Source organism: Hypomesus nipponensis, chromosome 17 (genome assembly GCF_054491055.1).
Source record: "Hypomesus nipponensis isolate SF chromosome 17, ASM5449105v1, whole genome shotgun sequence".
In the NCBI taxonomy this organism is placed as follows: Eukaryota; Metazoa; Chordata; class Actinopteri; order Osmeriformes; family Osmeridae; genus Hypomesus; species Hypomesus nipponensis.
Genome location: NC_140377.1, coordinates 16,060,156 through 16,132,244, shown reverse-complemented (window position 1 = coordinate 16,132,244; position 72,089 = coordinate 16,060,156). Strand labels below are relative to the sequence as shown.

The 72,089-nt window shown below is 41.9% G+C and overlaps 3 protein-coding genes and 1 long non-coding RNA gene across 6 annotated transcripts in view; 1 reads left to right on the top strand and 3 right to left on the bottom strand.

Moving 5' to 3' along the window:
- LOC146253708 (serine/threonine-protein phosphatase 4 catalytic subunit B-like) overlaps nt 1-4,405 on the bottom strand; it is a 7,926-nt gene extending 3,521 nt beyond the window's left edge. The window contains exons 1-6 of one of the 2 annotated variants that reach the window (XM_084677006.1): nt 4,216-4,405; nt 3,320-3,570; nt 3,141-3,192; nt 2,985-3,035; nt 929-1,030; nt 476-649 (exon numbers count right to left, since the gene is read on the bottom strand). In XM_084677006.1, coding sequence (XP_084533132.1) covers nt 476-649; nt 929-1,030; nt 2,985-3,035; nt 3,141-3,192; nt 3,320-3,429 — 489 coding nt within the window. In that variant the 5' untranslated portion in view covers nt 3,430-3,570; nt 4,216-4,405. Of the gene's footprint in view, nt 1-475; nt 650-928; nt 1,031-1,215; nt 2,145-2,984; nt 3,036-3,140; nt 3,193-3,319; nt 3,571-4,215 lie in introns of those variants that run through there. The other variant, XM_084677007.1, reaches the window with a different exon arrangement.
- Nucleotides 4,406-22,773: 18,368 nt separating this feature from the next.
- Nucleotides 22,774-36,352, bottom strand: LOC146253707 (uncharacterized). The gene is made up of 4 exons (XM_084676943.1): nt 36,231-36,352; nt 36,057-36,124; nt 35,704-35,782; nt 22,774-27,486 (listed from the first exon to the last, which is right to left on the bottom strand). The coding sequence occupies exons 1-4, from the start codon at nt 36,350-36,352 to the stop codon at nt 26,835-26,837; spliced, it is 921 nt and encodes a 306-aa protein (XP_084533069.1). The 3' UTR covers nt 22,774-26,834.
- A 6,794-nt stretch (nt 36,353-43,146) lies between these two features.
- Nucleotides 43,147-47,582, bottom strand: LOC146253706 (uncharacterized). 2 transcript variants are annotated; one of them, XR_014731873.1, is made up of 4 exons: nt 47,399-47,582; nt 46,967-47,121; nt 46,503-46,653; nt 43,147-46,307 (listed from the first exon to the last, which is right to left on the bottom strand). It is a non-coding gene; the product is annotated as an uncharacterized LOC146253706 (long non-coding RNA). The 2 variants fall into 2 exon arrangements; XR_014731872.1 differs by having other exon boundaries at nt 46,967-47,582.
- A 1,868-nt stretch (nt 47,583-49,450) lies between these two features.
- Nucleotides 49,451-55,923, top strand: LOC146253705 (uncharacterized). Its single transcript, XM_084678544.1, has 2 exons — nt 49,451-49,539; nt 49,767-55,923. Exon 2 carries the CDS (start codon nt 53,835-53,837, stop codon nt 55,197-55,199), a length of 1,365 nt encoding a protein of 454 aa, XP_084534670.1. The 5' UTR covers nt 49,451-49,539; nt 49,767-53,834; the 3' UTR covers nt 55,200-55,923.
- The last annotated feature ends 16,166 nt before the right edge of the window (nt 55,924-72,089 follow it).

The window sequence follows — 72,089 nt, the reverse complement described above, 5'->3', positions numbered from 1 at the left end:
AGTTTGACAATTTGCTAGTCTTTCCAACAGCCACCTAGGTTTAGGATTTATTTTCTTTTTAGAATGTATGCATGTGGATCTAGGATCACTGTTTGATGACCAGAGAACTGCATGATAAACTATAAACATCTAGTATTAAGATAGTATTCTCACTAGATCAAAATTAAGGCTCTATTTGGTATTTTCTTTTCTGACACATTAGTTGGCCATTATGGATAAGAGCCATAGCCAGAAGATTTGGTTGGATAACAGAAATCCAATTCAGAAAATTGAGGGTATTGTTTTAATTGTCAAGAGCATTATAAAAGAGCAAAATAAGCAGAAGAGGTCAAAATTAAATGAGCTGGACTAGACTATACAAACTGGTTCCTTTATATGAAGCGCTTCAAATAGCTTAACAGAAAATGTGGGGGTGTGGTGTACAGTCTATAGCCACAATATCAGAGAGGGAGACAAACTTGACAGAGGGCCGTACCTTGCCATCAATAATAGCGGAGAGAGACAGGTAGTCAAATATTTCGGTGCAGTATCGCCACACGGTGACTGAGCCATACTTGCGAAGGCACTCATCATAAAAGCCATAGACCTGGGTGATCTGCCGCGACTCATGGTTCCCCCGGATTAAGGTGATTCTGTCTGGATACCGTACCTAGAGGGAGGGGAGAAAATAGTGATAGGGCAGGGAGGTGAAAGCATACCTTTAGAAACTAGTTTGGGGTTGGAGCTTATTCAGTTGAAGCAAGTGCAGGCTGACAACTTTAATCCAATGAGTATTGTTCAAAGAGTGAAATATAAGCTTTTTATAAATGTTATCATCGTCTTGGGAGGCTATTCCAGTTTTGTATGATAGTGATATTGTACAAAATGGTAGTTCCAGGAAGTTGCCTGTCTTTGAATAAAGTTGCCAATTTAATATTACATTTTGTACCTTAAGAGCTAGAAGCAAGAGGAACGTCTCCACACTGTAGAAACCTCTGTCAACAAAGTCTCCCATGAAAAGGTAGTTTGTCTCTGGAACATCACCTCCAACCTGCAGATTTTTACAAAATGAATCAACAAAACAGCAGAAATTAGCATTATAGCCTAATATAAACTGCAGTGCGGTGTATAATGGAAATGTGGTCTAGCTGATTGTAACAAAGCTAACGGTAATGCTTACAACTTTTAAACAAATGTAACATGGAGAGATTCTGGTTGACATACAAATACACTCACTGGCCACTTTATTAGGTACCTAGGTAGGTATCTGTTCATTTCGCAATCACATGACAGCAACTCAATGCATTTAGGCATGTAAACATGGTCAAGACAACTTGCTGAAGTTCAAACCTAGCATCAGAATGGGGAAGAAAGGGGATTTAAGTTACTTTGAATGTGGCATGGTTGTTGGTGCCAGATGGGCTGGTCTGAGTATTTCAGAAACTGCTGATCAACTGGGATTTTCACACACACCCATATTTAGGGTTTACAGAGAATGGTCCAAAAAATAAAAAATATCCAGTGAGCGGCAGGTGTGTGGACGAAAATGCTTTGTTGATGTCAGAGGTCAGAGGAGAATGGGCAGACTGGTTGGAGATCATAGAAAGGCAACAGTTACTCAAATAACCACTTGTTACAACCAAGGTAGGCAGAATGCCATCTCTGAACACACAACACATCAAACCTTGAATCAGATGGGCTACAGCAGCAGAAGACCACACAACAACATGAAAGCATGGATCCATCCTGCCATGTTTCAAGGGTTCAGGCTGGTGGTGGTGTAATGGTGTGGGGGATATTGTTTGGCACACTTTGGGCCCCTTAGTACTACTTAAGCATCCTTTAAACAGCCTACCTGAGTATTGTTGCTGACCATGTCCATCCCTTTATGATCACAGTATACAAATCTTCTGATGGCTACTTCCAGCAGGATAATGCACCACATCATAACGCTCAAGTCATCTCAAACTGGTTTCTTGAACATGACAATGAGTCCACTGTACTCTAATGTCCTCCACAGTCACCAGATCTCGATCCAATAGAGCATCTTTGGGATGTGGTGGAACAGGAGATTTACATCATGGATGTGCAGCCAACAAATCTGCAGCAACTACGTGATGCTATCATGTCAATATGGGCTACCCATCATGGCCCGCATCAGATTCAAGACCCTGGTACTGACCTTCCAAGCGGTGAACAGGACTGCACCTGACTACATCCAATCTCTCGTCCAGCCTTACACCCCCACCCGCCACCTACGGTCTTCTTCTGACAACCGTCTGGTGGTCCCACCTCTCAAGAGCGCCCACTCCCAACCCAAGCTCTTCTCCTGTCTGGCCCAATGGTGGAATCATCTCCCCACCTCCATCAGATACTGACTGTCTCTCCACCTTCAAGAAAAGGCTAAAGACACACTTGTTCCGTAAAACAGTACTTAAAAAATATTTGCTGGATCAGATGTTAGTTTATTTCCTGCAGGAAAACAATTACACTAATTGAGGGACTTGTTGCACTTGTTGGCTAGTTGTAACTGATTTAACTACTTGTACTCGCTGTGAATTATATTACATGTTGTTTGATTGTAATTTGTTTAACTACATGCTCTTCTGGTTCTACCCATTGGCACTTATTTGCTTTTCACAATGTATGCTTCATGTTTTGGCTACCCGCAATGTTTTTGGGGTCTTTCGTTGTTTATGATCATTGACCTATGCACTTTTTGTAAAGCTCTTTCTTGTAAGTCGCTTTGGATAAAAGCGTCTGCTAAATGAATAAATGTAAATGCAATGTGGACCAAAATCTCTGAGCAATGTTTTCAACACTTTGTTGAAAGTATGCCAAAAAGAGTTAAGGCCGTTCAGAAGGCAAAAGAGGGTTCAACCCGGTACTAGCGAGGTGTACCTAATAAAGTGGCCAGTGAGTGTATGTTGTTGCATACTCTGAGCTAAAAGTTCAGTAGAACACAGAACATGTTCATGGGTTCTGAAAGAGGCGCTTAGACTTACTCTGAACAACTCTTTCAGGTCATAAAACTGTCCGTGAATATCGCCACACACCTGAGAAGTTTGCAAGTAGAAAAGAATGGGGTGCATGAAATATATATATTTCTAAGTTATATTGTTTTTTACGCATGATTGTCAAGAAATTCTGGAAATACTCACTGTGACGGGAGAGTCTACCCTCTGAACGTTACTCTCCTCAACCAGAATCTCCCTGTAAAACACAGAAACTGGACTGATTTAACTGTACAATCAAAATCAAAGTAAACAGTCATTCACTTAATTTGTGCTATAGTTGACTTCACAGCTAACCATCTTCTTACAGAAATATATAACAGTACCTGGCTTTGGCGCAAAGTGCTTTGACTTCATTTTCCTTGATGAGCTCACAGCGTCGTAGCTGCTCTATCTGTCTGTCCAGATCACTAATGTCTCCCATAGTCACACACATGGAGAGAGTGGGTCTCAAACACTCACTCCTCCTCACTCTCTGGGGTATAGTAGAAGCGTGTGTTCTTCCCAGTTACACAGAACCAGGCCGAAAACAGGAATAAGAACTGAACGCTTTCGGGGAAAATGTGGAGACAACGATCTGTGTGATTGGAAACAAACGTTGAGTAAGTGATTCGGTGGTCAGCATTCGCCAGTTAGGACGCTAGCCTACCAAGCTATAGCCTACAGTTAAGACTCGAGAAGCATACTATCCCAACATCCGCTAACTTGTTTTGACAATAAACACTGAGAGATTTACTTTCATCTGAACCGAAATTACTTGGAGAATGATCTAGATACAATTAGCAAGCACGCAAACGTAAATTGCCTTACTGGCTACAATACCTAGCTAGGCCAGTGTTAGGTGATGATATATTGCCATTTAGATGGCTAGTAGCTCTAGGCCAACCTCGTTTGGATAGGTTCCGTGGTATGTTTAACGATCAAATCGAAGATTAAATAGGTACACTAACTATTAGCATTTTAATTAGCGGTATGTAACTCACCGCCACCGGGCTGCGTAATACAGCTCGCCAACTAAACTGTACCACAGCGAAACTCCGATTAAGACAGACCGGTTGGATATAGCTCGGAGTTAGCTTGCTTGCTAATGAGCTAAACGGTTCCCACTAGCTAGCTCTAGTTATATAGACGTAACTTTGCTTGCCACTAGCTAGCACTATCAGCTAGCTCTACATAAGGAGCATTTGTCAAATAACGTTGGAAATTAAATAAATTCTACTACCGTGGGGAAGAAGTTGTTCTTCGATATAGGCGCCTAAAAATGCCGAATCCCAACTCTGTAGGTCTTATTTTCTTCTTTTTTGAGTACCGATTGTATATTATATATTTCCTTTTCACCGATTTGCTTTCCACGGAGTGAAGTCCGACGTAGTTACACCTTCCGGTATGGGTGCCGCGCATTGCGCACACTTCAGAGGAGGGGAACGCGCGTAATGTCCACTACATAGACATAACATAGCCTGTTTAAGGAGAGCCTGCCAAGCCCCCACCCAGAGAATGTCTAATATAGAGAGAACTGCCACTCTCGGGAAAATTCAGTAAACTACAGTACTAATAGTACTAATAGAAACTACAGTACTAATAGTATTGATCTTCGTAACGTTCACATGTATCTGCTTCTTGATCGGACTTGTACCTCATTCTGACAGTTTTTCTGCTATGCCTTACCTCCAGCCAGTGCCTGTTTAAAGGGGCAATTGACTGGGTTTTTTGGGTATTTCATACGGTTCCTTAAGGTCTCCGAATAGGGTATGTAACATTGGTTGGGTTGAAAATGGCCCGGGTGCTGTTCTATGCCCTTTGACAGATCCTCTGAAATGTACCCGGGGAAAAAAACACTAGCTTTTCTCCTTTTATGGTATGCTCATTAATATTTAGACAAGCTGCGCGCTGATTGGTTGGTTATCAACAAGTGAAGCTGGGAGCAAAAACGCAACATGGCCAACAGCAGCACTCGCTGAAACACCGAAGTTCGAGACTTGAAATAAAAACGCGCAAATAAATATATTGTGTCTACTCAACACTGTTTTCAACAGATTGACTATATATCATTTGAAATGATAACATTACTTGTTTCCACTTCTGTTGTTGAAGCAAACTAGATTGACTTAGGTGGGTAGAACGTTAGGCTACAGCTTAGCAACCAAACCATATCGTGATTCTACTCGGCTTCAGTTAGCTAGCTAGGCTAGCTCAAGATATCTTGCTGTAAAATAACATGACAAAATCTGGACAAACATGCATCGTGAATTATAGATTTTCATTACACAGGTTATTTATTTGAATGAAACACAGTCAGGAACATGAATCAACGTTAACCCCATTGCCAATAAACTAGGCTAAATTATCACACATTCTACCAATGCTCTTGCGTTAACTAGCAAGCTAAACTTGTTTACATGCCTACAGTCTAGGTGTTACTAGTAACAGTTACTAGTAATGCTAACGTATCCTGTATCTAGAACCTGCCTTTCTCCAGTTCTTTCAAATAGATTATCTAGACAGGCGTTAGCAATAAGCCAGACTGCTGTTCGTTTTCTGGCTATTTTTTGGAAGCTTCCCTTCTAATGCCGACTACAGCTAGTCTAGCTAGAGTCATTTGATGTGTGTAGAAACGTATTTAGCATTCTACCTGGTATTCTAACGCTATATTACAGGACACGTTAGCATTGCTAATAACTGTTAGCACAACATCATACAGTCCTTATAGCTTGCGGTTGCAATGAGCATACGGTCGGAACAGCACCTCTTTCCAGGTTCAGCTTCCCAGCAAATCCTGCTTGAAATTGTCCAAGGTTGTCAAAACTTTCTTGGGTGAAATGTTCAGAGCAAATGAATGATTGAGTGTCGAACTTCGCCGGGATCTTCTCATAGACAACAGCAGCCATGCCTGTTGAATGTTTGGCTCCTTGGGAAGACTGTGAGTGTTAGCCTTCCCTGTACAGCCTGGAACACAGCATTTATGACCGTGGTCCATTTTCAATATCCTTGTTATTATTCAAAACATTCTTTGTAATTCCTTATAAGTAGCCTATACAGAGCAGCGCGCAGCTAAACTATTATCGGACATAGATGCTACCTCGGGCTGGTCTGGATGTAAATTCTGGGGCGTGACAAAGATACAGACCAGAGCCAATAAGAGGGCGATCACCGGTCCTACGTAGGACCGGTAGCTTTGTTGAAAAGCTAGCGCTTTACAGCCAAATTTTTTCTTTTTGAGATTTGAATAGGAAAGATGTGTCAATGGACTTTGATATTCACTGTATGTTCAGTTTACCCACCGAACTGTCGTTATTCAACTATGACAAGGTAAAATTGGTTTTGCAGTCAATTGCCCCTTTAAAGAACCATATATGTATATATAAGAACCACTACTTAGCATTAACGTGTGTTTCATGGAACGGAAAATGATGACTACTTGCCTATAAGTGTTGTAATGGTGCAAAAAGTCAAACTTCAGAGGCGTGTTATCAATAGGCTTTATTCAAATTAGACGGCTAGTTTTTGCCATTAGCTTAGCTTGTGGTACTTAAATGCGCAGAGCATTGCACTGCTTTTGAAAGTTGTTTTTTCATCCAACCATTTCGAAAAATTCTTCCAGGTATGGCCAGGGATGTAGAAGGGTTGGCTAATCTTCCTAACTACCAACCTCCTCGCTGGTGCTTGGTTGGGACATTTCGCTCAAGTTTTCTTGAGTCTCTGCCACGGACTAGGCTACATACGTCTGCTATTTCCTGGCTGGCGTGTGACATGTTTGTGTCATGTGCAGGTGCGATGGATCGCATATAAACCAACAGTGTGTTGGAATGGTATATGTTTATACTTCTCATCCAACCACAATTAAATTCACTCTATCTGGATGGCGCGATTTATCTGGATAGGTTATTTTTTGATGAGTGTTTTTTTGAACGATGACAAGCCGGAATGAAAACAAGCCAAACTGAAATTGGAGTAGAAAGTACAGATAATTGCATTTCTTGACAGAGAAATGCGGCCGCCATCTTGGAAAGGTCAAATTCCTAGTTGCGTAGCAGCAGAATAAACAAGATGCCACACAACTGTGCAGCATATTCATGCTCCAATCGGCGAACTATCTCAAATAAGGCTCAGGGGCAGAGATGGGCAGTATTTCAATTACTTGTATTTGAAATACACATTTCAAGACTTTTGAGTATTTTGTAATTTGTAATTGATAGGGCCGATAAAAATCGAATGTAGTTTGTAACAAAATACTTTAGAGTGGAGTAATACTTTCTCGACTAATCAAAAAACAGTTCACAAATTCAGTCTTCAGATCAAAGCTAGATTTAGAGACCCTTTGTTTTCTGGAGGACACCAAAAAGGACCTGCTTTCTTCAGGGTTGCCAACTTCCTCAACCCCAAATGAGGGACACTTTCCTGCAGTGCGCACGCGCCAACAACTGACCAACAATAACGGAAATCGCAAGCTTTCATTAGCCATACCATAAACCTACTAATTTCAGCGTAATTTCGGCAAGCCACTACTGTACTCGCTTGGATATATTGTTCATAGTAATAGTCAAGACAATTATTACAAGTTTCTCATTTTGACACACGATAACGCTCACCTCACCAATGGCCAATTAACACACTTTTCACAAACAAGCAAAAACCGCGTCCCATAGCAACGTTTGCATGAGTTTTGGCGCGGCCAATAATAGTAGCCTGTTATTGGCCGGCTAGGCTGTGATTGGAATACGGGACTGGAGCTGTCCCTTACAGGACAAAATTACCCATAATTCGGGATGGTTGGCAACACAGTACCCACTACAACCCAGTACCCACTTATCAAGTTCAACGGATTGTCTGTCAAGGTAAATATTTTATCTGAATTTGACAGATGTCAACTAACTTGATGTATAATTTATGTCTGGGTCTGGCTACATAGCCTATTATATACATGGTGAAGGTTATAATATCAAGCTAGCGATGCTAGAGATGCTAACATGCTTATGACACTAGCATGCTGTGAGGCGAGTGTATAGCCAGTGTTTAGCAAGTTAACTTATTAATCGAGTAGCTAGCTATAGGAAGAGGGAGATTGGGAGCTTGTATGTTCATGATAACCTTATCAAGAGACGTCTGACCATTTAATCTTGCACTGTATTACACGTTTTGCTGTATCTTCTCAATGTGAATGTCATACTGCCATATCAATTACTGGCAGATAATATAGTTCACAGTTAGCCAGGCTATGACAGATGTCCATGAAAATAAATAAAAAAACATTAAATATCCAATTTATTTAATTTAAAAAGTATATTATGAAAGTATTCTTAGTTGTATTATTTCATACATTCTACAGTTGGCCAGGTGGAAAACATGTCTCAGGAACATGATGTTCAAGGACCATAAACAAGCACAGATGGAACCACAGATGGAACCAAGCCTGTGTCTGCAATCTTGGATGGGAAGTTCTTCAGTATTGTCTCTAAAACACCAGATGGGAAGGTCCAGGCGGAATGTAAACTCTGCACCAAAAAGAAAGCAGTAATATCTGGAACTCTTTTAGCTACACCAAATTTCAAAACTCACCTGAAGAGACTTCACCCTGACAGTCTTTATGATTTTGAAAAGTACAAGACAGAGTGTAAACCTAATTATAGTGTCAAAAAGACAAACACCCCCAATAGGCAGACTCGCCTTTTTGAACACAATGTAACTCAGGGTAAACTTGATTCTCTCATTACTTCGTACATAGTGAAAGGAATGCATCCTTTGTCTACAGTTGAACAAACTGAATTTGTTCAATTGATTCACGGATTAAACCCCAATCTGACAGTGATTTTCAGACGTACACTGCAAAGGAAAATAGAAGCAGATTTCAATGCCCCAAAAAATGATCTGAAAGAGAAACTGAAGACGGTGCAATATGTTTGCACCACTGCTGACATCTGGTCCACTAGTAGGACTAGCTTCATGGGCGTAACAGTTCACTGGATCAAGCCAGATTCAACTGAACGTGAATCAGTCGTTCTCGCATGCAGACATTTTCCAAGTCCACACAACTACAACTGCATTGCTGAGATATTGGAGGAAATCCACTCAGAATTTGGCCTGTCAAATGAAAACATCATTGCAACAGTGACTGACAATGGGTCAAATTTTGTAAAGGCGTTTAAGGAGTTCAACATATCTGTTGTTGCAGATGAAAATGAGAATGATGACACAGAAGAGGGTGGACTATCCTTTGTAACCATCAATGCTTCAGAAGAAGAAGTGTCTGAAGGTGCAATCATCCTACCACCTCATGTGAGATGTGCCACTCATACACTGAGCTTAGTGTGTCCCACTGATGCGAAGCAGGCGATGAAGGACTCTCCCACACTCTCCCGTCTGAACCACACAGCCATGGGAAAGTGCTCAGCTTTGTGGAATGCATCAAAAAGACCCAAGACGGCAGAGCTCCTGTCAGAAGTGACAAAAGAACAGTTGAAAACACCATGTCCAACACGTTAGAATTCTATGTATGACAGTTTGAATCAGCTGGCCTCTTTAAGAGACAAACTACTTGAAATGATGGAAAAACTTCAGCTCCCTCCATTCAAAGAGGTGGAGCTTGCATACCTGGCAGAGTACTGCAAAATCCTGAGACCTATTGCAGTAGCCATAGATCGGCTACAGGGTCAGATATCCTGCTACTATGGTGAACTTATCCCTACCCTTTTTGCCGTGCAATCCAAACTCCAGGACCTACAAGCCTCCAACCTAAGGCACACTTCTCCCCTTTTACAAGCCATCTTGGTAGGTTTTGAGAAAAGGTTTAGTTGCTATCTGGAGTTAAAGACGGATGTGAACGAAGCAATCTTGGCAACAGTCACCCACCCATTCTTCAAAATGCGCTGGCTACCACAGTGATTAACAGGAGAAAGGAGGCGAATCCACCAGCTTATGCTCCATTCAGCTGAAGACCTTGGCCTGGTGGCAGAGAGTGGAACTTCTTCCTCAAACCACCAAGATGATGAGGAAAATGACTTTTTTTTGTTTTCTCAGCTGAAGAAACTGAAGTCCAGGAAAGATAGGAGATGACAAGCCACAGCAAAGCTGAGTTAGAGACCCTTCGTTTTCTGGAGGACACCAGAAAATACCTGCTCTCTCTTGAGCAGTATCCACTCATCAAGCTCCTTTTTGTTCGGTTCAACACAACCCTCCCCTCTTCAGCTCCGGTTGAGAGACTTTTCTCTTTTGCAGGACTAATATTAAATCCACACAGAAGGCGGTTAACCCCAGAAATATTCGAAAAGTTGGTTGTTCTTAAAACTGTTCTTAAAACTGGCTCCTCAGTGGTTGGGTCTCAACTCACTAAGTTACTAAGTTAGTTAAGTTACCTGTTCACTTTCAAGTTTGTAAGTTTATTTTTTGTAAAGAAAGTTGAATGATCTGACGCTTCAGTTTCCCCTGCTCAGCTTATGTTGATTTAGGTGTGTGTGTGAGAGCCTACTCATCCTCTGATGCCTCAGCGTGTGTGTGTGTTTGTGAGAGAGAGAGAGAGAGAGAGACAGAGAGAGAGACAGAGAGACAGACAGAGAGAGACAGACAGAGAGAGACAGACAGAGAGAGACAGACAGAGAGAGACAGACAGAGAGAGACAGAGAGACAGAGAGAGAGAGACAGAGAGAGAGAGAGAGACAGAGAGAGAGAGAGACAGAGAGAGACAGAGAGAGACAGAGAGAGACAGAGAGACAGAGAGACAGAGAGAGACAGAGAGAGACAGAGAGAGACAGAGAGAGACAGAGAATTTTGACAAGAACATCAGATCATTTTGAGACAATATTGAATGAATAAATAAATCTAAGTTAAATGTATCGATGTAAGTTTATGGGCTGTTAAATGTCCCTAATAAAGAAAATATATATACATAAATGATGTATATGTATTGATTTACAGGTAGTAATATAATCAATAAAGTCATTGTCTTTTAATAGCTTGGCTTAGCTACACTGACATTCTGTGACTGTTCTTTCTTTTTGTGGGGTTCACCAGAGCTTTGTGTACATTATATAGCCCAAACCGGAATGCTCTGCTATACCAAATTGTGAGAAAACGGAAAATCCAGAAAAAGTATTTCCTATATTTGAAATACAAAATACATGCATTGTATTTTGTTACATTTTCTGGCCCATCTCTGCTCAGGGGGATTACTTTTCACAAGTAATATTTAACATTACAGAACTATTTGTTTCAATTTGTGAATAGAATCTTACCAGAGTTGAGAAATTAGGAGGAAGAATCTTTAATATTACTGTACTGAAATTGTAGCTAGCAAGCTAGCCTAGCCTGTTTACTGCACCGGCTGGTGTACACCCGGCTATGAACTGAGACTTGATTAGTCATATTCCATAACACTGACTTAGATGACACAACTGACACAAGAATGCTATTGTAGAAAAAAACAAATATTACTGGTATACATGGGCGTTGCCCCAATGTAACTTGGGGGGGTCACGTCCCCCTCAAAAAAAGTAGTTTGGACCCCCCCACATTTGCAATCAAAATATTAGTGCATGACTGGTCTACTAGTCCAGTGATCTTTCCATTGCTTCACAATCAAATCCATTCCACTTTATCAGTAGGGAGAACACCCATAGCAATAGAATTCCACTCCGCGTTTTCTAGACAAACAGCATTACGCACGCAGATTCAACTCCCATACTCTTTGATCGGTGCATGAGAAGGCGTTTTCGCTGTGCTTTCTAATTTACATTGAGTGCGTGGGATGAGAGCTCGGAGTTCTGAAAGACTAGCAACAAGTTATTCCATTGTCTCCATCGATAATGCCTTTGAGTCTTAAATTCACCAGTGATGAATCAATAAGCATCAATTGTGTGTGGCATATGTTGCCTTGTTGGAAAGTTTTTCTAATTCTTTAATTATTATCTTTAATTATTTTTGTTGAATTTGTTCAATAACACGTGTGTGCCATTTCTGAAATTGGTTCACGTCGATATGTTCTCTGTAGTGCTGTCTTCTGTGAGGTGTGGTCTTCAGCAGTTAATTTGCATGTTAACCAGATATCTTTAGAAGCTAATTTGCATGTTAACTAGATATCTTCAAAAGCTTATGTAACCATACAGGTTCCAAATCTCTGACCCCTGGGTACACAACAATACAGAGACGTGATAGTAGAAAAGTTGGCTTTTATTGAAACGGTTTAAAAAGTAGTAATCGTCTAAAACACACACACAATCCACAGAAAGACAGGCTGTCCCACCCCCAACACATTCATTGTTGACATTTGCCCCCGTTACATTTGCCCCCCTCGTTAATCGTGGTCGTCCCGAGCACAGTCCCAATTATTCCCCCCCTGTTTACAGTGGTCGTCCAGAGCACTATTGTCTAATTCATCCTTCAGCTGTAGTGTCTCATGTTCTTGGCCAGCTCGTCGGATGGCGTGCGCTTAGGCACCTTCACCTCCAGCTCCATGTCGCTGAAGGTGCTGGTGTAGGTCATGGTGGCGTTGCCATTATCGGGAGCGTCCCGTCGCTGCGCCCGTGGGCCCTGGGCGGCGGTGGCTCCTGGGGGCGCACTTGTTCTTCCAGGTTGTAGTCGTTGCGATGGTGTAGATGAGCTTGCTGATCTCGTTGGTCTTGCAGGAGAACGATGAGTCCGAGGTGTACTTGGCCGGCTAGTCGATCTAGTGCCGAGCGTACAGTTCCTGGAGCTCGATGAGGGAGTCGGTTACTATGCCCGTGTTGCTTAGGTCATCCAGGTCCAGCTCGTCCCGGGGTTACAGGCTTGTGTTGCTGCTGGGGCGCTGGCTATCATCCTTGCCCTCCGTCCGGGGGCGTTTTGGGGCGGACGACGACTGGCTGGGGTACACCACGGTGTGACCCGCAATTCGAACGTCTGGGTAACGGCAGTCGTAAACCGGCCAGAGTTGTCTTAAATGCGATTCCTTAAAAAACCACAAGGATCAGAGGAATCGCATTTAAGAAAACTCTCCGTGTTAATGAAGTTATGAGAAATCGTTGGTGATTGCGTTCAACTCCACAGACTATGGCAAGCCGTTTTATCATTTAGCCAATTAATTCTTCATATCCAAAATTTGAATTCTTGATATTGTAATAAATCTTGCCTCCGCTATGGAGTGTAGGTAGTCAATGCAGGCTAGTGAGAGTACACCGCTGGACATAGGAGAGGGAACACTCCAGGTACAAAAATGTCACTTTATTTGAATTCATAGGATAGAGCATTGAGCCAGGCACACAGATCTTCCGGCCTTAGATAGAGCCCCCGCACTTAGAAACCCCCCACCGGGCCAACCCCGGTGTCTGTCACTTGGGCAGCCCCTTTTATATAAATACCCCCATGGGGCACGGCAAACGTGTCTTACACTACAAACCCACGCTCGAATCCCCTTAGGGCACAGCAAGCATTGGCCACGCGGTGCTATCACACCCACACTTCACCGCAAAGTCACGCGTGTTCAAATTACGAATGAAACAGGCTTGGTTAAAGAAATCCGAGATTCTGGCTATCTTCATCAGGCTCGTATCTACATTAGGCAATCCTCCCTGATGACGTTTCCGGTGTAGAATGGAGTGAAATACAACATTGTGCACACTGCCAGTGAGCGAGTCTGACTGAGGTTAACGTCAAAATAGTGTAACTGGGATGCTCAGATTGCCAGTTTAAACAAATCAGAAAAATAATCGGACCAGCTAGCTAAAAGCAGAATTCCCATATCTCTTGACAGCTGCCCCGCTCGACTTTTTAGATCTAGAATTGACTGTAAAACTGTAAAATTATGAACTTTGTGACATGACGTGAAGACATGGTTGCCGCTCAACTCAGCAATCTGTACCGGGCGACATTCTCACTCAAATTTCAAGACTTTCGTGACCCAAATCAAAATTCTGATGCGACAGATCAATGGGTAATCGCTTTCTCTTTTAAAGGCTGTCCTCCCCGACCTTTTTGGTCTTTTTAAATCTAACTATATATTGTATTATCCGTGTGGTCCTTTTGCCATTTAAAATGCTATCCTTTCTCGGTTTTCTGCAGCCACATTGCGCGCGCATGCCGAATGTTTACAAACAAATAATTGGTCTATACTCAGCTCTCCGGGGTTTCAGGACCCTCCCCTGGGGTCTGCGCTTTTAGGCCGCTCCAGAAACAGCAGGAGAGCCTCCTCCACAGGCTGGGAGCGAACAAGGGTACGCCTATAGCCCCGCTATCTAGGTCACCCTAACCCGCCAGGAACCTCACCCTGTCCCCCCTCGCTGTCTTCACGCCGGCTGCCCTAAATGGTCTGCAAACGCCACCACCCCCCGATTGCGTACAGTGTGTTAACGATTCGCAATGTCCACCACAACGGCTCCCAGACCAACAACCCCCCTACCGACCTACTCCCCATTTATACCCCTCTCAACACTTCCCTCCACAGGTGCAACCAATTTCCCAATTATCAGCGCAGTGCTTGACCGCTCCCTAACTAACCCCGTCGTTCACTACAATATCAAGCAGTTTGGATATCAAGAATTTGAATTTTGGATATCAAGAATTCATTGGTTAAATGATAAAACGGCTTGCCATAACAGACATCCTCGGATTTAAATAATTATAATAATCAACCTTGCTTAGTGGCCACACTGTTAGATCCAGTGGAGAACAATTCCACTGCTCATCTTACTGGTATAATGTTGCACACCCGTGCACCGGTTGCTTTTCGCTTAGACATATATTGCTTTCCTGTTGCTTTCCTGTGTTGATTCTGACTGCACACGTCACTGCTGTTGCGTGCCGTTATAAGGAGCTGTCGGGCGTGAATGTATGCAAATTCAAGAGCACGAGGACGCGCTTTCAACTTAAAGGGGCAATTGACTGGGTTTTTGGGGTATTTCACACTGTTCCCTAAGGTCTCCGAATAGGGTATCATCTAGACAGGTGTTAGCAAAAAGCCAGACTGCTGTTTGTTTTCTGGCAATTTTTTCGGGAGCTTCCCTTCTAATGCCGACTACAGTTAGTCTAGCTAGAGTCATTTGATGTGTGTAGAAACTTATTTAGCATTCTACCTGGTATTCTAACGCTATATCACAGGACACGTTAGCATTGCTAATAACTGTTAGCACAACATCATACAGTCCTTATAGCTTGCGGTTGCAATGAGCATACGGTCGGATCAGCACCTCTTTCCAGGTTCAGCTTCCTAGCAAATCCTGCTTGAAATTGTCCAAGGTTGTCAAAACTGTCTTGGGTGAAATGTTCAGAGCAAATGAATGATTGAGTGTCGAACTTCGCCGGAATCTTATCATAGACAACAGCAGCCATGCCGGTAGAATGTTTGGCTCCTTGGGAAGACTGTGAGTGTTAGCCTTCCCTGTACAGCCTGGAACACAGCATTTACGACCGTGGTCCATTTTCAATATCCTTGTTATAATTCAAAACGTTCTTCTTTGTAATTCCTTATAAGTAGCCTACACAGAGCAGCGCGCAGCTAAACTAGTATCGGAGATAGACGCTACCTCGGGCTGGTCTGGATGTAAATATTGGGGTGTGACCAAGATACAGACCAGAGCCAAAAAGGGCGGTCCCCGGTCCTACGTCACACCGGTGGCTTTGTTGAAAAGCTAGCGTCGTTATTCAACTATGACAAGGTAAAATCGGTTTTGCAGTCCTCTATAAGAAAACTCTTCCTGTAGAGCACAACTCGGAAGGAAGTTAGGAACACATTTTCAAGCGTTCATGAATTTGGCGGATCTGTTTTTCTTACTTTGTTTTTCCGAAGCCCGTGAGAAACATTTCAGAAGAAACTTAAGAAAATGTTCGAGAATGAGGCCCAGTGTCTGTGAACACAGTTTGCCATGCCATCCACAAATGCAGGTTAAAGCTCTATCATGCAAAGAAGAAGCCATATGTGAACATGATCCAGAAACACTGCCATCTTCTCTGGGCTAAAGCTCATTTAAAATGGACTGAGGGAAAGTGGGAAAACTGTTCTGTAGTCACACAAATTGAAATTTGAAATTATTTTTGGTAACCAGGGATGTTGCGTCTTCTGGACTAAAGAGGAGAGGAACCATCCGGCATGTTATCAGCGCTCAGTTCAAAAGCCTGAATTTCTGATGGTATGGGGGTGCATTAGGGCCTATAGAATGGTCAGCTTGCACATCTGGAAAGGCACCATTGATGTTGAAATGTGTAGGTAGGTTTTAGAGCAACATTTGCTTGCATCCAGGCAACATGTTTTTCAGGGAAGGCCTTGCATATTTTAGGAAGACAATGTTTAACCACATCCTGTATCTGTCATAACTCCATAGCTTCGTAGTAGAAGAGTCCGGGTGCTAAACTGGCCTGCCTGCAGTCCAGACCTTTCACCTGTAAAAACATTTGGTGGATCATGAAACAATATGACAAAGAAGACCCAGAACCATTGAGCTGCAAGAATACTGTATCAGACACAAAAGGGACAACATTCCTCTCCCACAACTCCAGCAACTGGTCTCCTCAGTTCCCAGACAGATACAGACTGTTAAAAGAAGAGGGGATGCTACACAGTGGTGAACATAACCTTGTCCTAAACTTTTTGAGATGTATTGCTGCCATCAAATTCAAAATTACCTTATTTTTTCTTTAAAATTGTTCATTTAATCTGTTTAAACATTTTACATGTTTTATATTTTCTATCGTGAATAACATAATGGGTTTATGAGATTTGTAAATCATTGTATTCGGTATTTTATTTTATTTCACACAACTTCTTTGGAATTGGGGTTGTAGATCAGCTGGCTGACTAGTGAACCTGAGATGGGAAAGATAAGGCAGAAGGCAGGTGCGCCTAGAGATGGCTGCGCCGACGAGAGCTCCGCAAAAACCTAGCTTTTTGTTTGTCATTTTAGTGTTCGCAGGGGCGGATTGAACACTAAAATGACAAACAAAAAGCTAGCCATTAGGCAAAGTAGGTAACCGCCTGGGGCCCCAGCTGCCAGGGGGCCCCTTGAAAGACTCCATACAAATTGGGTGAATGCTGGTAAAGTGGGACACTTTCTGATAATTTACCTTCTGCACAATTTTTTATTATGATCCAAATGTATTAGCCCCTCCTATGATACTATTTTCAAATAGCTTAAGTGCTGTACTATACTATACAGAATAAAAAAGACAGAAACATGAAACACAAGATGGATGACTCTTCCTCAAACACACATTGACCCCAAACCACATTTTTCCAGGCGGTACTGTCAAACTGGGACACCTTTATTGGCAAACTGGGACACAACTCAAACACATTAAATTCTTATTAAAGTGTAGGCCTAATGACACTATATAAACAACAATATAACAATATTAACATCCCTTTTTAACAGAAAGCAGTTTCACCCCCTTGCCTGCCCACAATATTTTATATAGTTTAATTTATTTCATATGCATTTACATATAAAAACAACCTTCACAAACATTTAATCTTATAACTAAGATGGCTAACTCATTTCACACAGGTTAAATTTAATTTCATCTTTTTGTAGAGTAGGTTAGTCTACGCGTCTAAACAGCCAGCACATGTGAATGCCTCCCCATCTTCAATGATGCCATTCTCCTCGCCACACGTCTCATGGAACCAGTCCTCACAAACGATGCACATGATCCAATCCTCTGTCTTCTTGGGATCATTTTTATCAGCAAATTTGGCTTTACAAATGCTGCAAATGCCCTGGTCATCTGAGATTGTACCCTCCATCTTTCTTTTTGGTTTGTTTGTTTTTGGTTTTTGTGTTGTCTTGGTTTGTTTTTTGGAGGCAATGTATGAGAAATGTTCATCACTGGTTAGGTGGTAAGAGGGTGGTTTGGACCTCTTTCTCGTCTGGCCTCTTTCTCTCTTTGGAATGGGAATTAGTGTGGCGAAAGACACCTCTCCTTGGCCTATGTTTGTGGTATCTACAGATACTTCAGCCCCAATCCCATCACGCATCTCTGGCAACTCCAGCTGTTCATCTTGTGCTCTTCCTTCAGGCTCCAGTGCCCTTTTGGTGGTCAAACTTGGCTCATACACATTGGGATGTATAGCCATGGGATTTACTGGGAACATTCCAGTCCCCCTGAAGCCAGCTTGGGCAGTCTGGACTGTGGCTGCCCTCCTCCATGCCCTCCCAAACATGGAAAAAAACTCTGCCTTTAAGAGCTTTATCCCTCCTGTTAGCCGCATGAAGCTCCGTCCCTCCTCATTCCAATGATGTTTAAGGGACTTAAAGAGGGACTTGTCTGCTGGTTGCAGACAGTGAGTGGTGTGGGAAGGATAGCAAACCACATGTACCCTATGTGACTGCATGAGCCTCAGGAATTCTATGTTGTATACATGGCTGGTGTGGCCGTCAAGCAGCAACACATGTGGTCTGAGGTCATCCTTAGGGAGCATGTCCACAAACTGCTTCCCCCAATCCAAAAACAGGTCCGTTGTTATCCACCCGTTATCAGACACCTTCACCACTGTGTTGGGGGTAACATTATAAAGCCACTCTGCTTTTAGCCTCTTGGCTTTGAAGATGATCAAAAGAGGGCCGTAGTCCCCTGCAGCATTAAAGCTTGCCAAAGCTGTTGTCGTCTCCCCCTTTTCGCCTGACGTGACCTCGTAGCAGGCACTCCCCACCTCTGAAATCACAGTAGCTGACAGAAAATGGTCCTGCACTCCTGTCTCGTCACAATTCCAAATGTGGGAAGGCACATCCTTGATTCCCAACTCAGTAAGGAGATCTTGATATTGATGGAACCATTTATCAATTGTTATGGGGTTAATCCCTGCTGCTCTTGCAGCAGAGAAGGCCTCAGGTTTCCTTTGGCTGAGGTCAGGATTTCGGCGCATGAAGTTTTCGAACCAGTACTGCCCAGCCCTCTTCTTTTGTTTTGAAAATCCAGGCAAGTTGTTTGCCTCTGCATACTGGTAGGCAAGCGCCTGGATCTCCTTTCTCCTAAGTGGGAAACCTCTCTTGGAAAGGGTCTTAATCAGCCTAACCTCACTCTCATAAGGTAAGACTGGTTTGTGACCCGAAGCATGTTTGTAGCCTTGTACATTATTCTTGACCCTCCGCTGTAGAGTGCTTTTTGGCACGTTCCATGCGCGAGCAAACATGCGAAGTTGTGGAGTCTGCCCTGCCTCCACCTGCTCCCTATACTCCATTATCGCACCCTTCATCCTATCCTCACTCCATTGATTCAATTTTTGCCCCGGCTTCTGGCCTGGCCTATTCTTCTTTGCTTTCCTCCCCTTCCTCCCTGACCTCTGTTCTGTCATTGGATTCTGAAATACATGATTATTATCATCATTAATATTATTCAGTCAATCTAAAGTTGGCTAATTAATTATGCTAACTAGTGTGTATTATGCTAATTCGTATATTAGCATATTAGCTCAATATAGTCAGTTGAATCAATCTTGGTTGAAATATCTACATTTACTCATTTAGCATCTAGCTAACTAACTAAATTTATAAGGGGTATATAAAAAGGAACTACATTTGAATGTCCCAGTTTGCCAGTAATACCATGTCCCAGTTTAACAATACACTATTGGCTGACTGGGACAGTGTCAAAATCGCATTTTTATAAAACGTAGATGATTAATATTAATAATATTTGTATTTGTAAAATATATTTGTAAAAAATATTCACCATTACATCCCATAACAAAATATATAACAATTACAAACAATCCATTACTTTTTACATTTTTATAACCTTAACATTATTTACCTCAGAATGCTATGTATTTTTACTTACCATCGCGATCACTGATTTTTTGTTGAATATGGTAAGCCACACCCCCGGAAGTGATGTCATAGCCAGACAACCTATATTTTCTTATCACATACTTGCTTAGGATGAGCTCAGTGTTGATTTTTATTAATGGAAACATATACATGTAAATATAACAATTATAAAGCTTAACTGTCCCACTTTACCCATTGTCCCACTTTACCAGTATTCACCCTACTATATAATCAATAATAACTATAATAATAATAATACAAATCAATTAAATGTCAAAACCTTCCCCAAAAGTATCAACAAAGTACCAACAGAGCATTTATTCTATTTGTGTCAACGCAGGCTTCCCCTCCCACCCCATTCTACTGTGGACTATTCCATCGATTGCAGTAGAAGAGTGAAGTGAATGCAAAAAAACAAAAATTAAAGGCAACTCCCCGTGTGGAGCACAAAAGAGAAAGACAAAGACGAGAGTAAACAGGTAGTTGCCAAACTGAAACAACTGAAGGAAACATAATTTTTCTCTCCACTGGTATCCAATGATGCGGCAGCTAGCACAAGTGCTGCTCAGTTAAGTTTTGCTAGCAACAGCAGCTACTGTAGGCTAGCTTGCTCGTTGCACAATTTATCGGGGTCAGCTTCTCCACGCAGGTCTCTATACTGAGAACAAATGTGGCATTATTACTGACAATGATCGCTACCAGCAAACCTTTTTTGAGCCATTTCCCCCTAAATAAATGTCAAGCTTAATATTTCCAACACTTATTTACGTTTCTGGGGCATATTTTCAGTCAGCAGATGGTATTGTTTGAATCGCGATTCCATCTGAAATAGGCCTACTGCCGGTGACAATGTTGTACAATAGCTTGTTTCAAAGGGGATTCTTAATGAATTAATGAAATATGAGTAGGCTAAAAGCTTGAAAATATCGCTAGAAGGGAAAAACTTACGGCGTCATAGAGCACCCCTTACAAAAAAGAAGTATACTTCAAGTTTATTTTGTAAGTATACTTGGTATAAAAAGTATACTATTATCATGTTATTATCATGTTATCATGTTAAGTATACTAGCAATGTACTTATTTATATGCTATTTTTGTACTAAGTAAACTGAATTGGCCCACTTTTTAGGTCATTTAGTACACTTTAAAGTACACTTATAGTGTATTTCAAGGTTTACTTTTGAATACTGTAAAGTAGCCTGTGTAGTACACTTTCAGTTCAAAAAGTATACTTCTTAAGTACTTAAAAGTATACCTTGGAATACTCTAAAGCAGTGGTTCTCAAACTTTTTAGACCCTGTACCACCTCAAAAATATTATTTGACTCTCCAAGTACCACCATTATGACCAACGTTAATATACAGTAGCGTATAGGCCTACCTTATTAGGCTCCAGACAAACTTTTTTTTTTACTAGGATTACAGTAGCCCCTGACTGAATTTTTTTGGAGCGCAAGCAGAACATTTAGGGGTACACCTTATATCGATCTGCAATGCAATTATTAATGTAGAGAGGGTGTGTGCTTGCGTCGGTTGCATATGGGTCCGTTTTTTTACTGACATTTTTACAACTGATATACAGCGACGCACCACACAAACTTGAGTTTAAATACATTATTTAATGTGACATTACGTACTGTACATGCAAGTCTAACTAAATAACTTAAATGTATGATGCAGCGCTTTTCGAACAGTCCTCCTACACCACGACACGATACTTTCTGAGTATAACTGCGCAACAGCGCAAACACTATGGGGGGTGCACACCCAATAAATTCCAAATTTGTAGGTCACACATGCGTGAGTGATTGTAAACAATGCTTGCACTGTCTCAAAACTGGTCGCAAAATGCAACCATTTGGTCGCAGTCTGAAGCCCTGCCCTATTTAGCTACACAGTTCGCACAGCAACTATCGTGGATGTTTGCATGCGCCACTACCCCAGAACCGTCAGGTAGTAGCGCGAGACAACATTTATTTTTGTTTAGAAACTAAAATATTATAGGGAAGGCAGAACTTTTTAAAATCACATTTCAATTATATCATTGTTGAGGTATTTAAATATTTCTGATATTCCTCCGCGTACCACTAGAAGGGGCCTCGCGTACCACTACCACAGTTTGAGAACCGCTGCTCTAAAGTAACCTGTGTAGTGCACTTTCAGTTCATGAAGTATACTTCCTAAAGAGCCTCAAAGTATACTTTGCAATACTTTTAAGTGCACTTTCAATTAATGTAAGTACCTCAAGAAGTAAACTTAATAAATATAATTTCACTATGACTTTCTAATTAATTAAAATGTTTAAGGGCGCCTCAGAGCAGATCTTGCATCACATGGCGAGAACAGGGGCCCTCACAAAGTCACACGGCAGATTCTGAAGGAAGCTACTTACTGCATTGGCATCAATGTTTTAAGAATCCAGCTCTTCTGATGAAACGTGACACGTGTCATTTAACTCATGGTTACAATGGTAAACCAGCACAACAATTACAATTACCACACAACAAAACACTACATTCTAAGCAGACACATTTGAAAAACGAAATTCATAAAGTTACATTTGTTTTTCGAACAAACGGCAAACTTGTCAGCAATTTTTTTACACTATTTACCGCCTTGCATCATGGGAATTGACTAGCTAATGAGTCACATTATCTTCATTATTTCACGTTGTTATTTCGTTCTTCAGTCAGTTTGACAGTATAACCTTCAAATTCTCAAGTAGCTTTTTCTTTTTTTTCCATTAATACTCCAATTGATAATTATTAGTATAGTAATAATTATTTGTATAATAGTACAGTAGTTCAGAATGTTTAGGCAGTAATTAGGTTACAGCTTCAGTAACAAAAAAAGATTAAATGTGCAATGCATAATAGATTTTCATAGTGTAGCAGAGAGTCCACAGACAAAGCATGGTACCATCCACACCTTCCCCTACCCCCGACAAGGGAAGGGTCCTTCCCCTTTGTCCTTATCTCCCAGAGTAGGAGCTTCAAATTCCTGACCCAGCATGGGGTCAGGAACAGAGACCATGGTCTCACATTGTCAGAACAAAGGGAATTACTTCAAATCAAATTTATTTGTATAGCCCTTTTTACACGCAAGCATGTCACAGAGGGCTTCACATACGCCCATAGAACTGCCCCTCAACCAACCTAAACCCTCAAGGAAGACAAGGAAAAACTCCCAGAAAAACTCCCAACGGGAGAAAAAATGGAAGAAACCTTGGGAGGAGCAATTCAGAGAGGGATCCCCTCCTCCAGAGACGGTTGGCAAGAGAGAGGAGCAGAACACAAGCTAAACATAGTAATACAGTGTCAATGGGTTTTGAAACACCAAAAATCCATTGTTCGGCTTTATAGACGTTGGATGGGACCTGGAAACTCGCTGTTGGCCGTCATGGAGGCTGGTTTCCGGTTGACGACCTGGTCCAGCGTTGGTAGACCGACGACCAGGCAGGTCCTGACAGCTCAGACCCCCCACACCACAAGGGATGTGTGGGGGGGACAGAGAGGAGAACAGGGATTAGAGAATGCCAGGAGCAGCTAACAGTTTCAGTCGTAATAGAATGAGATCCCCACCGGTCAAGTGTGGACTAGTGCAGCAATTTAACAAAGCTAAGAGGGTATTTGATGCAGCCCCACACACCAAGACAGCGACAGCCCCCCTTGGTTGGAACATGAAATCTGTTCCAGGGGAAACAACTCTAAAATAGGTTATATTTATACAAATAAGGATGAAAACAACCACTAGTTGTCTCCAACTAGTAAACTATAACAATTAAAATATACAGCAACGGAACTATTAAAGTAACAATATACAATAACAGGTTTATTTTATTTGTAGCATTTAAATGGGCAGTGTGAACATAAGCTAAAATTACAATTTAAAAGTTACATGTGATACACACATAGGCAAACGCACACCCCAGGTTTACATAGAAAGTACACACATTTAACAATCATAGGATTGACTAAACAGGAACGTTTTTAATCTAGTTTTAAATCTCGAAACAGTATCAGCCTCCCTAATTGAGACAGGTAATTTGTTCCAGAGAAGAGGTGCTCTATATGAGAACGCCCTACCTCCAGCAGTTTTTTTCTTAATTTTGGGTATTACCAGATAGCCGGCATCTTGAGATCTTAGAGTCCTTGCGGGGCAATAGGGTGCAAGGAGACCGGAGAGGTACAGTGGTGCCAATCCATGTAGAGATTTGTAAGTTAGTAGTAAAACTTTGAAATCAGCTCTGGCTTGGATAGGGAGCCAGTGTAAAGAGATAAGAGTAGAGGTTAAATGATCAAACTTTCTTGTTTTTGTCAATAGTCTAGCAGCAGCATTTTGTACCCGCTGTAAATTTTTCAAGTAGGTAATTGGGAGGCCAGAGAACAACACATTGCAGTAGTCCAATCGGGACGTAACAAAAGCATGTATTAGTTTTTCAGCATCATCCTTTGAGAGGAATTTTCGTATTTTGGCAATATTACGTAGATGGAAAAATGCAGTTCTGGTGATTTGTTTAATATGGTACTCAAACGAAAGGTCTGGGTCCAATGTGACTCCTAAATTTTTTACCAACTGGCTTTGAGATACTTTGACACCATCTAAGTTTAAGGTCAGATTGGATAAATTATTTCTGTATTTTTTAGGGCCGAAAATTTGAACCTCGGTTTTATCCGAATTAAGAAGAAGGAAATTTGCTGTCATCCAAGTTCTCAACCCGGAAACACATTTTTCCATAGCATGTGGAAATTCTCCAGGCTTTATGGACATGTATAGTTGAGTATCATCTGCATAACAGTGAAAATTTACCCCAAAGCTTCTAATTATGTTTCCTAAAGGCAACATATAGAGTGAAAATAACAGAGGGCCTAGAACTGAACCCTGTGGTACTCCGTATTTTACAGTAGTGCTCCTGGATGAGCAACCATCATAGTGGACATATTGTGATCTATCAGATAGATACGATCTAAACCACTGAAGTGAAGTACCAGAGATCCCAACATAGTTCTCCATACGCTCCAGGAGAATCTCATGATCCACAGTGTCAAATGCTGCACTAAGGTCTAGAAGAACCAGAACAGAGATAGAGCCCGCGTCAGAGGCTAATAATAGATCATTGACTACCTTAGCTAATGCAGTTTCAGTGCTGTGGTGAAGACGAAATCCAGACTGGAGAGGTTCATAAAGCTGATTTGAGGAGAGGTGCTCAGTTAGCTGTTGTGCCACAGCTTTTTCTAAAATTTTGGAGAGAAATGGCAAATTTGAAATTGGCCTATAGTTGCTAATACAACCTGGATCCAGGTTTGGTTTTTTAAGAAGGGGCTTAATAATAGCTTGTTTGAAATTGTCAGGGACTTGTCCAGTTACAATAGATTCATTAATAATACTAAGCATGGAAGGTCCAATAATAGGGAGAAGTTCCCTACAAAGTTTGGCAGGGAGGGGATCAAGAAGGCAGCTGATGGGTTTCGAGGAATCTACCAGCTCGATGAACGCTTCCATAGAAATAGGGTTAAAGTGGGTAAGAGCCTCAACATGCAGCATGCTGGGTATAGAGTCAAATTCTGTGTTGATGGCCACTCCTCCAGGCCTAGTCTGTAGTTTGTCCCTTATTGCATAGATTTTTTGGTCAAAGAAATCTAAGAAAACATTGGGAGAGAGATCTGAACTAACACAGAGTGTACTTTTCTTAGTGAGTTTTGCAACAGTATCAAATAGGAACTTTGTGTTGTGTTTGTTCTTACTAATCAATTTCGAGAAATATTCTGATCTGGACCTGATGAGGACTTGCTTGTACTCAATTTGGCTGTCCTTCCAGGCCAGGCGGAAAACCTCCAATTTAGTGGTACGCCACTTATGCTCTAATTTTCGAGTGGACCTCTTGAGAGTGCGGCTTTCCTCTGAATACCATGGAGCCATTTTCTTGTCTTTTCTTTTCCTTGGTTTGAGTGGGGCAACAGAATCTAAGGATAACTGAAGAACCAAATTCAGATCCCTTGTTTTAGCATTTAATGATTTATTTGGGACGTCCAGTGCTTCTAGTGCAGCAGGTAGAATATTAGCCAGTTCCATAGCTGTGTTTGGGGTTATGCAGCGGCTAGTAGAAATATTCTGGGTGCCTCCAAGGCTCTGGCAGAGATCCATTTTAAAGGTAACCAGGCAGTGGTCTGATAATATAGGATTGTGGGGGTGGACAATTATGTCACTAATCTTGATTCCCCGTGTGAGAACTAAATCCAATGTATGCGAGTGAAGATGGGTAGGTTTAGAAACCACCTGAGTGAGACCTGTGGAATCCAATAGAGCAGTAAAGGCCTTACTTAGAGGATCTTTTGGGTCATCCACATGGATGTTAAAATCACCCATAATTAAGACATTATCAGTATATGTCACAAGATCAGCACTAAAATCTGCAAATTCCTCTAGGAAGAGGGAATACGGGCCGGGGGGCCGGTATATAGTAACTAAACTAAATGAGGGAGGGGGGGCAATAGTAGAAGAATTAGTCCTTTTTAGAGTAGTTGGTGGTTTCATGCAAATTATCTCAAATGATTTAAAGGTATTTACAGATTTTAGGCTAAGGTTGAAGCTAGCTTTATATATCATAGCAACACCGCCACCTTTCTTTGAGACACGAGGGATGTGCGAGTACGCAAAATCCGGAGGCGATGCTTCATTCAGGGAGGAATATTCTTCAGGTTTTGAACCAGGTTTCGGTGAGTCCAATCAGGTCCAGGTTGCATTCAGACATCAGATCATTAATCAAAACGGCCTTTGGGGATAGAGATCTGATGTTTAGGAGCCCAACATTCCAGTATGGGTTTTTGGCAGCTTTAGACGTAGGTAATCCTTCTGAAAAGGTGGCACTGCTATCAGAGAACTTAGTAGGAAGAGCAACGGGGGAGCAAGGCTGAATACATATCAAATTGGTATAATTCCTAATAATTGAGGGCCGGAATTTGGAAAAATGGCGGGGGACAGACACCGTCTCAATACAACAACATCAGCATCCACGCTGGCTACACTACAAGCTGAGCTATCGGGCCCCCAACAGCTCACAACATGCCTATCAACATATCTATCAGACTCTCTAAGAGACTGTGGCCCGGCTTGTTCTAGTGTCAGGCCTGCTCTAAAATAGCTTCAATATTCCTAGACAAAAGAAAAGCACCTCTCCAGCTAGGATGGAGCCCGTCACTTTTCAACAAGCCAGGTTTGGCCCAGAAACAAGACCAATTATCTACAAATCCTAAACCCTGTTCTGAGCAAAAGCGAGCCAACCAGCGGTTGAGAGAGACAAGCCTGCTGTAGATCTCGTCAGTCCCCCTAACAGGTAGTGGGCCAGAGACTATTACTCGATGCCGACTCATCTTTTGAGCAAGGTCACATGCCCGAGCTATATTAACCTTCGTGACCTCTGACTGCCTCAGCCTTACATCATTGGTGCCGACATGAATGACAATATTCTCATACCTATCATCAGTGCGTGCGCCATGTGCCTTAGCTTGGGCCTTTGCCTTAGCCCTAGTCGATGCCAGCACCCTAAGATTAGCTTCTATGTCAGTAGCTCTGGCCCCCGGTACACAGTAAACTGTCGCTGGTTGCTCTAATCTAATGTTACGAGTGATGGAGTCACCGATCACTAACGTCTGAGGAGTCCCACTCCCACCATGCTGCAAAGGTGAAACCGGTGGGGCTAAACTTGAGTTCTTGAAGGAACTTTCTTGTGTGGACTTACAAACATTTTCTAAAGGACTACATGGCTCATGGACACTAATTCAAGGACAGTAGTCGATGTGTTATAATGTGTTTGTCTCATTTACCTAGAACGTTGTTAATTGATGTTTGATTATAACTTCCCTTCAGGTATAGTTAAATCAGTCAATCTTGGTATCAAAATAATTGTATCATACTAACAAAACCAGTTATGAACGTTGTATTGTTATATTCTGAAGTTTGAGCATTCCATGGACATTTGAGATAATGGAACTCAAAACTATCAGCCACTTCACACCTCTGGGCAGGTCCCAGGACAACGCCCAGGTGGAAGTAACTGACCAATGAGAGAGGTCACCTTCACAGGGATGACCCCCTGTTCTTTGGGCTATTTAACCCCCAAACGTACAATCACCCCCGCTTGTTCGTAGGATAAACTTGTGGGTGAACGCGTCACTCTCTAACCTATTCCTCTTAACCTGCACCTTCACTGAGCGCCCGGAACTTTGACGAGAGATTTCGATTCTGTTCATTGGACATAACGAACCATTTGACTCTGTTCTTCAAACCGACAAAAGTAACTGCGATTTGCAATATTTCTTACTTGTGACATATTGGCATGTTGTGATTGAATTGTTGATGTTTGATTGTATTCTACAAATGATTTGACTTAATCATCGTTAGGTCAGTTTCCATTGATCGTCCATTGTTACTATAGAAGCCTCTTCCTATCTCTACCTCTTCCTCAACTTCTCCCCCCTCCCCTCCACACGCGCTTTACGCAACCATTGTGTAGCGCGCTCTCATTAGAATTTAGGCCTACTGTACTGCTTGAGCCCAACTAACCCATAACTTGTCTGGTATGTGTTCACTATAATTACATTCTCTTAAATAAATCATTGTGTATAATACTCGCTTATCTCTCACGTTATATGATCTGCTCTACTTTCATAGAATTTACTACTTAAGATTAGACTGATTATTACGAGTGCTATTATTCGATATTATTAAACAAGGTTTCCTCTGTCCCTTTCACGAATCAGAGGTGGTGCCCCCAAGAACTACTATACTTTATTAGAAATTAAGTATTACTAATCTTAAACGAGCAAACCACGCTACAATAGACATGAATAATTAGAATGAGATGGATCTAAAAAATGTAACCTGTATTTGTACTTTAAAATTATTTTGACTGCTTTTGCTGTATAATAATAGAAAACATACATCTTACTCCAGAAGAAATGTATACCATTTTCTGTTTCTAAGCATACTTCTTTAAAGTATATCAAAAGTGAACTATTTTCAAAGCATACTTAAAAGTATATTAAAAGTGAACTATTTTCTAAGTATACTTCTTAAAAGTAAATTAAGTGACCGATTTTCTGAGCATACTTCTTAAAAGTATATCTAAAGTGTACTATCCATATTTTAGTATACTTATAGTATACTTTAATATACTTCTTTTTTGTAAGGGACACCCTACAATTTCTCTAGAAATTGTACCCTCTCTAGTTATTATTATTATATTAATAATTATTATATGGATTGAAACAAGTGAGAATAGGAGTTAAGGAGGCCCCATGCCTGTGTTTGCCTGGGGCCCCCAAATCACAAAATCCGCCACTCAGTGTTCATTACTTGTTTTGTCAATGTTATATTGTCATTTATTCAGTACGACCAGCAGACACTTCTGGACATTAAGTTGTCACTTGGCAAGGACTATTTTAAGAACTTTAATTCCACTTTTCAGAGTGCGAGCTCGGACTGCAGCTGGCCCTTTGTTGTTCCGCCGCTCTGTCTACCTGCGAGACGGAGGAAGAAGAAACGAGGCCGGCGAGCTGGAGTTCTTGTTCAAACTCGGAAACGGTGCTTCAAACCTGCTTTTCCAATCATCTTACTTGCTAACGCTCAGTCCATCGACAACAAAATGGATGAACTTAACACTCGTGTCAAATTCCAACGAGACATCAGGAACTGCTGTGTACTGGCGTTCGTCGAGACCTGGCTGTCTCCAGATTTCTCCAACACAGCGGTTACACCGTTGGGATTCACCATAAACCACCAGGACAGAACAGCTGATTCAGGGAAGTGCAGGGGTGGAGGTGTCTGTGATATAGTTAGCTCTCTCTGGGCAACGGATGTTGCGGTACTAGCATCTCACTGCTCACCGGTCCTTGAGGTGCTAACTGTAAAAATCAGACCCTTCTATCTGCCTCGGGAATTCACTGCGGTCGTCATGAGTGCAGTCTACATCCCCCCCAGGCAGACAAGGCCGCTGCTTTGGATGAACTGTATGGGATTATCAATGGACTGGAAAATGTGCACCCAGAGGCAGCCTTCATTGTTGTTGGTGATTTCAACAGAGCCAACATGAAGAAAGTCCTAAGTACTATCAGCACATTGACTTCTTCATTACGTGCTTCACAAGAACCAAATTTAGATGATTACTATGTTTCATCGTGCCTTGTCAAACCAACAGTATTGGGAAATTAACCGTTTTTATGATTCAAAATAGTTAGTGCTTGAGATTAAGTGTCCTCAAAATAGTTATTGCTTGAGTTTAAGTGTCCTCAACATAGTTAGTGCTTGAGTTTAAGTGTCCTCAACATAGTTAGTGCTTGAGGTTAAGTGTCCTCAAAATAGTTAGTGCTTGAGGTTGTGTCCTCAAAATGGTTAGTGCTTGAGGTTAAGTGTCCTCAAAATAGTTAGTCCCTGAGGTTAAGTGTCTTCAAAGTCCCAGAGGTTAAGTGTCCACTAAAAGGTTAGAGTCCCTGAGGTTAAGTGTCCTCAAAAGGTTTAAGGTCCCTGAGGTTAAGTGTCCTCTAAAGAATTAATCCCACCATGTTACGTGTCTAAAGGGTTGGAGAGCCTGAGGTTAAATGTCCTCTAAAGGGTTAAACCCACCATGTTGTGTGTCCAAAGCAGGGGTCACTAAATTGCGAACCGAGGTCCGAGTTCAGACCCAGACGGCCTCCTATCCAGACCCGGACCTTTAGCCAATATATTATTAGGCAATGGAGTTAATTCATTTTGATGGAACGTTTCCATTTTAACAGGCACATTTTTTACAGCCTTTATGCTATTTATTATATCTACGGTTGTCCTACTAGATGTGGTTTCTATCTTCTGTGTCCAATCCAAAGATCCAATCAGGAGCTGTAATAGCAATCACCATGACAACTCACTCACTCAACGTTGGCTGCAACCTCTGTGGGTCACGCAGGTTGTGTTTGTCATTTGCAACAATGCAGGCTAATCGATTTGCTAACGGTACCTAGCCTACCTGTTCTTCCTTAGCAAAAATAATGGCGTGACAAAACCCAGCGAAAAGTTGATTCAGAAAAATCGCAAATTTCAGACAGAATCGACTGTCAAGAACGTATTTGTGTTGCCGGTGGGGAGAACAAAACCGATGTGTTTAATCTGCAATGAGACGGTTGCCCTGGTCCAAAGTGGTAGAGCTATTGTGAAACGTCACTATGACACAAAGCATAGACACTGAACAAAATGACCCCCAGAACTCTGGTCTATGGGAGAAAGATGCCCAGGGGCACGGGCACTGTGCCTAAACCTAAGTCAATTTTGAATGGGAGTCAATGGGAGAGGTAAGGGCCAGAAAAATAAACCATGGTCCGTTCCGGACCCTCGACTGAATGGAAATTTGGTGGGTGGACCTTTTGAGTTTCTAATTGAGTACCCCTGGTCTAAAGGGTTGGAGTCCCTGCACCGTTTTTGTGTGTCAAAAGTGTTAGTCCCTGTACCGTTTTTGTGTTCCAAAAGAAGTGACAGGTTTGAGTCATGTCAAGGAGGGGTTAAAGTCCTCTTAACAAGTACTAATATTTGAGTGGAGTCAGATTGTGTTGAATAAAAATAGAGAGGAGTGTGGTGTGTTTTTTTTTCTTTGACCAAGAAGTTAAAGAAATCCCGAGGAGAGATGGAGAAAAGTGGGGGCTAAAAGAGTCCTGTTACTTGAGATTTTACAAAGGTGATCCCAGAGGGTATAGTTTTGCATAATTATTTGAAAATTAATGCGGAGAGATGTGTTCGTTTAGATTAATTTCAAGTTTGGTGGTTAACAAATGCGTGATCAACATTTGTTATAATTCCTAGTCAAACAGGGAGGTTTTTCCGACCAGAACTTGTATTTATAAGTGGAAAATCTGTGATGTGTGATGGTATTCAGTAAAAATTCAGACAATTAATCCCTGATTTATAAATTGGTTCTAATACAACTATGAGTTATACTGGAGCGAAATTAAGTGAATAGACAGTAAACGCTAAACAGCTGTGTTGTTGAAAGAAGAAAGTATTGCCAGCGCGCGCGGTTTGTTTGTTTATAGTTTGAGACGCGCACTGATAGGCTATTGTCTATTTAAGTTGATTCATTGAGTAAAAACTAAGAGTCATTGAGAAAGTGAGAAGAGCATTACATTCAACCATATACTAACTACAAAATATGAAAATGAAATATTTTCATTAGCTATCTATGGGTCCGCAAATGTCAATTTGAGATTCGTGCATTACGCATGCTGAGGGCGTAATGACTGGCAAATAATATTGGCATATATTCAAAGGAATATTCTATATTACATGTTGTGATATGACTTGAGAAGTTAAAGAGTAAGGGTTTGTGTCTTACGGGTTACATTGTTAAATTGCGGGTTTGAAACAAAAAAGGGGAGCATTTTGAGTTATGATTTCTTTTTGTCTTAAGGGCATTGTTTAGCTGACATGATTACAGAGCGTAATACTGACATGAGTGACGTAGGTCTGGGAGCAGATTTATCCTATCTAAACATGGATTTCATGAAACAAAATGATGATATAGATAGTGCTAATCAAATGCAAAAATATATTTTATTTTGGTTTGAGGAAATGTGAAAATCGATGAGGAAGCAATTGAAAGTTACATAAAAGATTGGTTTAGCGAGGATCATGGAAGGTTACGAAATGAAACGGGAACGTTTTGTGAATGTGAAGCAGTGGCGGATCTAAGGGGTGGCAACGTGGCAGCTGCCACCTCAATAAAAAATACTGCCACCACAATAAAATAAATGCATTCAGCAGACGCTTTTATCCAAAGCAATTTCCAAGAGAGAGTTTTACAAAAGTGCATAGGTCTCTGATCAAAACAACAAGATAGCCCCAAACATTGCGGGTAGAAAAACATGAAGCATACATTGTGAAAAAACAGTCCCAAAGGGAAGAACCATAAGAGCATGTAGTGAAACAAGTTACAATTAAACAACATGAACCTCAATCTTCCCATGAAAAAATATTATTTGTACATTACAAAACATTTAAATAAATAATATTAATGTTACTGTTTAATTTAAACTACAATGTTCTAGCCTAATCATTTCCCATAGGGAGTACTGTACCCCCCCTACTTTGGGTTTGATTCGCCTCCAGGAGGCACCCAACAACTTCCTTCTGCCACCCCTTTGCCACCCTGAATGAAAATCTCTAGATCTGTTTATCCGTGTTTAAACACGGATGTTTTGTAGAGGAAACTATGAATATAATTTGAGGGTATATGAGATAACATTTTAAGTCAAAATAGTACAATCTAGGGTTTTTAAGAGCTGTGATAAAGGTATTAGATGTAATTTGGTTAAAAATGAGCAAGAGAAAAAACTAAATGTACTTTTATTTGGAGTTTAATTGTAATTTGGTTTTAAGTTTTATTTCAGAGTTTTATCAGAGCCTGGCATACTGTTTGGGATAACCAGTTAGGCTGTGATAATGTTGTTTTAATAAATGGTATTAGTGCATGAAGAACGTTATTATAACATTCAGTTCTGAAATAATTTGGGAAGACTCATCAAGTCGGATAAATTGTGGTTATGATGGTTTGAGTTGATTGGCTCGTTTTGAACTGCAGCAAAACAAGTTATGAAGTTCTACCTGTCTGACCTTTTTGAAAATATAGTTGAGAAAAATGTTTGATTAATAGCTACATTAAGAACATTGTTTGGTCTATATTCCATTTAAGAAACATACAGATTCAATTATGGTTTGGCATAATGAAAATTGCTTTTATCATATCTTTGATGAAAAGAGGTGTGATTTGGTAAAATGGAGAATCTGAAACAATATAGGTCTTAAACTTGACTTTTAAAAGAAAACAAAACGTTAAAGTGAAAGAAACAAGATTAACAGTTGATTTTTTTTAAATAAGGAAACAAAGAAACAGATTGTAAATTCTGGTAGGTTATGTAAATTCACAGGAGGAACTTATTTTACTAAGGAATCTGTTTCATAATGTGCTGATTTGAGCCATGGGATGAATGTCTCAAACAGGAGGGATGGAGATAACGAAAGAGTGTTTATAGCATATGGATATAAAAACTATTCAAGATAACTAAGATTTTTTTTAGCATACCCTATTTATGCAAACATGATATGCATGCACTTTATTGAACTAAAGAAATGTGAAGGGAAAATACTGCCTGGTAATTATAGATACAGTATGTTTACTATGTGCATTGAAGTCTTTCCCAGTCCTATACCAGATGCTTAACACCATTTCAGTCAAGACACTCACGACATTGATTTCACCATTTATTCATACACATGACAAATGGTTTCACATTGGCGGAATGGATGTACATGGGGAAGCGCTCCCTGCCTTCACTGCAGCATGCATGACATGAGACAGGGAGCAACAAGTTAAATCACCCACGGGGAGGACAGACGTACCACATGGGGGTGAAGGGGATGGTGGTGGGTGGCAGCAGCGCAAAACACAAGGGGGCGAGGACGCGTGTGAGTGCATGTGTGCGACTTTATAGCGCCGCCTATCAAGCTAAGCCTATGGGCTGAGAACACGGCGATGGGTGATATGGCGCGCGCTGCCCGAGTTCCATGCCTGAACTAGCTCCGCTTATTTCAGTCAAGACACTCGCGTGATTGATTTCACCATTTATTCATACACATGACAAATGGTTTCACATTGGCGGAATGGATGTTCATGGGGAAGCGCTCCCTGCCTTCACTGCAGCATGCATGACATGAGGCAAGGAGCAACAAGTTAGTAGCGTTTTAGAGGACGTCTGTGGATCACCACGGCTGCATGGAGATCCGAAGAGACATACTACGATTGCAATGTATGAAGCCACCCAACCACAAGATACATGCGGACCACATTGGTCACCGGAGGTCTCAGACCCGCTCAGCTCGAGCTCCTGCTCGGCTGCTTCTCGAGCTCCTGCTCGGCTGCTTCTCGAGCTCCTGCTCGGCTGCTTCTCGAGCTCCTGCTCGGCTGCTTCTCGAGCTCCTGCTCGGCTGCTTCTCGAGCTCCTGCTCGGCTGCTTCTCGAGCTCCTGCTCGGCTGCTTCTCGAGCTCCTGCTCGGCTGCTTCTCGAGCTCCTGCTCGGCGGCTTCTCGAGCTCCTGCTCGGCGGCTTCTCGAGCTCCTGCTCGGCGGCTTCTCGAGCTCCTGCTCGGCGGCTTCTCGAGCTCCTGCTCGGCGGCTTCTCGAGCTCCTGCTCGGCGGCTTCTCGAGCTCCTGCTCGGCGGCTTCTCGAGCTCCTGCTCGGCGGCTTCTCGAGCTCCTGCTCGGCGGCTTCTCGAGCTCCTGCTCGGCGGCTTCTCGAGCTCCTGCTCGGCGGCTTCTCGAGCTCCTGCTCGGCGGCTTCTCGAGCTCCTGCTCGGATTCTTCTCGAGCTCCTGCTCGGCTTCTTCTCGAGCTCCTGCTCGGCTTCTTCTCGGCTTCTTCTCGGGCGCCTGCTCGGCTTCTTCCTGGGCGCCTGCTCGGCTTCTTCTCGGGCGCCTGCTCGGCTTCTTCTCGGGCGCCTGCTCGGCTTCTTCTCGGGCGCCTGCTCGGCTTCTTCTCGGGCGCCTGCTCGGCTTCTTCTCGGGCGCCTGCTCGGCTTCTTCTCGGGCGCCTGCTCGGCTTCTTCTCGGGCGCCTGCTCGGCTTCCTGAGCGCCTGCTCGGCTTCCTGAGCGCCTGCTCGGCTTCCTGAGCGCCTGCTCGGCTTCCTGAGCGCCTGCTCGGCTTGGAGGCCTGCGCAGCTTCTTCTTGAGCGCCTGCTCGGCATCTTCTTGAGCGCCTGCTCAGCTGCTCGGCCTAGAGTAGATAGTTGCAGAGCGTTATCCAATGCAAGCTTCTTGTGTACCGGCTGCAAGCATCGCCCAACACGGTCCCGGTCTCTGTTCTCGTGGACATGGACACCAGAAGCAGCCGCCCCGATTTGGAAGGAATACGCTGTATACAGCTCCGGGGACAGGCCATAGCACTCGCACAGAACTTAGTGGAGTTGCATGAGCCACGATCCGGTCTTGGCCTTGCCGGCTGCGTAACTGGTAAACAGGGGCTCATCAGGTGTCGCCCGGGGCAGTACAGCAGGTACTGGCGCATGAAGGAGAGGGGACAAAAGGTAGTTAGTGTGGACCATCACAGTGGGGGTACCTTTACACCGCAGAACCCAAGAAACGCTAACGAGCAGGGTGTCGACTTAGCACGAAGCACCCCTGTCTCAGTGGTCGTTTGTGCAGTAAAGGTGGAGTGTTAGTAAAACGTTTGTCTGCTTTCGGCCCGCTGCTTCCTTGAACCGCTCATTACAAGACGGAGAGACGGGCTCCCCAGAAGGCTGCATGATGAAGGATCCGCACACCGAACGTACTACTGGACACCTGCCACCAAGGCTTTGATGGACACGGTTGCAGCTTGCAGGACTCAAAACGGTGCACCCTGCAAAGGGCACAGCACAGACATGTTTACAGGCAGAGGGCTCAGAGAGAATGCATCATGGTATGTATAAGAATATCAAAGCTAGGCAGGGTTTGACTTCTCTTGCCCTTTGACGAGGGCACAGATCGAGGAAGCGTCCCTGCAGGCTACCTGCAGCATGCAGATACCTATCGCAATCAGTATAGCTGGCTTCATGCGGACCGTCTCACAAGCTTCTCGGTTCATCATTATTGTTACTAATTTTCTGACACATTGATTACATCAGACACACATTCAGCATTGTCAGTACACATTGGTATATCTACAGGTGTAACCGGGCCAGGGTATTCTTCTCTGCCTTGAGAAAACGCAGCTCAATGCTCCAATTGAACACATTCCTCTTAGGATGTCACAAGACAACATGCAGATAGGCTACAATATTAGAATCAGAATCAGAATGGTATTTATTCGCCATGAAAGTTTGCACAGACAAGGAATTTGCTTTGGCAGGAAGGTGCATACAGTAAACATATAGGAATCTTAAATTTAAATATGTAGTCTAACTATACTAAGGATACATAAACTAGCAGTACTAAGTGGAATACAATTAAAATAAAATATACAATAAAATAGAATATAAGTTGCCAATTTACAATATAAAATACAAAAATACAAAAATTACAGGAGTTGAGTGTAGTGCAAAAAGTTTTTTAGGACATTCAGTCAATGTGAGCTTTGGCCTTGTTGAGGAGGCCAACAGCGGAAGGGAAGAAACTGTTTGTATGGCGTGAGGTTTTGGTCCTGATGGACCGCAGCCTTCTGCCAGAGGGGAGGGACTGAAACAGGGAATGTCCAGGGTGGGAGGAGTCAGCAACAATCTTCTTCGCCCGTCTCACGGTCCTCGAGGAGTGCAGGTCCTCGAGGGAAGGCAGATTGCAGCCAATCACCTTCTCAGCAGTGCGGATGATACGCTGCAGCCTGCTTTTGTCCTTGGCAGTGGCAGCAGCGTACCAGGTGGTGATGGAGGAGGTGAGGATGGACTCAATGATGGCTGTGTAGAAGTGCACCATCATTGTCTTTGGCAGGTTGAATTTCTTCAGCTGCCGCAGGAAGTACATCCTCTGTTGTGCTTTCTTGGTGAGGGAGCCAATGTTCAGTTCCCACTTGAGGTCCTGGGAGAGGATAGTGCCCAGGAAGCGGAAGGACTCCACAGTGTTGACTGGGGAGTCACACAGGGTGATGGGGGTGAGTGGGGCTGTGTTCTTCCTGAAGTCCACAACCCTCTCCACTGTCTTGAGAGCATTGAGCTCAAGGTTGTTCTGGCTGCACCAGGTCACCAGGTTGTCTGCTTCCCATCTATAATCAGACTCGTCTCCACCAGAGATGAGCCCAATGAGGGTGGTGTCGTCCGCAAACTTCAGGAGTTTCACGGACGGATGACTGGAAGTGCAGCTGTTGGTGTACAGGGAGAAGAGTAGAGGAGAAAGGACGCAGCCCTGGGGAGATCCAGTGCTGATGGACCGGGAATCAGAGACTTGTGTTCCCAGCTTAACGCACTGCTTCCTGTCAGACAGGAAGTCTGTGATCCACCTGCAGGTGGAATCAGGCACGTTCAGCTGGGAGAGCTTGTCCTGAAGCAGAGCGGGGATGATGGTATTAAAGGCAGAGCTGAAGTCCACAAATAGGATCCTGGCGTAGGATGCTGGGGAGTCCAGGTGCTGTAGGGTGAAGTGGAGGGCCATATTAACTGCATCGTCCACAGACCTGTTGGCTCTGTAGGCAAACTGCAGGGGGTCCAGTAGAGGGTCTGTGATGGCTTTAAGGTGTGCCAGCACCAGGCGCTCAAAAGACTTCATTACCACAGAGGTCAGGGCGACGGGTCTGTAGTCATTATGTCCAGTTGGCCTGGGCTTTTTGGGCACAGGGATGATGATGGAGGACTTGAGACAGGCTGGCACATGGCATGTCTCCAGGGAGGTGTTGAAGATGTAGGTAAACACCGGAGACAGCTGGTCAGCACAGTTCTTGAGGGTGGCTGGAGAGACAGAGTCCGGCCCAGCTGCTTTGCGGGGGTTCTGTCTCTTGAACAGTTTGTTCACTTCTCTCTCCTGAATAGAGAGGGTCGTCACTGTAGAGGGGGGGAGGGGGGAGGCCTCACGGGTGGAAAGGAGTTGTACAGGACTGTCCCATTGTCTTTCAAAACGACAGTAGAACTCGTTCAGGTCGTTGGCCAGACGAGAGTCGTTAGTGGAGTGGGGGGCTCTGGGCTTGAAGTTGGTAATCTGCCTGAGCCCACTCCAGACAGAAGCAGAGTCGTTAGCAGAGAACTGGCGCTTCAGCCTCTCTGAGTACAGTCTCTCACCGCCTTGCTAAACCTGTTCTTCGACTCCTTGAAACTGTCCCTGTCCCCACTCCTAAACGCGGCCTCTTTGTCCAGCCTCAGCCTTCTGAGTTTAGCTGTAAACCAGGGTTTGTCGTTGTTGTAGCTCACCCTGGTGCGTGTTGGTATACAGCAGTCCTCACAGAAGCTGATGTATGATGTCACAGCCTCTGTGAGCTCATCCAGACTGTTGGAGGCAGTCATGAACATATCCCAGTCAGTAGAGTCCAAGCACGCCCGCAGATCCTCCATAGCCTCACTGGTCCACTGTTTCGATGTCCTCACTGCAGGCTTACAGCGCTTTAGCTTCTGCCTGTATGCAGGAATCGGGTGGACCATGGCGTGGTCTGAGTGACCCAGTGCTGCTCGGGGAACCGCATGGTATGCTTTACTGATTGTAGAGTAGCAGTGATCCAAAGTGTTCCCTTCTCTGGTAGGGCATTTGATGAGTTGTCTGTATTTGGGGAGTTCTTGAGTGAGATTGCCTTTGTTAAAGTCGCCTAGCACAATAACCAAGGAATCCGGATTTTCATGCTCCACGCACAATATCTGGTTAGCGAGCACACGTTGAGCCTCGTTGGCGCTAGCCTGAGGGGGCATGTAGACGCCAACCAGTATGAATGAAGCAGCTCGTTTGCCTCTTCTACGGCGCTTCGCTGCTAGGACAAAGCCGAGGGCGGCTTTGACTATAATTCCCACCAATTCTGCCGCTGGGAGCAGAAAAGTGGGAAATAAATCGGCAGGAGTTGTAGTCTTGATGTTTAGAAGTTCTTCTCTTGTTAGAGAACCCCGGAAATCTTGGCAGAACACTGAATTATAAGACAAAACAAAACAGAGCGCACCTAGCTACTGTGGCTGCCTTCGTCGGCCCCATCTTGAGAACGGGAACCGCTACGGCCTGCATAAAGCATTCAAAACAGCATGTCATGGGACTTTATATTTGTCTCTAATTAAGTAAGAGACATAACTAGTATATGGAATTGCAGCAGGATTAGCATTGTGTATTCATTCCTTTACAGGACGCATCTTAGTAAACTATTACTGCTATTAACCAACAACGTTTGCCGTCTCCATTGTTAGGCTACTTAAAATGTCACTAGGACGATGTACTCCAGTGCTTCCACTGTATTCATAATACCGCTGCACGGAATTGAAAGAACGTCATCAAACGCGATCGAGTAGATTGGATCTTCTCCACGATTCTAACAATCAAATTAAACGGCACGAATACAGCAAGCACTTCTGTTCGGCTCGGTCAAGCAGTGACAAACAGGGCGGCTTAGTAACAGTAACACTACTAATGGCTAGCAGCTACCTAGCGAACTCTGGCTGCTTCTTCGAATGCGGGCTTGTGCAGCAAAGCATTAATGCCCATAGTATTGTAAACTGAGAAACGTGCACATTGCATTTTCCTTGCACGATATGTCCAACCCTACACCCCGCACTCGATCAGACGCCAGTCCAACAGGTCTGTGCACCGAGAAACCTGAACGTGATTCACGATGGTACCTGCAAACAAATGTCGCTCCTCGGATATGCCAGATATGCCACGAGTGCTCGTGGTCGGCTCCTGAATGCGAGCCCCCTTTTGGACAGCACAACAGCAGCACGGGAAACGGAGCCGCCCTTCGCCGGAGCCACAAGTTAAACCTTTCACATAGCATGATGAAGAGGCGAATCAAATGGTTAACCAATTTAATAAAAAATGCTAACTAGAAAATAGATATCTTCTGCTAAATTCTGTTCCAGGTGAAGCTCTAACCCAAAGAGTGGAGGAGTTAAACCAGGAGATTGGTTTGACAGTTACATTTTGAATTAAATTTATTTTGATAATTTATTGGATTTTTTCTATATTACAATTCTAAAAAGCTTTGCTAAAGTTGTATGTATGTGGTAAAGGGGGCCTGTGAGAATGTTCAGGTCTGCCATGTTTACATGGATGTCGAATGTCCACTCTGTGGAGTGACGGTGGGTTTTCCCCTATAACATCATTAGGGTTTTCCCACTGTATCCAGTGTGTCCTCACCACTTGGCCATAATGCTGCATAGTTTCATCATTATTGTTGAATTGTATGTCAACATTGTGTAATCAGTAATGGGATATTTTTAAATTATGTTTGTTGTCACACCCTAAAAGTGTGTGAAAGGAGGGATTTATTTGAACTTGGATATTGAAAAAAATATCCACTTTAAATCCTCAAATGGGTTCTTGATTTCAATATCTGTGTTTAATCACTGGTGTTCAACTGTTTGCATCTCATTTGACTCAGTTACTGCTTGATCATGGGAGATAAGGGGAAGCTGGGACTGTAACACTTTTCTGCTTCAGGACGAGTCAGACCACTGTTCTAAGGCCCCATTCCCCTAGAGACCCTGTCCCCCCCTTTCTCATTGGATAATCTACCCCTTCCCCTTGGAGACCCTGCCCCATCTGCCCTTATGCCTCATCAGACATAGGAGTGGTCTGCCCTCCCCCCCCCTTCCCCTTGAAGACCCTGCCCCACCTGCCCCAATACATCATCAGATGTTTGGGGAAGCCTGTTGTACTTTTATGGACAGGACCATTCAAAGTCATCGAGAGAACCTCCCACGCCCTAAGGGTGCGGGGAAAAGTAGTGCTGCACCAGAATCCAGTCGTACGTTGCAGGAGGTTGTACTGGACTAAGAAGGTTTCCGCTATTTTGCTCAAGTGTGTGCTATATCAATATCAACATGATTGTTGCTCTATCCCATGTATCAGGTCCTTGTGCAACCAGATCATTGTCCCGGCTGTGGAGAACCAAAAGACAGGGTTCCAAATGCCATTGCTGGGGCTGGCTGACCAGGACGACAAGGCGGTGGTTGGTCCTAATGGCGGATTTAGTGATGAGGGCCCCAGGCAAAGACACCAACTCTTTAGAGGACACTTAACCTCAGGGACCTTAACCCTTTTGAGGACACTTAACCCTTTTGAGGACACTTAACCTCAGGGACTCTAACCTTTTAGAGGACACTTAACCTCTGGGACTTTTGAAGACACTTAACCTCAGGGACTAACTATTTTGAGGACACTTAACCTCAAGCACTAACTATTTTGAGGACGCTTAACCTCAAGCACTAACCATTTTGAGGACACAACCTCAAGCACTAACTATTTTGAGGACACTTAACCTCAAGCACTAACTATTTTGAGGAAACTTAACCTCAAGCACTAACTATTTTGAGGACACTTAACCTCAAGCACTAACTATGTCTAGGACACTTAAACTCAAGCAATAACTATTTTGAGGACACTTAACCTCAAGCACTAACTATTTTTAGGACACTTAATCTCAAGCACTATTTTGAATCATAAAAACGGTTAATTTCCCAATAATGTTGGTTTGACTAGGTACAATGAAACATAGTAATCATTTGCATTTGGTTCTCAGTTCCGAATAGCAGTACTTTGAATTAACAGGTGTCTGCTTACCTTTTTTTTCATATTGAGGCGCCTCCGACGATTACGTCTGCCTCCTTGTACCAGTGTATGGGGGTCTCTCCCGATCCGTCGGTCGGGCCGGAACCCTCTGGATTCCCTCTTTTCAGCGTCAGGGTCACCATTCGAAGGACTTCTTATCTGTGTCTATTAGGGCTGTCCCCGACTAAGATTTTCTTTGGTCGACAAAGACTCGACAAAAACTACTGAAAATCGACTAATCAAACTTTGAAACGCTTAAAAAAAAAACGTACAAACATTTTCGCGATCTGACTCAATGGCTGCTGGACATTGCAGATTCAGCCGCTAATGGCCTACTAATAATAAGACTCGTATCACCAGTCCTGTTGTAATTGAATGCCGATGGTATTTAGTATCTCTTACAATGTACTACAAATTAAAAATATTGTTTGTTTCACATGCAAATCATCAGAGCGCGCTTATCACTGCCTGAACTTGCAGCATGCAAACTTACGTAGAAGCTGAGTGGGGAACGTTGCAACAGAGAAATATTTTGTTGTCTTGGCCGGAGAAGATAATGTCATTCGATTTGAATGTGATTCTTATAAAAGGGAAATTCATTTTTCAACCCAGGGCATTAGCATGAGCGAAGTAGGGCTAGACCAACTTACGTTTTTCAGGTGGTAGGCTACATCATATTCGACAACCAACTATGAAAAATAAACCGTTGTTGGCAGAGTTTGCATTCAACGTTTTTCGAGTCACCCTGTACTTTGTAAATGTACTTTAATGAAATGCTGCCATACCACTGATTTCTTTGCCATTTTGACTAATAACACTGATAAAATAGGCTATGGCAGAGTTAGTAGTTCTGCAGCCAATTGTGCTCGTGCCGTGTGCAAAATACCAAACCAAAACAAAGCGCAGATTAACGAAAGGGAAAACAGTGACACCTTTTGTTTTAAATTATATATTTTTAGAGTTTGATTATTTGTCTTTAATAATATAATCTACGATTTCTGTTGAACATGTCGTTAATTCAGCAATGATGACACAAGCGGGAATCAGATCTCACAAAAAAAAATCTTTAAAAAAATCTTAGTCGACCAAGAGCATATCGACCAGAATATCGACTAGTCGACTAAGCGGGGACAGCCCTACTGTCTATTCCAATATGTAATGATAGTATTCAATGACACAAATCTGTGTTCTAGAAAGAGTGGTCTGGAGTCGCAGAGGTCCGATAATATCAGCTTTAATGCAGCAGTTGGAAATCAACAAGTACAGAGCTCTAGGGTTGTCTACGTTTCCCTACCAGCAACAGAGTTTTGGCTGGTTCACAAAGTCCAACTAACTATCTGTCCCTGCCCCAGCATATACTATAGAGTGCAGTAAGATAAAAAGATGAAAAGAGGGTTGAGCTTTCTCGTGCATCAGGGAGTTGTTCTTGCCGGCGCGTCTCATCTGCTCGGGTGCCGTCTCAGCCCGATTTGGAAGAAGGTTGCTTCTGGAATTAAGAGATTAAGACAAAAATACAGCCTGTTCCCCACCCACACCCTGTGTGAGACGCAATGTTTAAGCCTAAACAAACTTCTAAGTTCATAAGACATAACTTTAATAAGCACAATGCCTAACTTTAATAAGCACAATATATTCTTTATTACGTAAATACTCTTCAGGGGGTGTCCTTTATCAGCTTTCCCCCTTTGTTGAGTTTTATCATCAGAGTGGTGCTGCTGACGATGCGTATGAAGGAGGGTGACGACTTCTCTCATTATAGGACATTTATTCCAGAACAATGAAATGTGGCCATCTGCCGGTTGGGTTGAGCGCGAACTAACTTTTAAAGTAAAAGACGTTACGCATAAAAGTGTCCATGTACGGGAAGTCCATTAGGTCACAATACAATACATGAACATTCACCACATTAATTATTGTGTGCTCTTGCGCTCTCTTGTGTCGCTAGGAGTAAATAATATTTACAGTCATGTAACCTGAGAACATAAAAAATAGGCTTACATTTTAACACTCCCACTTGTACTCAGGTTGGTAACACAAAAACACCAAAACAAGTTAAACAAATGTGTACCTTTGGCTTACACATATTAGTCACCAAAAAGAAGACCTGCAAACTTTCCCAGTTTGAACTTGCTGACAGGCTTCGTCATCACATCAGCAACCATTTCATCAGTAGCACAATACATTAAATTCACCTTACCCTCATTCACAGTAGACCTAATAAAGTGATACCTAATGTCTATGTGTTTACAACGCTTTCTATTTACAGGATTTCTGGCAAGAGCAATCGTCCCCTGATTGTCTTCGCGTATTACCGTTTGTGTGTATTGGTAACCATCCATATTCTCCAGTAATTGTTCTAGGTAAAGGCATTCCTGAATAGTAGAAGCAAGTGCCATATACTCTGCTTTGCATGTGGAAAGTGCAACAGTAGGTTGCTTCTTTGACTTCCATGAAACAAGTGCACTGTTTTCACTAAGACTAACACAGTATCCTGAGGTACTGCAGCGATCACTGATATCAGCTGCCCAGTCTGCATCACTGTACGCTGTTATACCAAGATTCTCAGTGCTTCTCCTAAAGGTTAAACCTTTGCCTGCTGTACCTTTAAGGTATCGCAGGACATACTTCACAGTAACCCATTGCTCCTCTGTAGGCTCAGCTAGGTACTGTGACAGCCTGCTCACCACAAAACTCAGATCAGGCCTAGTGCAGGTCGTCAGGTATATCAGACTTCCCACGGCCTCTGTATACATGCTGATATCTGTCATTTTAACTGCATCATTACTGTATTCGAGCTTTTGCTCACAAGGAGTATCTCTCACCCTGCATTCTGACATGTTGAAACGCTGTAGAATTTTGTTAATGTACTTCTCTTGTGACATCTTAATGCATCCATCAGTAAAATTAAAATCAATACCAAGAAAATGTTTGAGTTGCCCCAATTCTTTCATCTTGAGTTGCTCTGCAAGCATCCCTTTCACCTTTTTCATCGCTTGCAGTGATGATCAAGTCATCGACCCACACAATTATGATTAATTTCCCTTCTTTAGACTCTTGGGAATAAACACAGTTGTCAGCTTGGTTTTGTGTGAAACCATTTTCAGTTAAGCAATCATGTAAAACCCTGTTCCAGTTTCTTCCAGACTGTTTGAGACCATAAAGTGATTTCTCTAGCCTATAGACTACACCCTCTTTTTCTTCATAGCCCTCTGGTGGATTGATGTCGATTTTGTGGTCGATGGGGACGTGTAAGAACGCGGTTTTCACGTCCATTTGGTGGACCAGTACATTTTCCTGCACTGCCTTCTATATCACAATTCTAACACTAGTTAGGTCTGCTGTAGGTGAAAACGTTTCCCCATAGTCTACCCCCATTTTCTGGCTGTAGCCCTTGGCGACAAATCGAGCCTTGTCCTGGTCATTCCCATCTACACCAGACTTGATTGCGTAAACCCACCTACCCCCCACTGGTTTCTTGCCCACGGGTCGTATTGTCGGGGTAAAGGTTTTATTCTCATTTAGAGACTGGATTTCCTCATTCATTGCTTTTCTCCATTCTTTTGAATTGTCTGACTGCATTGCTTCACCATAAGTTTGCGGAATGCCACAAACTGCTCTGCAGCAGTAGTCTACTGTGACATGCATCCCGTCACTATCACTGTCTTCTCTCACGAAGTCGTCTAGGTAATTTGGTGCCCTCCTTTCTCTAGTTGGATACCGCCTACTCTCAGGATTGACACTTGTAACAGTTTCATTATGCTCAGTAGACTCATTTGCTGCCCTTGGACTATTGCAATGTGGACTTTTACCGGGTTCATTTTGCTCTAGAGCCTTTTCTGCACTCCTGTTGACCCCCTGCGTCCCCCTAGTCCTGACTCTGTGCCCCACACTGTCATCATTGAGATCTGGCTCATCTGTCTGTGTTTGTTTTTCTGCAGCTGTTTTGCTCACAAATTTCACCAGCCTGTGTTTTTGCACTTTGTTTGTATCTGGGTGGTACACCAAATATGCTGTGCTATTTTTATCGTACCCCACAAAACGCCCCTGATCACACCTGGAGTCAAGCTTTCCCTTTTCCTGCTTATAGTTGTAGCAAACAGACCCGAATCATTGCATTCTGGACACATTGGGCTTTTTGTTTGTCAACATCTCGTAAGGAGTCAGCCCTGTGCGCTTGTTCAAGCATCTGTTGCGTACCGTTGCTGCTGTTTGTACTGCGTAGTGCCAAAGGTGTTTTGGTAACTCACTTTCAATTAGCATGCACCTGCCCATCTCAAAAAGAGTACGCCACCCACGTTCTGCTGTTCCATTTTGGTGTGGTGATTACGGAGCTGTCGTCTCATGCCTAATTTAGCTTTTCCTCAGCAGCGCCTGGAAATCACCACCTGTGAACACAGTTCCATTATCAGATCGCACACACTTCACCTTCCCATAAGGGGATACATTTGCAAGGAATTTTTCAGTTGCCTGCACTGTGTCACTCTTTTTCTTTAGAAAGTAAACAAATACTGCATTTGAGTAATCATTGGTGAAAGACTGTGCATATTTGTACCCATCTAATGACTCAGTGGCTATTGGACCTGCAAGATCTGTGTGTATCATTTCTAAAGGAGCCTTTGCTCTGGCATCGGGGTTCCTCAGGTTAGCAGCCTTCCTCAGCATGCGATCCGTTGCAACTTTCTTGGCTTTCGTCGACTATTTTCTCCTCCAAACGTCTCCTGGGCCGATAACCTGTTGAGTTTTATCATCAGAGTGGTGCTGCTGACGATGCGTTTGAAGGAGGCTGACGACTTCTCTCATTATAGGACATTTATTCCAGAACAATGAAATGTGGCCATCTGCCGGTTGGGTTGAGCGCCAACTAACTTTTAAAGTAAAAGACGTTACGCATAAAAGTGTCCATGTACGGGAAGTCCATTAGGTCATAATACAATACATGAACATTCATCACATTAATTATTGTGTGCTCTTGCGCCCTCTTGTGTCGCTAGGAGTAAATAATATTTACAGTCATGTAACCTGAGAACATATAAAATAGGCTTACATTTTAACACCCTTCCTCTTCTCCTTCTTCTCGTGACTGAGGCATGTGGGGGATCCACAAAGACAACGATATGCCTCTCTCCACATGAAAGAGATGGTGAATATTGTTAGGGGTTGTGACTTCACATTTGAGGTCTGAGGAATTTGCATGGGCAGCTGTGGGGGGTCACAAGAATCAACAAACTCTCAAATCAAGGCAACACTAAAACTGTTGTGTCCACCGGTGACATCATTGTTTCTTGCATCAACAAGATCAGAAGAGAGTGTTTGTACCCTCTAGTTATTATTATTATATTGATAATTATGAATGAAACAAGTGAGAATAAGAGTTAAGGGGGCCCATGTCTGTCTTTGCCTTGGGCCCCCAATTCACTAAATCCGCCACTGCATATGAACAAAAGTTTAAACAGGTCAGGTTGAGAGGTCAGTTCACCTATAGAGTGACGAGAGTGTGGCGATCCTCTAGGACTGCTTTGACACCACTGAATGGCTGATGTTCAAGGAGGCAGCAGATGGGGACATTAACAAATACACAGACACTGTTTCCAGCTACATCCAACACTGCATCAATGACGTTGTCTCCAAGAAGGTTGTCCGGTCTTTCCCAAATCAGAAGCCCTGGGTTGATGCCGCGGTCCTGGCCAAGCTGAGAACCCGCACTGTTGCCTAACAGTGTTCACCATCTCTTTCATGTGGATAGAGGCATATCTTTGTCTTTGTGGATCCCCCACATGGCTCAGTCACAAGAAGAAGGAGAAGAGGAAGGGGGAAAGCTGAAGATTATTTACGTAATAAAGAATATATTGTGCTTATTAAAGTTAGGCATTGTGCTTATTAAAGGTAAGTCTTATGAACTTAGAAGTTTGCTTAGGCTTAAACATTGCATCTCACACAGGATGTGGGTGGGGAACAGGCTGTATTTTTGTCTTAATCTCTTCCAGAAGCAATCTTGAAACCGGACTGAGACGGCACCCGAGCAGATGGGACCACCGGCAAGAACAACTCCCTAATGCATGAGAAAGCTCAACCCTCTTTTCATCTTTTGATCTCACTGCACTGTATAATATATGCTGGGCAGGGACAGATAGTTAGTTGGACTTCGTGAACCAGCCCAAACTCTGTTGCGGGTAGGGAAACGTAGACAACACCAGAGCTCTGTACTAGTTGATTTCCAACTGCTGCATTAAAGCTGATATTATTGGACCTCTGCGACTCCAGACCACTCTTTCTAGAACACAGATTTGTGTCATGGAACACTATCATTACATATTGGAATAGACACAGATAAAAAGTTCTTCAGTAAACTGGCTATGCAGACAACTTGAAATTCATGTGTCTCTGAAACAACAAAATAAAGAACTGCACATTGCCATTTTGTCATCGCCATGTAGAGGGCACCATTTAGTAAGCATCATCAATAAAATGCAGTATGTTTTTTACTGTTTTCAGTTTTAACTTATGTTCCTTAACCCTTCACACTCTGAGTATGATGTCTTTCCTACAACTTATCTCAAATTGATGGCTGAATCCCTGCACTTGCCTAACAAATGTATAGACCTTACAGAGAACTATGAACTTTATAAAAGAGGATGGGCTCTTAATGTTCTCTTAAGGGCAGGACATCAATACATACATTTAATGTACTTTATGAGACTTCATTTTCCAAATCTCATAAATTTTCTACCTCTGTATTTTACGTGTTACAAAATGGTGGTAAAGCAATAGATGAGAGAGAGTCATACAATGTAGTATTAGATTACACATGCAAATTTATACACATCAAAAGATTACATTTCATTTAGGACTTTGGCCGGTTAATTAAGGCAGAGGAGGTTCTCAAAATGTCCTTTTTTATGATTTACGTTTCCTGTATTCGTCTAACAATAACTAGCTACTTGCATTCGCCAAAAGAAGTTAATATGTTGGACTGACTGGCTTCTAGTGACACTTTATGCACGCACAAGGTTTATTAACATCCAAAGCTCGTAGTGATAAAATGTGTCTTTACCTGGCCCCCTTGTATATTCATTCTTTGTGTTTGTTGTGGGAAATGTTGTGTTTGTTAAGGGAGATAGTGATACATTTTGTGTGTTTTACCTTACCTTAGTTGTATATTGTCAGTATTCGGTTGCTAGTTCGATTCTTGTTACATTTGAACAAAAGGACATAACTTGAACATAAGTATTTATATAAATATACATTTTAGTCACCAGTTGCCACTGGTATCTACTGTTGTCTAGTCACATAATCACAACCAAGTGTCATGTCTTCATATCAGCAGTCAAATCTCTGAATATAAAGAATCACCAAGAAGTTGTGTTGTTTTTTTGCAGCCCGTACTGACGCCTCAGAGGATTTGCAGTGGAGGTTGAGGGCGGTGTAACAAACCACATCCTGCCCTTACCAGTCAACTGTGTCACGTTGCAGTCAAACTTCTTCCTCATCAGAACCGTGATATGCGGCTGGTTGGTGGAGATATCCCATGAAGCAACAGGGGGTTGTACCAATAACTTTAAAGAGGAAATGACTTGGGAAAGAAGAATACGCAGTGAGATGACAATATTGGGCCAATAGGTATGTTTTTTATTTTGTATATTGTGAAGATTTATTCTCAGTGTTGTGCTCTTTTGTTGTTCATGTTATGGATACATTCTTACAACAATACAAACAGTCAAACAGTAAATGCTTGACTTCTAAATGGACAATTGTACATTTGACTTTATCAGTAAAAAAAGTTTTTTGAGGATTTAGATAGTGTCCGTTTGTTTTGTGTTCTAACTTTTGATTTCTCTCTTCCTCAGCCTTTCCATTTCCCTTTAAAAGACAAATAATGAAAATGTTTCAGAATCTTCTGCTGCTGTGCCTTCCACACCTCCTTGCCACTCTTAATCTCTTCTCGGAAACCCCCAATAAGACAGAAGCCACACAATCATCAGAACTTGGGAGCTATGCTTACACAGAACAACATCTACACTCATCCCAGTCAACTGCTGACTACTTAAATACCCAGAGGGACATGTTCGGTATTCAAGAGAGGTTCGCCATCAGTTTAGCAACTGACAAAAATGTAGACGACACAACTCATGAAGACATTGGAGGAACCGAAACCAATGCTTCTTCAACAGTTCTAGCGAGCAATGAACGCATAGCTTTAAAGGGAAAAAAATCAGATGTTGAAATGAACTTTTTTCCAACAGGATTAGCCCATCACACCCCTGCGGACTTGGGAAGTATGCCTGTGGTGGATAGTATCCCGAAGAATACCAAATGGACACAGATCAAGACAAAAACGTCAACAAACATAGAGACAGATCCAAACAAAGACACAGATATTGGGTTAAGTAACAATATGGAGGGGGTCTCACCCTCCAGTATAGTGACAGGTGCAGACACTTTAGATCTAATGACAGGAGCAGAAAGAACAACTATCAAATTACAATACCCCAAGGACCATGTTAAAGTAAGTGCTCATGTGAATGGGTTACGGTTAGATGGTGCAGTAAAGCACCTAAACAAAGATAATGACCCTGACACCAATACAGATGCACTGCTACATAGCAGCATTGTCACACATTCTAATCAGGATTCATTTAATTTAAGTAACCATCCTCAGCCACGCTCACAAATAAAATACACATTTCTGGACATATTGTCTAGAACACACACACAGAAACACTTAGTAGGGGTTTCAGATGGGAACAGAAGAGCTGACAACAGGACTTTGCTTCTCAAAGCCAAAAATGCAATGGGCATCCTACCCCCTCAAAGTACTGTACCTCATTGCAAAGATGTAAACGGGACATCCTCACCTCTTCGATCCTCTAGGCTGATCTGTTTTATTGTTCTGTGGGCCCTCGGAGTGACCGCTGCTGTCTTTCTCGGTCTGACTATCTTTCTGTGGGTGTGCTTGTCTGTCCAGAAGGAGAGGGGTCGGAGGGGAAGTGGTAGACTAGGAGAAACTGCTAAAGGTGTGGATATGCAGAGTTTGTGGGTGGCCCAGAAGTCATCGGTGGAGGAGAGAGTGGAATTTTGGTATGCCAATGGAGCAACAATGGAATTTGACAACAGGGGGAAAGACAGTGAGAAGGGAAGAAAAAAGGAAAATGGGAGAGGGGGAGATGGGGAGGGCTTTTGGGCTCAGCCTAAAGTGACACTGGATGACATTACAGAATTTTGGTATGTGAATGGGAGAGCATTAACTGAGACACAGATATAGACTCACTGTGAAAATGAAGAAGACAGCATTACTGTGATGTGTCTGCACGGACAATGAAAGAGTAGAGTTCAGATTTCTTTTGAATTCTTGTAGTATGCTACTTCATTGAAACCAGATAATACCAAAGGCATCTTGTAAATATTATTCGAAGTTTTATTTTTGGATGTTTTGTACTGGAACACCATGTGAGGAGGACTGTTTGATATGAAGCTGGGAATAAAGTAATCTAACTCTGAAATAAATAAACTAATCTAACTGTGAAATTTGCATTTACAAGTACCTGTAATAAAGTATACAAAATTGACCCCCAGATGCTAGGCATAGAGTGGCATGCCCATTGCATTGCAAGCCCTACTTAAATAGTGACTCAGAGACCCCTCTTTGTCCTAGTTCAAAAGCATATGTTAGGTTGATGTTCAGTTGATAGCCCAGTGTATTTTTGCTCAGTGTATTATTGCCCAAGTGTGTGTAAAACACGTACAAAGAGAACCAATAACTTGTAACCATCTAATCGTAAAATAACCAATTTGTAATAAAAATTAAATACAAATCAATACAAAACACAACCTATTTGTAGCCAAACATAAAGGCAGTCGCAGTCAAATTAAATGGCATACGTATGGTGTTCATGGGAGCTTGTATAGTGAACATAACGCCAAAGTCCAGATGCCTAGACAGTCTATCTCTAGACTATGGCTAGACTGCAGGAGTAAAGTCTAGTCTTTGAAAGTGCCATCTTAGTCTTAATTTAAACATAGTTCTTTCAATAGCATTCAATTTTTGGCCTCTAGCTATTAAATGTCATTAAGCTGATAAAGCTGAAATAATGTCAAGATCTCTTAAGACATTCTGCTGTACATGTTAGGCTTAACATAACATTTTAAAGTCAATTCAACTGGATAACAAACTCATGTGAGTTTTTAAAATTGTTCTGTACTTTGCTGAAGCAAATCCAGACACAACCTAACAAACCTATGCTTAGAAATAGTGGCTGAGGAATTATATTGATCTCCAGTCAAAGTTTACCTACTAGACCATGAAGTAGTTTCTATTAAACACGTTATTTCTTGCAATTATGATTTGTCTGAAGTAGGCATTTATAAATATGCCATTGATCCGGAATGTTCATTTTTATAATTTTCCATTGTCATAGGTTTGCTGCTACAAAATGCACCTATGGTCTTGACTTGGAGTAGAAATCGATCAGAAAATAGATGCATGTATAGTGCAGATTAGTGCCGTAAAGGCACATTGGATGTCACAAGTATAACATTTTGACTAACTGGTGACTGGCTACAAACGCATTGACAAAGTGTGACGGATAATAAACTGCCATGTGACATTTAAAAACTTCCTTCACATTCTCACACTTTCAAATGGCCTCCGCCCTTTGTAGCATTAACAGACACACAAACACACACACACACACAGATACATACAAGTATAGACAAACACATTTAGAAAAGCACAGACACAAATACTCATACAACGTATATTCATGTGCTGAGCTTGCATGAAACATGCATCCTACTAAATCAATTTGACAGCTTCCCATGAAAAATGTTAACTTCTCCTTTTCTTGAGAAATAAGCACAAACGTATTTAGGCACACAATTACTTGGCACCTCTCCAACCACACCTATCTTGGTATTGCAGTTTCAAAAACAGGACTGAGAAGATAGGCGACTTACAAAAAACGGGGACAGATACCGAGAAGAGAGACAAAAAATAGATTTTTTAAAATTTTATAATGGACATAACGTGCCCATAAGGTTATCGTGGCTTTTCAGCACGTTTGCAACTTTAACTGCTCGTCTTTTGAAGACACTGGTAAGTGAATTGTGTGAACAGTCTTTCAGCTTTGCAGAGACTATAAATAATTGAATATTAATCCTTATGGCTTTGATGGATGGATGTGGATATTCAATATCATAGGAAGAAAAGTGGAGAAAGCTGGATTGCTGTTTTAAAACATTTGGGTAGCGCCATGAGTACAATTTTCACTTAAGTGGTCTTCCACTGCCTTCATTCTTAAATAATCAGTATGTTAAGGCCATACCTTAAGACTTAAGTAATTGAAGGTTTTGTGTTCCATTTTAATGTTTCCAGTAAACATCTAAGGTAATTGTAAGTAATAGGCACTAGTAATTACTTCCTTACATTTTTGGTGCAAATTAGCATTTAGCATCTGTACAACAACACTGATAGTTTAAAGAGGCCAGCCAGTGACAAAGGTGAGATGATTGATTAAACTTTCATGTCTCCCTCTCCTCTTCATCCTGTTCTCTTTCAGTCATGTTCCTGTTTGAACAACTTATACTGCAATCACTTGCTCGGCACAGTGTGGGATGAGAACAGAACAAGGGTGGGTAAAGAGGAAGCAAAGGGTTGCAGTTTTCTAGCCTAAAGAATCTGCTCACAAATACATCACAACTTGAACAAAACTGAGCTGAGAAGAAGATAGGGGTTTACACTGAAGTCCCTTGTGTTCAGGCACAGTGAAAACATATTTTCACCAACAATAGTCCTCTCATACTTCCAAGTGGAAGAGAGGGAGAGTTTTGTATTCAGAGAATACGAAAGAAAAAATCATAACTTCGAAGGAACTTTATGCTCTCTGACCTTTTGTGAACCCTTACTGTCCTGGTACATTATGGCATTGATGAAGAATGATGAGTTCATTCTTTTCCCAGTCATTCTTTTCCTAATTTTACCTGGTCTCCCTGCCCAAGACATTGAAAGCACCACAGTTGTGGGTGCCACCATGACAGCTCCCATAACTGTAGACTCTTTGGTCAAGATCATATTGATGTTTGACAACGGGGCAACATTTACACCGTTAGATGTTACCTCAGCAACGGTACCTACTGAACCCCCTCTGGTGACATCACCTGCATCTACAATATCAACTACTGCAGCACCTACTCCTGAGAAGACCACCACAGTGCCAACTGAGAAAATGGACGAAACTAATTGGGAAGTAACCACCACCCATGTGTTTATCCCAGTGAGCTCAATAGATGCTAAAAGCACCACAATTTTGGTGCCAGTCTCTAAAGTGTCCACAACTTTTTCAGTGAAAATTACAACGGAAGTTTCCCACATTGCAACAGAGGGCCCTGCATTGGACACAACCACTCCACTTGAACCCGCTACGCTCCAAGACGTTTTGCCAACTGTGGTTTCCCTACTGCCAACCACCTATCAGAAGCTGTTGACTAATGACCTCACTGCATGGTCTTCTCAAACCACCACTCCTTCCACAGAGGGCTCCCCCACACTGTTAACAGAATCAACGACCCCCATTGTGATGCGTATGCTTACAGGCAGGTTCTCTAACCCCAGCACGACAGACACCTCTAGATCATCACTGGATTCAGTCCTAATTGAAGATCCCTTAAAACCAAGCTTATTATGGTCAATTATTGTCACCACTCTGGTTGGTGTGATAGTTGTGGCTGGAGTTATGTGTCTCTACTTGTTTGTTAACTTGAGAAGACGTAAATGGACCAAGCACTTTGGCTCCAACCTACGGAATGGGCATAGGTCCAAGCGCAAGAAAATGGCAGAGGAGGATGCATGGGCAGGACCAGTGAACCTGGGAAACGGAGAAGGAGAGGAATGCGATGGTGTGAAGGAGGGAGGAAACCTGGAGGACAATCACAGGGAGGCCAACGGGACAGAGGTGGTTCTCAGCACGTTTATTGCTAATGAGACTGACGGAGGGAGCGGAGGGCCTGATAATGGGGTAGGAGGACCTGGGTCAGTAGAGGCCCAACGATGGGAGGAGGAGGCACCACTTTTGTACATCGATGAAGATGTGAAGAGGGAGACAGGGGCTACTCAGAAAGAGGAGGCTGCTTTCTTGCCCTCCAAAACTTACTTTGAATATGAGAAAGAACAGAACCATAGTGAAGACATGAAGGTGGGCAGGACAGAGAAAGTAGCTGAGGAGGGAAAGAGTGGGATAGAAGGGTTGAATGGAGGAGCAGCATTCTGCATAACCACTGCAGTTTAACAAACCTAACAATTTGTCTATAAAACATTTAAAATGAAGGTTTTATTGTATATTCATGTTATTCTTTACAAATGTATTGACACTTGTATTATTATTAAGTTAATTATTATTAATTGTATTAAATGTATTTTGAATAAATAAACTCCTTGTGTTATGGTTTAGTCCATTTCTCCTGTTGGAGAGCATTGTTTCACATGGAACAGGAGGCTTTCATGCACAAACACTTCAGTGCCAGCTGGTACTGTATAAGTGGGGGTACACAGATTTGGTTTGAGCCAATAGTGAAGTGGATTTTCCCATTTCACTTCACACAGGTGTCCCGTCACCATACAGGAGGGGAACTTCATAAACATAGACTCAAACCTTTATATTGACCTAATATTTAGCCTATGTTGCAATTTTGTATTATATCTTTTTTTTCTATTTAAGCCACTGCAGCTGTTGCTTGTGTAGTTACTGGACGGAGGACAGAGAGAGGAGAACAGGAATTAGAGAATGCAAGGAGAACACACAGTTACAATGATATTAAGAACGAGGTCCCCACCGGTCAAGTGTGGACTAGTGCAGCAATTTAGCAGACCACAAAAGGTCTTTGATGCAGCCCTAGACACTAAGACAGCTCCTGCCCCCCTCGGTTGGAAGATGAAATAACCCGAAGAATAACCCGTCCCCTGTCGTCTTCAACTAGAAACAGAAACAATAACAGTATACAGGAACAGGTTTACTTTATTTTTAAATTCAAGTAATATGATACCTATGCAGACATATAGACAGGGGCGGTTTTAGTCAAGGGCAGACGGGTTGTCATTAAGAGAGGGGTGGCATTTTTGTGTTTGGCGCTCTCTGCTGACATAAAAAAGGTAGTGCGTTTGCGGTATTGCACAACCATTGTCCTTGGCTTGTTTGAGGCGGCGGCCGGATGGGGGGGGGGGGGCTGTTCAGGGGAAAACTTGCACCCTGGGTGCCAAATGTGCTAGGACAGCCACTGCATATAGATTATTTATTTGTAATTTAAAAGTTACATATCAAACATATACACAGATACATATACTCGCTCTGATGCATATACTCGCTCTGGATAAGAGCGTCTGCTAAATGACTAAATATACAGACAAACACACACCTCAGGTTTTCAGTAAAAGTACACACACACTTTGGCAGCCGTATAACTGACTCAACAAAAAGGTTTTTAACATAACTTTGAATTTCCAAACTGTATCAGCCACCTCAATTGAAACAGGTAATTTGTTCCAGAGAAGGGGTGCTCTATATGAGAACACCCTGCTTCCAGCAGTATTTTTTTTATTTATTTTGGGGAACCCCAAGATAGCTGGCATCTTGGGATCTTAGTGTCCTTATGGGGTGAAAGGGTGCAAGGATACCAGAGAGGTAGAGTGGTGCTAATCCATGGAGAGATTAATTCATCTTCTACTGCTCTCCTCTTACTTTCTCTCCAATAAACATGGCAGAGTAGGTAAGATTTAAAAACTCATGTTTGCCTTGTACACGGAGTGAAATACAGTGAACACTCACTGCCGGTGAAACAGAGGAAAAAAGCTAGAGCTTTGTTTTTACATGGTTCTGGTAGCTTGCTGTAGTTCCTAAAATCCCACTGCTGTCAACCTGTTTGGATGGTTTTCGACAGAACAGACAGCAGCACCATCTCGATTCACGGACATTTTTGGTACATTACAATTTTTCTCCATTGGTTTGGCTTATTTCTTGAAACAGAAATTACATTCTCAAAACATGGACAAAACTCCAAACCACTTGACAATTGCTCACAACAGAATGGAATTGCAAATAATTAGTACAGGTAGCCTACATTTAGCACAATTTCCAAGTAAATAGATCTTGTTAATCTAAACTGATTGTTGATTAAAGGTGACATGACATGCTGTTTTTGGATGCTTTTATATAGGCCTTAGTTGTCCCCTAATACTGTATCTGAAGTCTCTTTCCCGAAATTCAGCCATGGTGCAGAATTATAGCCACTACAAGTAGTCCCACAATCAGCTTTCCTCAGAACGCGCTGTTTCTGTGTCTGTAGCTTTAAATGCTAATGAAGAATAGAGGGGCGGAAACATGCGCTAATGTTTACAGGATGTATTGCAATGGCTCGTTGCCCCCGTTGCTGTAAAATGCCTCGAATTTAGCCATTCTCATCTGATCACCCTGGTTTGCAGAGGTGCACACTCAGTCATTTCAATGTGGAGAAAGGCGGATATCGCGAGCCATAACACCAACAGCAGAACGGTTATCCAAAAAGCAAAGAAGTGTACAACACTAGCGTTACAACGTTTGTATTCACACACACACTTTGCCATTTATCTTTACGTTAGCAACAGTAACTCAGCTGTTAGCTGCAGAGCTAATGTTACAGCCACATTCCAAGGGTAGCAAGATAGGTAACCATATACAGTAAAGCAACAAAATGATATAGCGTTAGTTAACTTACTTGTCCAAGGTTTGTAGCTTGACCAAGGAAATTTAGTAATGATCCAGAATTTAATTTCAGCAAGGCCAGCTTTGAGTTGGCTCAAGTTGAGGAAATGTTTGGCGCAGACATACAACACTTTGGGAAGTTGTGTCGGCGCATTTCCAGCGAAGATACGGGTTGTGCAAAGGCTCGGATGAAGGAACAAAAAAAAAAGATGTGTGCTTGCATTTGTATATCCAAGCACTGAGCAACTGTTATGCTTCGTTTGTTTGCTCGCCATGATGTCTCTCCAGGAAAAACCAATATCGCACTCGCCCTTGCACGGTGGTAGCTCTGTTTCTCATGGGCAGGCTAGATGATCTGGTCGGGCAAAGCAGAGAGAGGGGAGGTAACCTTCCCCTATCTACGTCACTAGGGGGAGATTTTCAAACAGCGCAATTGAGCCTTCATTTTGTCAAAGGCGGAGAAGAACATGCAGGGCTTGGTTTACACTTATCGAAAACTCTAGCCACCGGGGGACCGAAGGCAGGCTAGGGGAACTCATATTAATGTTAAATAACCTCATAAAATGAAGTTTTCATGTCATGTCACCTTTAATTGTTAACGAAAGAGGAGTTTCACACAACTCAGATGACCAATCAAACAGTATGTTTAGTTACCCAACAAGTGCTGTCCATGACTGTGAATGCTACCAACATGTATTTAAAGAGCTTGACCATACAGCACCAGTACAATTTCTGAACATGGAGGCATTTGGCCAAATAAATCAACAAAGGGCACCTGCCTGCTCGAGGAAGAAGAGGAGGAGTAATAGTAAGGGTGCATGATGGTGGAATAGGGGGAAGAGGCTGAGGAGCACGAAGACACCAAGCTGTCCCGGATGAAATTCGGGCCACAATTATAGACCATGTAACTATCCATGGCCTCACAATGGCGGAGGCAGGTCGCCGAGTGCAGCCCAATGTGCCTCGCTCTACGGTCTCCTCCATCTTCCAAACCTTTCTCAGGGAAAACAGGTATGTAGTCAGTCAATGATTAAATTATATGTTGTAGGACAGGACACTGCGCATAGCGCAAGAAATTTATTTATTTACACATTTACCTCTTCATTTAGTGTTTGTTTGTGTGTGTGTGATAGGCCTACAGTAATATCTTACCTCAATGGGATGTTATGATACCAAAAAATTTAAGAAAAACATTGGAGAAAATAAAGTATGGCAGTAGCATTTCAGTCACTCTGCAGTGATGCGTTAGAATTGTGGTAAAGTTACTATAGGTAAAACAACAATACAATTTTATAGGTTACTCATTCTGGTATACAGAAGGTATATATTACGAATTGACTGTTTCCTTTGAATTCTATGTCTAGGATAGAACGACAACCTTGCAGGGGTGTCAGAGGAAAACTTCTGAATGAGCAACAAGAGATCTGTAACATGGTGATGGTAAATAATGCCATCCATGACAGATCCGCGCTGCAATCTTAGAAGACAATATCATATTCCAAAGTTTTAACTCTATAAGCATCTCTACAATAGACCGGACATTGAAGAAGCATCAGATGACAATCAAGCCAATTTACAGGGTATCACTCTAATAGAGTGAAAGAGCTGTGGTACCAGTATGTACATGTAAGTCAGTTACTGGTTGTCCATCATTATAACCTTTTTACAATTAAGCAGTGGGTACCAACGTTTTTGGCGTCAGTACCCACTTTAGCTGATTTGTGTATCCATGTAATCCAGGTATGAAAGTATTTGATTTATCTGACTTCAACATTTCACCTAAAAACTGCAGCATACTGCATGATGCAATTATCATTATAGTCCTTATTTTACAAAGAATATAACATACAATAAGAAAATGGGTCAAAGAGCTACAGTTAGTACCTCCCATGTAAATGTATCTGATACTGTGGGGTTAATTGTAACATTTCAGTAAATCTTGTCATTGATGATATTCCCTTTTCTGTCAAATAACCCCTGTAGTACCTCTGCATAGAGGTACATGTACCCCAGGTTTGGAACCACTGGAGTAGTGGCCAGTAGTATATTGAACATGTGGAGAACAAAGAACATTCCTATGTAATTGTCTGTAACTGTTTTATATTATATAAATTATTATATGAATATGTATAACTCTTTTGCATGACTGATTTGATGTTTCCTTTTATACGCTATTGTGGAGAATAATGGGCCTCATTCACCAAATGTTCTTACGAACAAATTGGTTCTCAAACCCCACTTAAGCAGTTTTCACGAAGATTCTAGCATTCACCAATGTTTTCTTATTTGGGATTTGTTCTTCGATAAAAACAGAATTTACGCACACCCAAGAGCACTCTTACGCACAATTGAGAGTTGACATGTTTGCGCAAAATAAGTAGTTATACCTTTTTCGTCCGTTGTAATTTAAAATGGAATATTTCTCTCCTTTATAATTTTCCAACAATAATTTTCATAATTTTACACGTTTTTTTTTATTTATATAAATACACACTACACTTACACTTCTGCTCATTTGTAAAGCACTTGGAATTTCCATTGTGTATGAATTGTGCTAGGCCTATATAGATACAGTATTTTACAATCGCTATGACAGTTTTTTCAATACCTTTAACAAGTTTCCTCAACTCTTAACACTGTGAGCACAACATCCGTCTGTGCAAGCTATACAATTAACACTTTCTTGTTGCTTTGACCCAAAATGTAAAGAGTAAATACACATTTTAAATGCTTGAACTTCTTTTACACACAAGCTCAACCAAGACTAAAACAACCGATTTTTACTGCCCAATTTACCAATGCTTTCACACTGTCAGCAAAACAGATAACATGTTCAAAACCTAAATTATTGGCTAAAGTCAAAGGGAACAGCTGTTTATATTGTGAATTGAAACACAAATGTATCCCCTGTATTTGATTCCATTGCTACTGAGAAACAGCTGAAGTTATGCAAATTCTGTACATCACAGCCAATTCCCAACTAGGAAACACTCAGGTGTTGAGGTTCTTTCAACTGCATGACCATATGGTATAGACAGTAAAGAGGACCTCTTTGGGTTGATCTGGTGTGGAAAATGAACAGTATAGAGCAACACAAGAAAGTAAGAACACAGTAATGCCTGCACAAGGGAGAGGAAGTCAAGTACCAGGAGAAGGGAGAGGAGTGGGACAAGGGAGAGGGAGAGGAGTTAGAATGTGTGGTGGTGCTCAGAGAAGGGCCAGACCTAGGGCAATACTGTAAATGGAAGCTATATTGCATATTTCTTGTCCTGTTGCAAATGAAGCCTTTACTGCAGCAATTATGTTTCTGTCCTCTTTTTTTTAAATACATTAACTGTACATTCTATAAAGCTACTCTGAGATGGGTAATTCAAAAAACTGTAAACTAGCCTTGGTTTGCCTTCAATTCAAATCAATTATGTTAACAGGGAACTTTGCCATCAAATACGTGACTTATCACTGTATTTAAAGGCCCAAAGTAGGCTTTTTCCGCACACTAGGACTACACCACACAATGGCGTATTTATTGCTGCTGCAAAATGTTGCGGAGCGTTCCCTGAGGAGGGAACACATCTTCCTTCACCATACCGATTTATTTGCAGAGAGCGACGAGTAGGCTACCTGTTGGAACGCTTTAGGCTACCAAGAGCAGTCCTCATGGATATTTGTAACAGTCAACTGATTTCTAGGCTATATCTTTTTTCTTAAGAATTCAGATTAAAATTAAACCATTTATTTTTTCACTTCATCAGTTTTGCGCACTTCTCCAGATACAGCGTTCACTGCATGAGTAATAGCATTCCATGCATCTTTTTTATTTTTGTTTTTTATTTATCTGTTTTATTTACTGCTTTGTATCCACAGATGACGCTAATAAATATGATTTGTCGTTTGTCGCTAACTTCTTGCAGCTGTACCTCCACTTCAGAATTATTATTACGTTTTTCCGTCTTTAGTCGAGCCCTCAATCGTCTTGACCACGTTGTTTTGACATTTCTCTGAGTGTGCACACGGCCCTGCCATATCATGCCCTTTTATGGGAATTAACTGGGGCGGGTACCTATGCTAAATAGGAGCAACGGGGCACGAGCTTTTGAACTTACGAAATATTGGGATTCACCATTCTAAGAACACACCTGCGACAAATTCTGTTGTTTAAGAACGCTTCATGAATCACACGTAGATTTTTCTTAGGAACTTAAGAACAAATTTAAGACATAACTTAGGAAGATATTGGTGAATGAGGCCCATTGGCATTGGAAGGAAATGAGACCCATCAAATCCTTGTGTTTGTGGATGAAGCTGGTGTAGCGTGGTTTGCTCGTTTAAGATTAGTAATACTTAATTTCTAATAAAGTATAGTAGTTCTTGGGGGCACCACCTCTGATTCGTGAAAGGGACAGAGGAAACCTTGTTTAATAGTATCGAATAATAGCACTCGTAATAATCAGTCTAATCTTAAGTAGTAAATTCTATGAAAGTAGAGCAGATCATATAACGTGAGAGATAAGCGAGTATTATACACACTGATTTATTTAAGAGAATGTAATTATAGTGAACACATACCAGACAAGTTATGGGTTAGTTGGGCTAAAGCAGTACCGTAGGCCTAAATTCTAATGAGAGCGCGCTACACAATGGTTGCGTAGAGCGCGTGTGGAGGGGAGGGGAGAAGTTGAGGAAGAGGTAGAGATAGGAAGAGGCTTCTATAGTAACAATGGACGATCAATGGAAACTGACCTAACGATGATTAAGTCAAATCATTTGTAGAATACAATCAAACATCAACAATTCAATCACAACATGCCAATATGTCACAAGTAAGAAATATTGCAAATCGCAGTTACTTTTGTCGGTTTGAAGAACGGAGTCAAATGGTTCGTTATGTCCAACGAACAGAATCGGAATCTCTCGTCAAAGTTCCGGGCGCTCAGTGAAGGTGCAGGTTAAGAGGAATAGGTTAGAGAGTGACGCGTTCACCCACAAGTTTATCCTACGAACAAGTGGGGGTGATTGTACGTTTGGGGGTTAAATACCCCAAAGAACAGGGGGTCATCCCTGTGAAGGTGACCTCTCTCATTGGTCAGTTACTTCCACCTGGGCGTTGTCCTGGGACCTGCCCAGAGGTGTGAAGTGGCTGATAGTTTTGAGTTCCATTATCTCAAATGTCCATGGAATGCTCAAACTTCAGAATATAACAATACAACGTTCATAACTGGTTTTGTTAGTATGATACAATTATTTTGATACCAAGATTGACTGATTTAACTATACCTGAAGGGAAGTTATAATCAAACATCAATTAACAACGTTCTAGGTAAATGAGACAAACACATTATAACACATCGACTTCTGTCCTTGAATTAGTGTCCATGAGCCATGTAGTCCTTTAGAAAATGTTTGTAAGTCCACACAAGTAAGTCCCTTCAAGTAATTCCCTTTGTTCTGACAATGTGAGACCATGGTCTCTGTTCCTGACCCCATGCTGGGTCAGGAATTTGAAGCTCCTACTCTGGGAGATAAGGACAAAAGGGGAAGGACCCTTCCCTTGTCGGGGGTAGGGGAAGGTGTGGATGGTACCATGCTTTGTCTGTGGACTCTCTGCTACACTGGCTTCAACCTGGCCAATAACAAGACATGGCCGTAATGTTATTGGCCAAAGGGCCACGGTGGATGTCTCAGGCTAGCGAGGGGATGAGGAGAAGCTCCTCATGTTCTTCGACCACCTTCATTTAGATTTGATACCTGAAAATGAGAGAGGTCTTGTAGAGCCTTACCTACCCCAATACGTAATTGTATGGGACAATGTGAATTTCCACCGTGGCCCGCTCATAAGGGCATGGTTCACTACCCACCCAAGGATGGTCATGATGTTCCTACCACCTTACTCTCCTTTCCTCAATCCAATTGAGGAGTTTTTCTCCGCTTGGAGGTGGAGAGTACATGAGCATCGGTCCCTGCTCCATGCAAGAACATAACTGGAGATCAGTGTAGGGGATGGTTGGAACATGCACGCACCCTACTTTACCTTTTTGTTACAGGTTAACAAGAACATTAATGTCAAGTGCAAGTTATGTCCTGGGGAGAAAAAAACGATACGCAGCTGCGGCTAGAACAAGTAACCTACTGAAGCACCTCACACGGTCGCTACAGTCGCTAGGACACATTTCTCAATACTTAAGTCACGTTTTCAAAACTCTTAACGCAGTTCTCCTAACCAACTTTCAGCTCGGCACAGCAGTTAATTTCACATTCAAAATGCACTAAAACTACCAAATCACTTCATACATGTCTCAAATCAACTCATTCTTCCATAACACTAGCAATTGTTGACAGCCAACAAACACACTTTGTCACCCAAAAAACAATTACCTAAAAAACACTAACAACAGGTAGCATTATACAATGTTTTTTAATGTAAAACCAGGACACCTGTCTACTGTTTAGAATTTACTGCAATATATGTTACTGGAATGAATCAGACAGGATGGTATGCTTCAATATATTGGATGTCTTAAAAAAAAAATCCATGGATCCAGAAAACAAGAATTTGAATCCATCTATATACAACATCCACTGATACAACATAATTTGTATCCACAACAGCCACCTGATACAACAGCTACTCTACTCAGTCTTCTGCATTTGGCCACAGGTTCTCAGGTCTTCTGGCATGCCTGATCCATCCCTGGCAATCTTCCATTGCGTCCAGAAGGGACATCTGATTATGTGGATGGTGGTCATAAACCTTCCACCTCCATGAGGAAAATAATTCCTCTGAGGTTGAGGAATGGAGAGTAGGGTGGGAGGAAAAGGGACACCATTCTGGGATGGGCTGCAAACCACTCGGTGACTGCATGGGAGTGGTGAAATGCCACATTGTCCCATTCAATTACAAATGTTTGCTGGTTTCTTCTCTCATCATCCCTTTCCTCACCTAGCATAACCCTTCCATAGAGCAGTGGTTCTCGATCCTGGTCCTTGGGACCCCCTGCCCTGCATGTTCTACGCCGTGTTTAGGCAAGTTGAAACCCACCTCATCCACAAACATGCACATGTGGGGTGTTTGCCTGCCTTCAATCTCCATGACTCTCTAAAATAAATCCACAAGGCAACATAAGAGTTGGGCTATTACAGTAGTACACATTACCCAATGATGTGTCAGTGTTTGGTTTTATTCAAAAACAGTTCTATATTTATTGGGATCTTACCTGGACATATTGGTTCCTGAGTTGCTTGACACGTTCAGAGTTTCTCTCAAAAGGCAGAGTGTACAACTGCTTCATCCTGATCTGATGTTTTTTCAGGACTATAGAAATTGTTGTTAGGCTTACATTGTGGATGTTTGCAAGTCATGTTGTCTGCCAAGACTGCGTCTCGAATCTGTGAGTTTTATGCCATTGTTTCTGATGACCATATCAACAATGGCAGTTTCCTGCACATCGGTGAACATCCTACCTCTCCCACCTGTGTGAGGTAACCGTTGAGTCCTAAGCAAAAAGCAAAAGCAATTACACACAAGTGGGTTTGGAAGCCTGTTGGTTTGCTGGAAAACTCTAACAATAGATGCCACTGTTGAGCGTTGCAGATTTGGCTGCACTCTCTGACCAGCCTCTTTCATCAAGAGACCATGATTTACTACATGATCAGTGGCTCTGATCTCATCTGAGACTACAGCTCTTGATCTTCCTCTCATTCTTCTTCCACCACGCATACGTACTCCTCGCCCCCTCCCAGCCACTCTTTTTCCTCTTTCAGCCACTTCTCTATCTGGGTCCATGTTTACATCACAATACAAAACTATTCTGGGGGGTATTCCAAGTAGCGGGTTTAGTGAAAACTTTGAGTTGTTTAACCCTGAAAAGAGGCATACTCCGAGTTCCGCATTCCAGAAAGAGAGGTAACGAAACCTTTTGGTAAGTTTCCATGGTAACTTACCCCTTGAAACTAACCTGCTCGCTAGCAGGTTTTCCATGCCAAACTCTGGTTTCTACCGATCCCCTCCCACTTTATGAGCCTGATAGCGTTGGCAGACACGGCATATCATTTCCTGGTTCAGCCGAGCGATCTCGAACAAAATTGTATTTGCTTAGTTATACGCCGGGAGACGATTTTAAGACTGCGGTTTGATGTACTTTAATTCCCTGATGAATACTTAAGTTAACGTTAGGCTACCGTTTCACACAATCTGTAATTTATTTTAGCAACATTCTGAGCCCTTGGGTCTTCATCGATAGTGTTACTCGCCGTGGACTTGCACTCAGAATTGGCCAAATGCCTTTTCGCACTGAAATAAAGACAAATAATTGAAATTGTATTTGGTCTTCTTTATTGCCTACAAATAGAAATCTAACAATGAGTAGCATATTTCTATCGGCTATTGTTCCTACCATTTACATGATTCATATGATTCCTACAATTTACATGATGTAGGCTACAGTCCTGTAACTGTTGTTTCAGCAAATCTATTTCAACATTGTTGGGGGTCAATTTATTGGCCAAACAACCGAAACAAATTCCCCTATGGTTTGAAGGAAGATGGGAAACTGAACAGTGTATTAACATTAACCAAATAATGCCAATACCACTGGAATTACAGATATTTGACTCTTTGGGTTACATCAGAGCAAGAATGGTCAAATTAATTAAGTTAACTCTTATGCCTACTCTACCATGATTATTGTAAACCAGAGATAGAAAGCATGAGGTGAGGAAGAAGGAGTAGGACTAGGACAAGCTAGAGCTGAGGAGGTCTCAGGAGATCAAGAATCCACAGAACAATGCTTCACAATTCCGTCTATACCCAAGAACAACTACAATCACACCAGAATCTTGACCCTTGCTTATCAACATGTCTAGCAATGCTACAGTAAGTTACAAAGATGTGAGAGACATCAAGTTAAGATGAGTAACTCCATATTTTACCGTAAGAAAGGTGGGGGCAGGTGGATAGCCTTACAAGATCAGCCTTTATTCTTCTGCCCTATGTATGAGATCTCTTGGTCAAAATGGAAATTCAGAAAATTCAACTATTAATATTCATATAGGTTATTGTTCCTACAATTAACATCACCTGTGACCATGCATCCTCTCGTAACTGGTGTTCCAGTCAATCTTTTTCGAGATTAGCCTTTATTATTCTACCCTAAGTGGGCCTACACCATCTCTTGGTCAGTTTTTGGAACTTTCTTCACGAGGTGCAGTAACTTACTAACTTACTTGTAACTGGGTATACATGAGATTACATTAGCTACATTTCACTGTTCCACATGCAAAATTCACCTGCCATTAAATGAACATCTCACTGTATACAGCATGCCCTGTTGTCAGAATGTGCAAATCGTTTTTATATTCAGTATTCTCAAAATGTCAGTGTAACTGACAATTACAAAAAAGCCTGTAAATGCAAGTAGCCTACATGGAGAGAGAACTGCAGTAGCTAGGCTACCATACATTATTCTCTGCATCCATTTCTGCGGCAGCTGTCATTAATGTCTCTTCGTCATCTTAATCTTCTTCTTCATCCTTTGATAAAAAGCATTATGTTGAGGGAAACTGCTAACAAGTTGAAATAAGCACCAATTGATATTTAAACGTTGTATCATGTCTAATATGATTAAAACCATGGTGACGTCGAGGCTACAATCACAAGCGTAGCCTATAAGCAAAATATGCATTACCTGTTCGTAGTATGTTTTTATATGTAATATAACATTGAACATGCTCTTTTATTAGGTCCAACACTTTTTTCCTGTACTGATACAGTAACGGACAGTGGGGTTAAATGTTCAAAGTATGGACTGGCTATTGCATTCAAATAGTAAATGCATTGACTCGGCAGCAATTGCCCACGCCAATTGTAGCTATAGGCTACGCAGCTACAGCCGTGTTGCGCTTTTCCGGAATATGTCCTCAGATTGACCATGAACACAAAATAAAATGTAAAGTGTGGTGAAGTATGACAACGTTTTTTGTCGTCGTTGCCATGGTGAATCCGAGTATCGGAGCTCCATAGATGTTGGCTTTTGGTAGTATTCATGCACGCGCTGAACTCAGAGTTGCCGAACTCCGAGTTAACAAATTCATATCAGCTTTTCTGGAACCGAATTTTCGGAGTTTCCCATGTTAGAGTAACTCAATTCAGAGTTCAGGGTTAATCTCAGAGTTTGTTAAACCCCCTACCTGGAATACCCCCCTGAAATTGTCTCCTTTAGTAATGAAATTGAAAGAGTAACACCTGTGTAGGTGTTCAGCTACAATTCGAAATGTATTTCATTACAATATTACTGTAGAAATGTAGCAAATTTCTGTCTTATTCGGTTTTGTATTATGTAATGGTTTTGAACTGAAGTTTAACAGTTTTGAAAACAGCATGTAAGCATGTGCAAATTGGCTAGTAGGTACATAGAGTTTTGGCAGTTGTTGTGTCGAAGTGAGAAAAGAATGAATGTAATTTGAAAGATGTAGTCATTGAATGCATTTTGTTCCAAAGCAATGATAAATTACCCCCAGTTTGGCCCACATACTTCTGTTGTGCTCACTGTGTGAAGAGTTTTGAAAACGTGACTTAAGTATTGAGAAATGTGTCTTAGCGACTGTAAAAAACTGAAAATACAATATTGATGAAGTAATTAGTAATGAATTACTTTTTTGAAGTAACTTACCCAACACTGGATAAGACTGAAAGGTGGACAAGAGGGATATTTTAACAGTCCTCTGCGATAGTGACAAAACATCTTAACATTTTGACTTGCAGTGCTTACACAATGCCAAAAGGACGGGCATTTTGGGGGCACTGACTGTGTTAATGAGAAGGTAATGTACTTTTGACACATGAATGAACTGTTTTGGGAGAGATATAAGCTTTTGCACCATGGTGTTGTGCCCAACCATCCACGTTATTTTGCCAAAAGCACCAAGAGTGTTAAGAATGTATGGTTTGTTTCTAGAAATGAGCCAAGGCAGTTGAGAAGGATCTTTGCTGTTTTTCTGGCACTGACTCTTTATATGGGAAGTGAATTTATTTTTGAAGGACGAGTGAACAGTTTTGGGAGAGTTATGATCTTTTTGCTGGTGAGCTATAGTGTTGTACTGAACTGTAAGACAAATGATCTTAGAGAATGTAATTTTTATTTCAAGAAATTAGCCAAAACAAAGGAGAAAAACTGTAACATATAATATATCAATTGGTTACTGGTGTGTTGTATCATGTATATGTCTAAAACTTTACTAACATTTATGTATATTATATTAACTTATAATACATAACGCAATATTGTGAAGCAGAGCTAGAAATGTCTATTGGCCTAGTGTACCAACTGTACATGGCGTAATGAGGACTATATTGTTCCACTTAATGTTTAACCTTCGACTGTTGAAGTAAATGGGACGTTTTTTATTCATCAGCCCACTTACAATTTACCACATTAACAACACTTGTATTTGTAGTACTTGATGCAAGTTGAATCTAACTATTATCACCAGCAACTGCTCAATTTAAGACAAGAAAGAAGTTTGGTAAATAGAACAGAATATACAAGGCAGCCAATTGCATTACATTTTTATAGTACAATATGTCCAGTGTTCTTCCCTTTTGTTTGTAGTGATCTTCTGGCTATGATACACATACTAGCTAGAGTTTCTTAACGAATCTGTGAAACCCGGTGTTACGTCCCAACTGGTTCCCAATTTAACTGGTTCCCCAGCTGTGCGTGCACCTATCAGTCTGCCTCAATCACCAGATTCGTCACAAATTCACAAACATATTACTGGCGATTTTCAAGTCGGATCTCATATTTGCTGCGGCAAATATGAAAGTAGGCCTATGGGCTACGTGCGCACTACATTAGACTACCATTTGCGATGGAGAAAAAAAAGAAACATTTGCAGGCTCGCATGAAGTGGGATTCGATCGCACTAGAGCAAAAACACAAACACTCGAAAGACCGTTATTTACACCGCGAGCTATACCAGCTCTGAAATACTAGCTAACTGGTTACGTATTTGTTAACTACATGGACCTTCAGGTAACATTTTGAATTGGCTTCTTCTGAATCAACTGGTTCCCATAGACACTACCCGAATGTAGGCTACTATTCACGTATTTGGGGTTGTTTGGAGGCTAATAGCTGTATTTACCACAACATCAAAGCTCCTTCTGGTTTCAGGAAATATCACAGTACTGAAACTGCTCTCACCAAAATAATTAGCGACCTCAGACTAAACTCTGATGCAAATAAAGTCTCTATCCTTATCCTGCTAGATCTCAGTGCAGCATTTGATACCATTGATCACAACATCCTAATCAATAGACTGGAAAAGCTTATTGGGTTCACAGATAGTGTATTGAACTGGATAAAATCACAGAAAGGAAGTTTTATGTTAGTTTAGGAGACCATAGGTCCAAGAAACATGAGAACTGCTAAGGGGTTCCTCAAGGAAGCTGCTTGGGTCCATTACTTTTTTCTCTTTATATGTTACCACTCGGCGACATAATCAGAGAACATAACATAGATTTCCATAGCTATGCGGATGACACACAACTATATATATCCACTGAACCCAACGATGCAACGCCCATCAATTCCATTACCAACTGCCTGTTGGCAATACACAAGTGGATGAATGATAACTTTCTTAAATTAAATGAAGACAAAACCGAAGTCCTATTATGTGGCCCCAAATCCAAAAGAGAGATGCTTACTAAGAATCTAGGAGGCTTAACCCCCTGTCTTAAATCAGAGGTGACGAGTCTTGGTGTAATCCTGGACTCAGATTTGAATTTCAACTCTCACATAAATAAAGTGACCAAAACAGCTTTCTTTCACCTGAGAAATATAGCAAAGGTACGACCATTCATAAACCATATTGATGCAGAGAAGTTAATTCATGCTTTTATATCCAGCCGGCTGGACTACCGTAACGCACTTTTCACTTGTCTTCCCAAGAAAACCACTGAAAGACTACAGCTCATTCAAAATTATGCAGCTAGATTATTAACCAAAACTAAAAGGAGAAAACACATTCGTCCTGTCCTAGCTACTTTACACTGGCTCCCTGTCACTTTCAGAATTGACTTTAAGGTCCTTTTCCTCACATACAAAGCTCTACACGGACAAGGACCTGGCAACATTGCTAACTCCCTTATCAACTACACACCAGCTAGAACACTGCGATCATCAAATGCAGGCCTATTAGAGGTCACCAGAAGTAGTCATAAGAAGATTGGTCATTCGGCCTTTGCTAATTACGTCCCAAAACTATGGAACAAATTACCCATAAATATTAGGGAAGCAAACACGCTAGACATTTTTTAAAGACAGCTTAAAACCATTTAAGTAATTTTATCAAACGATCACAATACGCGTAACACAACATGGAAACATTAGTTTCCTATGCGATTTGTGTAGCCTATGGCTGAGTGTTTCTTTGCTATATCTTTCGAAATCAATTCATTTCATAATTGTAGGCTATATTCTGAACAAATGTAGTGAGCACTACATTTCAGCCATTCACACCATAATAAAGGGAAGCTAAGAAAATAAAAGATTCGAGTTGGATTCGATCCCACGAGCAAAAACAGATGCGTTGCTGTTATCCGTTGCATAACACCGCGAGCTACTGAGGCACATTCAGACAATAGGCACCAATTTAGTAAGTAGCTTGGCCTTCAGGCAACATGTTGTTTTGGTTCTTCTGAATCAACTAGATACCGTAGACACTACCCGAATGTAGGCTACCCATCACGTATTTGGAGTTGTCTCTAGGCAATAGTCATATTAACCACGATATCACAGACTCTTATGACATCACATATTGCGAAGTAATACTTAGATCGTCGCTGCATGATATAGAAACGTGGGCACAGACATGATCCTACTTCTGATAATTATGGCAAGGTAACCCTAACAGGTAACCAGCTGTTTTGGATGAACCCCAAACCAATAACCCCAAAATATATGTGGTGTATATCTGTGATATCGTGGTTAATATGGCTATTGCCTAGAGACAACTCCAAATACATGATGAGTAGCCTACATTTGGGTTGTGTCTACGGTATCTAGTTGATTCAGAAGAACCAAAACAACATGTTGCCTGAAGGCCAACATACTTAATAAATTAGTGACTAACATGTGCCTCAGTAGCTCACGGTATTATGCAACGGATGACAGCAACGCATCTGTTTTTGCTCATGGGATCAAATCCAACTCGAATCTTTTATTTTCTTAGCTTCCATTTATTATGGTGTGAATGGCTGTAATGTAGTACTCACTACATTAGTTCAGAATATAGCCTACAATTATGAAATGAATTGATTTCGAAAGATATAGCGAAGAAACACTCAGCCATAGGCTACACAAATTGCATAGGAAACGAATGTTTCCATGTTGTGTTGCGCGTATTTTGATCGTATTGTCTGGGTTAGCAGCGACGTTCTTAGTATTA

Excerpts from the sequence above, each read along its gene's own strand:
- LOC146253705 (XM_084678544.1), top strand. The coding sequence starts at position 53,835 with ATGGCATTGATGAAGAATGATGAGTTCATTCTTTTCCCAGTCATTCTT.
- LOC146253707 (XM_084676943.1), bottom strand. The coding sequence starts at position 36,352 with ATGATGAACCGAGAAGCTTGTGAGACGGTCCGCATGAAGCCAGCTATA. Across the intron at positions 36,125-36,230 it reads ATCTGTGCCCTCGTCAAAGG|GGTGCACCGTTTTGAGTCCT; the intron begins GCAAGAGAAGTC and ends TGCCCTTTGCAG. Across the intron at positions 35,783-36,056 it reads TTGGTGGCAGGTGTCCAGTA|TACCTGCTGTACTGCCCCGG; the intron begins GTACGTTCGGTG and ends TTCATGCGCCAG.